The sequence below is a fragment of the Sander vitreus genome, chromosome 15 (genome assembly GCF_031162955.1).
Source record: "Sander vitreus isolate 19-12246 chromosome 15, sanVit1, whole genome shotgun sequence".
In the NCBI taxonomy this organism is placed as follows: Eukaryota; Metazoa; Chordata; class Actinopteri; order Perciformes; family Percidae; genus Sander; species Sander vitreus.
In genome coordinates, this window is record NC_135869.1 from 22,838,881 (window position 1) to 22,896,516 (window position 57,636).

Consider the following 57,636-nt stretch of genomic DNA (forward strand, 5'->3'; position numbering starts at 1 on the left):
CAGCAATGAAAACATCAGACTGTTCTTCTAAGTTGTTTCCAGCGACAAACTGCATTCTTGCAATGTCATCATGTCGTCCAACTATTTCATTCTTTGTCTCTTGGGAAGTCCCACTCTGTTTTTGCCGTAGAGCTCTTTCTGTGTTCTCTGCATCTTTCTGGGCTCCTGTCTCGCTTCCACTGTTTGTTGTCTCAGGCAATTTTTCTGGCGATGTCTGCGCCACGGTTGCTACATCGGGCTCATCATGGACCGCGAGCGGCCCTATGCTCGCCTCAGGCCTCCTGACAACACTTAACTCCGGCAGCTTCTGGCCATTGCCCATGACGCCACCTTTGATAACTAGCTGGAGCGTACGAGGTTTAGGGATGGGTGGGGTTGAGTTCAAACATGGGGATGGTGAGGAAGAGGGAGGGGGAGGATTGAGAGTTGTAAGAGAAGAGGTGAAAGGAGGAATGGAGGAAGAAGAGCTGGTGGAAGACAAAGAAGAACAGGAACCGGGAGTCGTGCTTGTAGTAATGGAGACGAGATTGTTTTCAGAAAGGGAGGTTGAACTGACAGACGGAGAGCACGTGGCAGAAGTAGAAGAGGAGGACATGTGGCTGTTGACGGTGGGAGTCTGGATGTTAGGAGTCATTTCAGAGAGGTTTTGTGGCTGCGTGTGTGATTCTGTATGTGGCAGCACCGTCTTCGTTTGTGCCTGTGATTCTGTGTTTGAGTCAGTGGGACACAGATGTGAGGCTTGTGTACTGCTCGACTTCAGTACGTGCGACCTGTGCACAGTATCATGTCGTTGTGTGTTTAAATCACTTTCTGCTTCTTTTTTAGTGTTCGATCCGGGGAGGGTGGTGACAGTTTGTGTGGTGTGTGAAGGCCTCCCAATGGTAGGAGTGGATGCGTTGCTGCTAGATTGGCGAGGTGTGTGTGCATTGAGAGAAAGTGTGGTGTTGTGGCTTGTATCTTGGTTGGTGGGTGTGTCTGAGTGCCGTTTGTTCTCAATGTTGAGAGTCTTAGTCGTGTCTTTGTTGGATTCACACTTTGGTCCAGATGCAGGTGATTTCTGTGCAGGTGCCTCTGCTTTGCCTTTGACGTCACCAGGCCCTGCATTGACTTGTGTTGGCTGTGCTATGCCTACCAGCGACTCTTCAGCCTTTGTTTTATCTTGTGCTAGTTGGAGTTTATTCATCTCCTCATATTTAGCAGTAAACTGTCTGGGCTTGGCGACTTCTGGCAGGATTTCCTTAGGCATGCTGAATGGACTGCTAAACCTGATTGCTTGGCTGGTTTCAAACATCTCAGATCTCTGTAGATGGACCTGATTCGGTTTGCTGGCATCACGAATGTTAATGAACCCAATTACATCACTAGGGGGATCAGGTTCTGGCCAGGTGGGCAGGTATGACATCAAGCATGCTTTCTCTAGATTGGTGAGTCCGGGGTGGATGGAAGGAGTCTCTTGTATGGCTTCTTTGTCAGCCCTACTCCGCCTCCCCTTCTTGGTTTCTGTGTTCTTGGAATTATTTGGATTTTGGATTTCTTTGGGGCCAGCAGAAGGGGTGGGGCTAGGGTTGCCTAAGGTAACCAGGGCATATTTGGGGCTGTACAGTTTCCTTGCAATATCAGCAGAAAGAGGGGCTACTGAGACTGGCTGTGGGAGGGCCTCCAACTCAGGTTCAGGCTCCGTGGCGACCTTCCGGAGGTCAGCCAAGCTGGAGGTTGAGTAGAGGATGCGAAACAGCCTGTCGAAGGCCTCCACTGTCTGGCCTGTAACCACGGTGATGAGACTTGTGTCCAGACGCGATGACATCCAAGTGAAACTACAGAACATACAGCAAATACAAAGTTAGACTACTTTGAAGTAAAACAAAGACATTGCAAAACAAACTTAATAAAAAGTATAAACAGCAATAACTGAACCAGGCTGACAACTGGGGCAACTATGCACATATGTGGATGGTGAACAGCCTCCAATTAACCTGAAGTGCAGAGCCAAAAGTAAATGCATATTTGTCCAACTACTTAGGGACTGTACAGTAAATGCATTTGTTTTTGTTGTAAATTGAATAATAATAATGCTACCGAACATGAACAGATTTTCTTTATTCGCATCTATCCATGCCACAAACAAAGACAGGCACAGCACACAGAGATAATCTGTTCACACACACACACACACACACACACACACACACACACACACACACACACACACACACACAGTGTGTGAGTGTGTTCACTGACCTGTACGACCCAGACACAGCTTTGTCGCCATCAATGAACATGAATCTGTGTCCCATTCGCCCTGTGACTTTGGTGCAGGACCGAGTGTAGAACTCTGCTCCATCTGTGCAGCGTACACGAAGGTTCTGTAACACACATTGATAGATGTCATATCTTCTCCAGATTCAGAGCTAACTTTATAACCTGGGACCTGCGTGATGTAGAGTTGCAAAACAATGACAAGGAAAACTAACCAGAAATTACAATCACAACAAATATTCATAGCATTTAGTATCAAGCATACAAAGAACAAAAGTTATTTTCATAATTTCTTGAGGTGAGGTTATCTTTCTTTTGGAATATTTATTGGCTGATTGATGGCCAGGGTACTGTATGTGTAAATAAAATGAAAAGGGCAGGCATACTGCACAGACCTGTGTACTGTCTTACCAGCATCATCCTCTAACTACTGTAATGTGATTAAAGCATTAAATTATGCTCACAATGACACTTGTAAAGCACATGTTATGTAGACAGAATACCAATTTGGACATACATGTGTTTTAAGCCAAATGTTCTCAAACTATGCTGACGTTTTTCACGTGCACATCTAACCCTAAAAAAAAGAAGCTTTAACAAACTGTAGTCTGTATGTGTAACCCACAACTGTTTGTTAGAAATATAAGGCCTTTTTAATAAAAAACTGTGTTGCCATACTTAGACAGTAGGAGCAGTAACGTACCACTTTCCGCCCTAAATTTAAGCACATCGCTCCGCTGTTTCAAACTGCTGATCAATTACACATACCACATCCAATGTATGTTACTCTTACACAAACAACATGATGTTAAGTCCCATGGATTCTGAGTTAACCTCTATCTTTTCTTGATTAGAGTGCTGCATTTCACACCATGGACCACACCATTCTCGTCAATTGTCTCGACCTTTGTTGGTCTGTGTTGGAGCTTGCCCGCTTTGCTTATCTCTGTCTGACAAACACGGCACATATACTGTAAAAGATACTTCTGTATCAGGCTTTCCTCCAATTAAAACCTGGTGTCCTGCAGGGCTCAGTTCTCTGTCCACTTAAGATGCTTCCTGCATTGGAAAGCAAAAAAGACTGTTACTTTCTTGTTTGGTCCAGCCAGATAAGGTTGTCTTTTGAAAATGTTTCCATAATCCATGATGGCAACACAATCTCATAGTTTAGAATTTAGTGTGATGGATTTATTTTTTTGTTGCATAGTGCACATATAAGCAAAGCCACCCTGACGGGCCTCCAGGTGTGACATGTACTAAAGTTCATGATAATAAATGGATAGTACAGTTCATGGTGCTGTATACCTTTCAGATAAGAGATTACACATGAAAGGTACCTTAAGCTAAACACTTTGTCTCAGTTCTCTCACTCTGACTCACTTCATTTCTTTGTTTCTTCTACCCTCCTTTCTTTTCTTTCTATAGAACAGACTTGCTTACCAACATCTGTACGAAAATACACTATTTATAAAATATACTAATTTTGGCATAGACATATGCAGCCCTTTTTTGATGGAATTTGGTTCCCTTGGTTTCCCATAATCCATTCTTTGTCCCCAGTTGTTTATTGGAGTGTTCACGTAGTCCTTAAAAACTAGGAAACTGAAACATCATGTGATGCAGGTGTTTAGTTTACGTTGGTGATGAGTGAATGGTACATATACAAGCAGCCCTACATAGTGTAAATAATAGACCTTGAATATGGGGTTTATTTTGTCCGTTAAATGCAAGGAAATGTGGGATCACAAACCGTTAAACAAAAACTGCAACCCAAAATCCCTATCATTCCAAAATATGGCAAATACATACAATGTGATATGTAAAGTGAAATACAGCTTCAGCTTGACTGTGTTGTCTACCTGACATTGTTTGGTAGTAGATGTCCAGCTCTTGATAGGCTGTTTGAGGTCCCCCTAGAACATTTGACTAACACACCATTACTTTGGTTGTTGTGAGTTTAGATAAGGCCTTTAGGTCCGCTGAAAGACACAACTTCATGAGCCACGTCTGTACAGAGGGGCCAGGTTCTGAACAATGCAGAATGCAGCCAACAAGTTATATAACCAGTTGTCTTGATGCAGCAGATTATTTCTGGTGTGGCTTGTCTCACAGCAGAAATTTTTTTTTCCCTTCCTCTTTTGGTCACACCCTTAACTCTTTTTCCCTCAGTACATTCCTTTTGACAACTGATTTGATAAAATCAGCAAATTGCATTTCTCTGCGTGTGTATTCAGCTCTAAACTGTATGTTAAGTGGTTGTGCCAGAAAGAATTTTATGTGAAAAAACAACCACCAAACACACTAAAATTGCAGAGTGTACAGAGCTACAGAGAACAACATCCAAACTAACTGAGACACTGTGGATTTGTTCATTTTACAAAAATACTCTCTGTCCACATCCGAAAGGGTCAAGGGTCACTGTTATAGAGTTGAAACCCCCCTCTGACTGAAGAGTAAGAAGAATCTGGCACCACTTATCTGATCCTCCTCCTTCCTGTCTATCCACTCCTCCACCTACTACCTCTTGTCACTTATGGTGCACAGTGAAAACTCACATTAGTCACATCTGTCTTCTACTCTTCTGCGAATCATCCTCAATTCAGCATCCCAGACTTCAGTCCCCGACGTATTGGGAGAGTTTGCGTTAGCTGCGTATCACTGTTCCTGGTCATAACCAGGCCACTTGTACAACTGTACCCTGGGCTATCACATTTTTTGTGATGCCACATAGTAGCCACAGTGACAGGATTCTGTCAGAGACTTGCGTAGAAGGATACAGGACAGTTTAATAGGCAGATCCCAGCACAGACACAGTATATGACCGAGATATGGATATGCAAGGTTTTTATGGCCAAGTGTATAGTAGCTCTAAGTATGCCAGCTGTCAAACACGTCTCGTTGAGCTCCATAAAAACCCTGGATCTCTTTGTTAACACCGCGTTGTGAGCAAGTGAACCACACAGCAGCTTAAAAAAATAAATATCACCTATAACGATATTTGCTCTGATTACAAGTGTCAACATGTGACGCCAGCAGAGGTGATTTGGGTTAAAATAACAACTGCTTTGCATGTATTTCTGCAACATTTCTCAAGTGTACCATGCCTGAGCGGTACACCTGTGCTACAGAATATTGTACAAAATGGGAAACCATTCAAGGCAAGCTGTGACACCGGCTTTGTTGTCCTAATGCATAGCCATTCTGTGATCAAACATTTGACTAATTCAAATGTAAGGCAACTTCAGGCCAGAGTGCACAGTGCAGCTGCATTACTGTCGGCAGGTTTGCACACTGTATTTGGGGCCAAAAACATGATTGAGACTAAGAATGTAAATAAAAACAACAAAATACCAGATATTTCAAAAAGCAGGCAGTTGCAATGAGAATAAAACAGGTAGAAAACCTCACAGCATTGCGCAAATGCATGTGTGTGTTTCTAGTAACATCTCTTGAGGTCTCTTAAATACAGATTTCTGCTTCTTCAATGTATCACTTCTTCCTTCCGAATACTGATCCAAACCACTATTTATCTCAACAGTAAATTAAACTTTGAAAAATAATAAGTCGGGTTGGGAACCTTCGTGGAAATGATCCAACCCCTCCTCTACTGTATATTGGGTTATCTAAATGATTCTCATATAGCAAGGAGGAACAACGCAGCAGCACTGAAGCAAGCAAGTACAAAGTCTGACTTCCACTTACCAAATACTGCACTGTTAAATGCTAACCATTATTGGCCTGTTAGGGTTGTTGAAATGAATCACTGAATCGATGCATCGTGATGCGGACATGGACGATTCTGCATCGATGCAGTGGTGCCATAATCAATTATTGCCTACTGATGTTGCTTGTTGATTTTCCAGGCGCTCCATCTTTTGTGTTTGCCTTTTGTCTGTTGTCTGCTGTGTTCAGACTTGATTACATTCAGGTAGTGTCTTTTTTAGGAGCAAGATACAATAAAAAAGGGGAGTTCATATATATATATATATATATATATATATATATACGACTTTACGAATTTAGTTTATAAAAAATCAAGTGTAGCAATACATAATAATGTTGAGGAGGTGACGCATCGTGTTGATATCGAATCAATTCGAATCGTCGACAGGATAATCGTAATCGAATCGTGAGACCAGTAAAGAGTCACACCCCTATGGCCTATCATCTACAGAAACATTTTTATAGGCTGACTTGGCACCTTGATTTGACCTTGATTGAAGATTAAGTCAAGAATACAATTCATTGAAGATAGCGTTGTATTTTGTCTTACTTACTTCTGTGTGTCCCAACATGCCTAAAATGTGTTTTATAACTTGTGTTTTTCATGGTAACCGGCCAATTACGAGAATTATCTATGGTACAGTGCCAGCTGGGAGGTTTTGCTGGTTGTTATGGAACTCTGGTGAGTGTGTGTGTGTGTGTGTGTGTGTGTGTGTGTGTGTGTGTGTGGGTGTGTGGGTGTGAGAGAGAGAGACATAGAGAGAGAGAGAAAGAAAGAAAGAAAGAAAGAAAGAAAGAAAGAAAGAAAGAGATGACATGTGCTTTCATTTATCCATGCTAATAAAAACCTTTTGACTTCAATTATTTGTCATTCTTTCAAAAGATCATTTGTTCTACAACAGTGCCTTGCAGATGTATTTTAGTCAAATGAGGGAATCATTTTCTGCATTTCTGAACATGTGAAACCCCCCCCCCCCACTAGCCAAAGGTCAAAGATTCATTCTCCGTTAGTAAAACATTTACTCTATATAGAATTGGAACTAGGACATTTTATCCTTTCACAATTGATAATGAACTTTTCACTGGTTATCATGACAAACGCCAATATGTCTTATTCAGTCTCCCCAACAGCGTGATCTAGACCAAAATATGGCCATGCAATTTAGCCGAAGGAATAATGTTACAATTTCCCTAGTGCAAAAGCTACATAAGAATCCAATTAGAAAATTACCATGGATTTTACTGAGCACACATTTACTCCAGATTGATTATGGGGAATTTTGAGTATTTGACTTCACTTTAAGTATGACTAATCCTTGGTCTTTGATGCTAAACGTCAGAGCGGCGCTGACTCACCTTAAGGTGTCCCGCATGCATGTTGGCTCTCTGACACATGGACAGGAAATGAGGTAGTGTTGTGCGTTCCAACAGGATGTAGACCGAAACCTTCCTCTTGAAACCAGCATCTAGCAAATCTCTGAAGATGTCGACATCAGTGAACACATCCATCACCACTGCTATTACCTGGAGACAAACACGTACAACTTACATTACACACGTGGTAAAATCCCTATGACATACATGTCATGCATACACAGTTTATGCATGCAGGTAAGTAAATACATGCTCACACTTTACATTACGTCGCAGTAGGATCAAGCCTCAGGCTATGGCTGGGCAATATATTATATCTTATATCGATATATAAGGCTAGATATGATTTAAAATTTTGGATATTGCAATATTGTAATACAACATAGGTGTTGTCTTTTCCTGGTTTTAAAGGCTACATTACAGTAAAGTGATGCAATTACCAGACTGTTCTAGCTGTTCTGTTATGTGCCTTTACCCACTTAGTCATTATATCCACATTACTGATGATTATTTATCAAAAATATTATTGTGTAAATATTGTGAAAGCACCAATAGTCAACCCTACAATATCGCCTCAATATCGACATTGATGTATTTGGTCAAATATATCGTGATATTTAACTTTCTCCATATCGCCCAGCTCTACCTCAGGCGTGACGTCAGTGTGAGTATACAGTTTACTCTTTCCTGCCAAGACAAATAAGATTCAAGTTGTTCCCTAGGTTTAAATTAAATCATCACACACACATTTTTCCTGAGCAAAAGAAAATTCTGTAGGAAATAATTAAGGAAGTTTTGCACATTTTCCCAGGTCTCCAATGATATGACCCATATATCTTTTTTTTATATCTCTTCAGGAAAATGCCCATTGGATGTTTTAGTCAAGTAACACTAAGAACAGCTGCTTAGAAATAAAAACATGTCACATAAACGTGTTGTCTTCGGACGAGTCAGCTGCATGAACTGACATAAGCTCACACTCATGTACATGATAATGCGCATAATCATGCAAATATACAACATAACAAACCATGTTAGTGTGCGGCACTTCTTTTAGTCCCAGATAATAAAGCAGTTTAATCAAGCTGCACTTTACTCTTTATTGTCTCATTTGGTCATCAGTCTGTACTCTGACCTCATACTGACTGAGAGCCATGGCTACTCACGGTAACATTATATAACAGTACAGTTAATATTTTAAATGGGTAGAGTAGGTCAGGGAATGAACATACCAGACATTCATTCATGCATAAGCAACACAGGAGAGCACATATACAGCACAGACAAAGATTGAGATACAAATATCGACTATATAGGCCTATATAGGTCTTATATTAAGCAGGCAGAGCTAAACAGAGATTTATATTTTCATTAATCAAGTAGGCTATCTCAAATAAGGGGAAAACACCTTCAACTGCTTATAGCCTACACATATGTTTAATTGTAGGTTATTATTTTTATGGCTTAATATTGCTGTAGACCATGTGAAATGAGTTACTTACTGAGAAACTTTAGGATATAGGCCTAGCAGTCTAATTTATTTCTAAAGTGAAAATTAGGGCTTAAACATAGACCTACAGGACATTGCAAATAGTGGCCCAACATACCTTTTGCGCCTGCGCAATCATTTTTCTGACAACCTCTTTGATGTGCGCCTGACCTTCCAGGGGTGGCTGCGCGTACACAGTAGTGCGCGTCACCCCCCGATAAGACGCGCTGTCCGGCCAGCCCAGGTCCATCTGCGGGATGGACGTATCCGACAAGTCGGGCCAGTAGTGCAGTGACAGCGGGGGCTCGTCGTCCTCGGCATTCTCCGGGAAGAGGTCCGTGCCCGGGTCATAGGGCTTCACCACCTCGGCGAGAGTTTCCAACTCCGGGTCCGAAAGGAAGCCTCGCAGGCCGCGAGCCTCCAGGTACTTAACAAACGCCTCGCGACCATGCCGCAGGAAAGTCTCCAGCGCGAGCCGCTGGTCTTCGCAGTACAAGAACTCCGGTTTGGACTCGTGCCTCCGCGGGTTCACGTGGTTATCGTCCAGGCACTGTATCTGGGACAGAGCCATGTCTCCAGCACAAAATAACCCACCAAGTTTCACGGCACAGTTCCTCTCCCAAACCTATGTAGACTGTGGGTAAAGAAAGCAGCCTAACACGTTCTAATTGCTCCTCTGTGGTTTAAACAGCTGAGCAGTTTAGTTCCAGACTTCATGTGGTCCCCTTCTTCGGTTAGCCTTGTAATTCCTTTCACCGGCCATGATGCATTAACACTCCGCCATGTCATTCCCAGTTCCAAATGAAGAACTTGACCGGCCAGAGAGAGTGAATGAGTGACACCCCGCTGATGGCACCGCCCGACAGGTGTGACCCTGACAGGCAAAACATCCACCCACATACGAAAAATGCGCACCTTTGCCACGTGACCTGTACGGCTTTCCTATAGTGTGTGTCTGTGTGCGCGCGCTGTGGAATGAGAAGTGGCCGGTAGCCTATGTGTTTAAGTTTGACTGGATAAATAAGTTGATTAACGAGTCCACCCCTCCCTTTTCAAAACCTTAATAAATCATTAAAGTGTCAGTTTATCAAGATGAGGCATCGCATGAAAACCATCAGCAGAACATACATACCTGTGCAGTGCCGTTTTACCTGTTCTGTCATGTTTCCTGCCTGGAGGAGAGAGCCACAAACCAAAAAAAGATCAAAATGAAGCACATAATTGCTTGGTAGAAAGGAAAACAACAAGATGAAGAGATTAGGATGGGATTAATGGGATCTAAAAACATTAACTGGAGGAAACATACCATATACTCATATTTATTTAATCATTATTATAAAATAAACATAAGAAAGTACAGTTTATTAAACCAAAATGACATGTTAACCTACCCAAGGCATCAAAACTGACATTTGAACTCTTTAGTATTAGTTTGACGTTCTGTAAAAGCACTCAATGTGTCTCAGAGCTTCAACTAAATTCCCAGATTTGATAATACTAAGAAGTTAATAGTTTTTAGTTTTTTTTTTTTAATAGTTTATGCATCCTCATTAGCTGCTGTTACAACAACAGCATCTACTATTCCTGGGGTCTACATAATGTATTTACAACACTTAAGTGAGAAAAAAAAACAAAGACACATGACAAGTAACATCTGACATCCATACAAGACTCAACAATGCTCACGAAAACACTAAGAAACAAGTTAAATGTACGCAACCCTTCACAATAAAAGACAACGTAACAAGTCTTCTCAAGAATCAAACAAATCAAACAGCCTTGAGGTTAAACGACGTGCTTTAATAAGCGTATGTGAACTTTCAATTACTTAAAGTTGGTGCGAACTCACTTATCATAAATTACAGCCTTACGACGCAGCCTGCATTGATCTCTGCAGTTGTGTGTGATGTAATTACATGTCATTAGATAATCTATAAAACTGTGGGACACAAAGAGATTACAGTAAAGGCTGAAGGGTGACATGTCTAGTACTTTGCATTAAGGAGGTATTATAAGCTGCTGCTCACTGTGACGTATTCATCCGTCAGTATGTCTATACATGCACATGTTGTCGGACTAACAGGAAAAAGGAAAAAACAACATTAGGGAAGTGGTCAGAGCTTGTGGTAAATGTTTGTTGCACTGACAAAGTAACAAACTGATTCAAACTGTCCTAGTTGGGATGTTAGTTTTGCTGCAAAGGCGTAATTCTAAAATGCTCCTAACACTAACATTGAGTCAGACTATGACTGTAAGGGCGATAACTTTCTAGAGTTGTTAAATGTGGCAAAAAGTGCAGGAAGAAAGGGACACGGCTTGGTTCGTCTTCCTGATTCCCTTTTAATTATTTCAAACTTCCTCTCTACCTGGTTGTCATTGCCACTGATTGTGGTTAGACCTTTTTTCAGTGTCAGGGCCTCAACAGCCAGAGGCTGTCAGTCAGTCAAACTGGTTCAACTGTTTTTTGTTGTATTTGCTTTTAACGCCTTTGCCTATCATCCATGTCACAACTCACACACCGTGCTCTTTTACTTTCACTCATTCACATTTGGTATAATGACACTCTGCCCTTCCATCTTTCCTTAGTAGCATATGCTTCCTCCCCTATTTTTGTCTCTCACTGTTTTTCACCCTTTAGCATTTATTTTTTTTATCTCTATCCTCATCCTGTCTCATTCCACTGCTGTCTCATAACTCTGCTTTTTATTCCACTTTCTTTCTCTCATTTGTTACATTCTACTTTTGTTCTTTGTGACAGTTTGTCTGCGACGTCTAGTATTCTTATGTTGCCTCACCTCTAGTGTATGACAGAAATATGTCATTGTGAATGTGTGTCAGTATCACACACACACACACACACACACACACACTTCAAAGTGACTCAGAACAGAAGAAGAAAGCAGCAGTACCTTTAACTCCTTTCTTCTTCTCCCCTGCTGGATGCCAGTGGTTTATTGACTAACTGTCATTGACAAGCCAGATGTGACTCTGTCAGTGTTAATGAAAGAAGTGGTTTGTTAAAAAAAAACAGAAGAGGAGACAAAAGAGTGAAAGAAAACACAACAGAAGTGATTCAGTCCAGAGGGATTATAGGATGTAACCCCTGCTTCCTGCTTCATTTCAAACATGACATCCTGGTGAGAGAAGCAGCGCTGCATTCCTCGCGTAGTACAAGTCAACTGTCAGAGTACACTGCGCTTACATTCTTAATGACATATTACTTAATGACAATATACATACAGTGTGTGTGTGTGTGTGTGTGTGTGTGTGTGTGTGTGCGCGCGTATCGGGCTGTTCATGTGTTGCACACATAAACGCACTTAGACGTAATACTTCTTGTTGTTAAATGCCAATGAGATCTCTTCTGGCGTGTACATGAGATACGACATTTAAAATCAGGTTGTCACACACCAATTCAAATGTCATTACCATATTAATATTGTAACACGGTATTAAATGCACTTCAGTGACACTAAAGAAGTGTTTGAAGGGCTGCAAGTAATGATTATTTTCATCATCAATTTAACTGATATCATCACTATTGTATCCCTTTTTGGGGGGGGGGATTAATCGTTTAGTCTGTTAAATATTAGAAACCAGTACAAAATTTCCATAAAGCCAAAGGTGAAAATTGCTGTTTTATCAAACTAAGCATACAAAATGTAAAGACATATCATTTACAATGATGTTGAGTAGAGAGAAGCCGAAAAACTGGTACCAGCAAGAGGCAAGACTAGACCATTTTACCTCATAAAAGACTTTAACTATTAATTAATTAAAACAGTTGGTAATTCATTTTATGTTAGTTGACTTGCAGATGAATTGACAATCGTTTTTAAACGTGTCAGCAATAATTGTGTGCACAAAAAGGCTTTTGACACTGGGGGGCCACCTTATGCTTACAGTGAAGGTATGGTCACATTAAACTTCTTCCCCATACACTTCTGTTGAAGCTAGCACGACCCGACTGATCTTATGAAGTGGCATATGTATGACACACCAATTCGTATGCCATTATTGGCATGTTATCAAGACGCACACTCGCTTTTCAGCATCTTTATCAACGCCTTTTGTCCTCCACTGACTTACATTACCTTGCGTGTGAATTGACATCGTAGCGAGTAGTATGAAAGGGCGAAAATCCGCATATGGAGGCTGGTCGGGGTGGTGGATGGGTAAACACAGGACTTTCACACAGGAGAGCGGGGATCGCGTCCCGCGTGTGTTGTTTCCTTACCACGTTTTTCTTTTCCTAAACCCAACCCAGTCTTCTTTTCCTATTCCCAACCGGTTTTTCTTTTCCCCCGCGTGTGACATGAAAACCAACCGTAGCCTCGCGATAACACGTAGCCTCACGATAACACGCTATGTGGCTTTAGAAAGTGCCGTGTATGTTTACGCTGTATACAGCAGAGATGTACACGTGGATAGCTCAAAATGTGTACAGATAACATGCCACTTGGCTTTAGGAAAGTGGTGTGTATGTTTACGCGAAGTCATGATGCCACGTTGGCACGACTGACAAATCCAAGCATGCCTTTGCACTTTTGGTGCGATCTCCAGCTCCAGTTCACTTTGACTGGGCAGATGTGCTTGATCGGCCAATGAAAACACTCATGCAATGTGTTCAAAGAAGTCATTATTCTAGACTGTTTCATCACCATATTCAGCACATTATCGCACTACTAGAATACAAGCGACTACACTGTGCTTACTCTAATAAATATGTATTTATAACTTGCATCAGTCGTATGACATCACATCCTTTTTCAGGACCGAGTGTGCGGGCAATTTCGTAGGATGGAAATATGTGACCGTGCCTTAATGCACAAAATGCACAGAATTCATTTTATGCAATTAACCTGCATTTTGTGACACACAGTGTGAAATATCATGGCAAATGTCATGAAATTGCAATTTACACATGGAATAAAGTGGTTAGTTTGTGCATGAAAGTTCATTCTGTGATATTTCAAGCAAGAAAAAAGAGGAACAGTGACTGTGATTTGAAACCGTGGACATACTGTATAGTTGGCTACAGCATGCAGAGGGGCTCACACATACTATCAAGTGGAACCTCACATAACCAATTTGTGTCAGTGTTTCTAGTCATTTACCTATTTATTTCACAGCTGAAGTGCTCTTTCACAGTGTAAGTATGTGTGTAAGTATTCTGTGTACACTCGTATATTCATATTACATTTCAATAGACACTTCTTTACAGAAATTAAAATGTTATTGAACAATAACGTCCAAGCTTCAAATTCAAAGAGGTAAATGTATCACTTTATTTAAATGATTTGTCATTACATGTTAAGGAAGATCGGCCCAAGTTCTTATGTTCGTTAACCTCATAAATTGTGGTTTTCTTAAACCATTCGTTGCAGCAGAAACAAAACTTTTTCACAATGATTTATCTTACTTGTAATATATGTATTCTAAGATTACACATGAATAAGAATAAATACATGGAAACAAACAAACAAATGATTCATAAATTCAGTTGAGCGTATTTGTTTTTAAGTTGTGTATTTTGAAACCAAGTGGCGTCTGGGCATTGTTCACCTCACTGGTCACTTTAACATTACAGTAACCTCCTTTACTGGTCCACAGAGCACAGGGCTACACACACACACACACACACACACACACACACACACACACACACACACACACACACAAACCTATATACACGTGCATTTAGTTTTCCTTTGCACACAATAGACATACTTAAAGTTTGCAAGTGTTCAGACCCACATGTTATACACTATCCCCTCCACACACACACACACACACACACACACACACAGTGAGAGTGCAATCTACTGTGTCAGTATCCTCAGAGTGTCTGGCCCAAATATTCACAACAATGACTCTCTGTGTCTCTCTGCTCAGCTCACCAGATCTCTTCGTGGGAACGGCAGCAAAATACTGGAGCAAATCGTAATTCCTCTTCAGTCGAGAAAACCTTGCCATTCCTCCACAACCTCCTATGGGCCACACACTCGTTTCCTTTCTTTCATGAGGTGTGTGTGTGTGTGTGTGTGTGTGTGTGTGTGTGTTGCTTTTGTTCAGCCTGCACCAGTGATAATAAGCTCTATTAATGATTATGCCTGGGGATGATTGTCAGTCTGTGTGTGCATATTTACAGTATGTGAGTTCTCCACAGTGTATAGGTCCAGTCATATGTTTTTTACATGATAAAAGAGTAAGTGGAGTTGTGGGATCAAGTGGCAGCGATTGATGAAGCCTGTAGCAGCTGATTGGGCAAGGCTTATGATTAACAGGTGGCATCACGATGGGGAAACCGGAGGAGTCATTTACATAATGAGCAGTGCAGTTGCAGCTTGTCAGTTCTCCAAAAGTGAATGGGCAAGTGCACAGCGGGGGAGCAGCGTGAGGGGGCGGGGTCATGACGGCTCACTGATGAACCTGTGGGAATGGCTGTGTATTTGATTGACGTGCCAGGTCATTGGCAGTGGTAAATGGGCTGGACGTACTCCGGGGGGAAGTAGCCTACGTGTCCGTGGCAACGGCCCCTCCAGCGCAGCGAATCGGAGCAGTCCATGAGTTCGATGACATCACCTCGCATGAAGCGTAGCTGGGACGGGTGGTGGGGGGCGAAGTCGAAGAGAGCGTGGGCATGATGGGGGCGCTGTGGGGGGAAATGAAAGAGGGAGGGAGAGAGGGATGGAGGAAAAGAGAGTTAATGAAAAATTGGCCTCGCAACTTTTGACTCGGTCTGTGTCTAAACAACCCCGCTAAATATGTAGCTACAGCTATAGCTACCAGTTAGCTTAGCTTAGCACAAAGACAGGAAAGAAAGAAGGGGAAAGTGCTACCCTTGCTGATGTTGTTAGCTTTGGACAGAGTCAAGCTACCTGTTTCCCCTTCTTTCCAGTCTTCATGCTAAGCTAACCCAGCTGCCGACTGTAGCTTTATATTCAGCATAAGCCGCTTTCCAACCAAGTAGTTACAGGGACAAAGTTATAGGAAAAGTCCACTTCTAAACAGATCTACGAACTACTCTCCCCCAAAACCGTTTTTTCCAATTGCATTCGCACTGGCCAAGTGGGGACTGGTAGGAGGGGTAAGGGAGTGACGCAAGCACGACAACAGTCTTTATAGCGTTAAAATCAGAAAATAAACACACCAATAAAAGTATGAACCAAATACTAAATCTAATGTATATAGCATATTTGACATAATTTAAACAAGTCTCCCGAAGAGAAACGGGTATCTCTCTCTCCCCCGCCTCTGCCTGATGCGCTGTGGACGTGTGTGTGTGTGTGTGTGTGACTATGTGTGTGTGTGTGTGTGTGTGTGTGTGTGTGTGTGTGACGGCCAGCCAGCCGCAGGACACGCTTGTGGAGTTTAACTCCGAAAAGACAGTTAACCACAGGTTCCCGTTAATCTTATGATGGACGTGTGTTGTGATATTTAAACAAACGAACCGTCAACGGCGAAATAAAAGCCTCTTACTTACGAGAGCGGTCTGAGAGACCTCCAGCTCACAGCGGGGTCTCTGAGCATAACTGGCCAAGCGACGAGCTAGCGGCCGGGGCAGGCGCCTGCCGGCTGTCGCCTCACTTCATGGAGCTTCTCAACTCCGAAAACTTTGAAGCAAATTGTCAATTCGACATTGATTTTCGCAGGACTGCCTATATTTGTAATCTAAACAGTTAATTTCTCGCCTAAAGTGAAATTAGTGATGAATAAGATGGCAAAAATTGTTAAAATTGTCCCGTTGTTGGTCTGTCTGTACCGGAAACCCTACACTCGTTCACCTAGGTTCATATGCTGAAAAGGGAAAAGAGAAAAGACCCTGCCCTGAAGTAGGAGCTGAAAGAGTTACAGGAACTGCGGCCAGAGGGACTTAAAAATCCCCAAATTGGTCCAGTCGGAACACGAGAAAAAAAGGGTTCTAGGAATTTTATGTTTTAGGAACTGCAAAAATCCCTCCGGTCGGAAAGCGGCTTATAGAGACATGAGCATCTTCTCATCTAACTCTCTGCAAAAAGAAAGTGCATTTCTAAAATATTGAGCTATGCATTAAACAAGACTTTGCTGTGTTATTCTCAACACTCCCTGTCCCGCTCATCAACAGGATAGGCTATAGATTTTAGGAAACAAAGAAGGTCATCGGTCCATCACAAACACTAAGCTTCTCAGTCTGTGAAAGCATACTGTATGTTGCAACTAGCCTCTTATGGCGTTTTTCCATTACATGGTACCTGCTCGACTCAGCTCGACTCTACTCGCCTTTTTTGGTTTTCCATTATGAAAAAAAGTACCTGGTATTAGCCAACAGGTACTTTTTTTAGATGTAAAATGTTGTGTCTAATTGAACAAACATCAAACCGATACTTTATACTGCATACTTCTTATGTTATTCTTATTTTAGAAATCATTATTCTTCACACATTTTAAAAATGTAAAATAAGAATTCAAAGCAATGTTTGAAGCCCTCTCTCTTTTGAAGGATTGCATTCTATTGGTTTGGAAAATTCCCCTTCGAATGAATACAAAAAAATCATGTTTGCTTGTTTTTCTCATCTACTACAGCGGACTACTTTTGCGTAACCTCGCAATATGTTTTGCATTACAAAGCAAAACTTTTCTTCTTCCATTCCTTCTGAGCCATGTGTCTATTTCCACTCAGCTGCCCAGCGCAATGAATCAGCTCGTTGCGTTTTACTTTGAGCTGGGAATAATGCTCATATACTGCTCAATGGGCACATTTGTATCTGATATAGGGTAGGCTATAATCAATAGACTATTTGTTAAATGTATAAAAACAAAAAGAGAATGTGCGATGTCAGAGGTTTGCATGATGTGGCGATGAACAAACACTGAATTATCAGAGAATCTGCAGCTCCCGAGTGTTACAAAGAGAGAACATTAGTTCAGGGACAAAAAAATGAAAATACAGCCTGCACTGTGGTTACAATCAACTATGTTCATTTTCACCTAAATACCACTCTGTAGACAAGATTGACAGCTAAGTTATATTTCTGATATAAGATGATGGATTTCATCTCATTTCATGAGAGAAATTGCCTGTTTGGATTTATTATGTTTTAATATTCTCTATTCTCATTTTTTACAGGAAAATCCAAAAAGTGATGTTTAGAAAACAGTACCTGTTGTTACATGTAATGGAATAGTTTAACATTTGAAGGTCCCATGACATGACAATTTCACTTTATGAGGTTTTTAACATTAATATGCGTTCCCCCAGCCTGCCTATGGTCCCCCAGTGGCTAGAACTGGCTATAGGTGTAAACCAAGCCCTGGGTATCCTGCTCTGCCTTTGAGAAAATGAAAGCTCAGATGGGCTGATCTGGAATCATCCCTTTATGATGTCATAAGGGATAAGGTTACCTCCCCTTTCTCTGCTTTGCCCGCCACCCACAGCTGCCCAGAGAATTTGGCCCGCCCATGAGGAAATAGAGCTACAACCATGGCTGCAAGCTGGTCAAGGCCACACCCCCACCCTCCACCTTGTCCCCCCTCTCTCCTCGTCAATAGCATTTAAAGCTACAGACACAGAAATGACACAGGAAATGCTCGTATTCTTTTTCTTGCCTAAGAATTAGATGATACGATTGATGCCACTCTATCTATCAATCTTCTCATCTCTCTTCAAGAAAGCGAATAAGAGCATTTCCTAAAATGTCAAACTATTCCTTCGTAAGAAGAAAGAAAAAATATTTCTTTGGGCTGTGTACCTCCAGGGACATTTCATATGATAATATATAACATAAAATATTCCCATGATGTTTATATTTACCATCCTGAGACCTTTATTTTCAATGCGTGCTAACCTGGCAATTGAAGTTAATTTTGTTTGAATAGATAAATACATCTTGATAAGGGGAGATCTTTTAGATTGGAGCTGCAATATGTGGTTTAAGTTGGTAAAGAGGGTGTGTATTTCATTAAAATTGCAAAGCTCTTCTCTTTATAGGCTTTGTTCATTATTTGGCTACACGCAGGCTTTATCAGGACAGAGCAGCTCTACGTGAACGGATTAAATAACAAAATTGTAATTTGTGGAGGCCATGAGAGAGAAAGAGAGAAGTAGAGTAAGACACTAACAGAGACAGGTAGACAGAGAGTAATACGTCCAGTATGATGTGTGTTAGGATGAGATACGAGTTCACACACACTCCTACTCAAAACAGCATTCAGTTAAACGTGTGATGTTTTTGTTTTATTCATGTCGATTCGCTGAGCTTTCTCTGTCTCACTGTGTTTTTCTTTGAGTTCTTTCTTCTCCCCTGATAGCCGGCCTCCTCTGATCTCTATTGACTGGTGAAGTAAAAGCAGTTTACATGTAAGAGTATAGCAGAATAAAAGCTATTCTATGGCTATTTTAAGGAGAGCGTCTTGAACTTAACTAACCTCTTAGCTGTCAGTTGCACTCCCACGGAGGAAAGTAGATGTGATATGAACTGTGAGGGAGCTGAGAGACTGGAAAGAATAATAATATTGTATTTTATATGTGTGTGTGCGTGTGTGTATACTTTGTTACCTTACTTAGGTAGAAATTTTGGGTATCTATACTTTACTGGAATAATTATTTTACAGCAGACTTTTTACTTCTACTCCTTACATTTTCACGCAATTATCTGTACTTTCTACTCCTTACATTTTAAAAATAGCCTCGTTACTCCTATTTCAGTTCGGGTTGTTTTCATTCCGGCTTGTCATCGTTCAAAAAAACACCAAAAAACACCAAAAACCTATCCAGATAAATCGCGTCATTCAGATAGAGTGAATTTGATTGTGGTTGGATGAGAAGTATAAACATATACCATTCCGACACCCTATTGGTTTGTACGCGATCCATCGCACCAGCACATGACACAAATCACGTCACACTCCAGCAAGGAAACAGCAGACTAGTACGAAGATGTCCATGGCAGAGACTCCAGAGAACTTGAGCGAAATGTCCCACCCAAGCACCAGCGAGGAGGTTGGTAGCCAGGAAGACCAGCCAACCCTTCTACATCCCTGGCCGTAGCCTACCTGGAAGAATTTTTCAAAATGGTTGGATGCAAAAACAACTCCTTTCGAATGCGCTGCAAGCTCTGCGCACCCAAGTACCACGAGCTAATTGTTTCCAAAACTCGCCGTCTAATTTGAAAAAGCATATTGATATAAGTTTTTTCCCCTTATATTACTTTTACTTTTAGACTTTAAGTAGTTTGAAACCAGTACTTTTATACTTTTACTTGAGTAAAAAGCTTGAGCTGATACTTCAACTTCTACAGAAGACTTTTTAAACCCTAGTATCTAGACTTCTACCTGAGTAATGAATGTGAATACTTTTGACACCTCTGGTGTGTGTGTGTGTGTGTGTGTGTGTGTGTGTGTGTGTGTGTGTGTGTGTGGGTGTATAGGTATAGTGTTGCAATTCTGGGCTTTATTGCCGTGGATTGCTTTGTCTTAGACCAAGGCCCAATATGATGTCATCCAGACAAACACACACACAAACACATTCACACACTAACCAGACAGCAGGATTACGATCAAGAGACACTGACACAACCTATCAATCCGACAAATCTATAAAACCCTCACAGACTTATACTTTATTGTTTCGCTGATCTAGTCTAGACCTCTTTTTAGAGTGTGTGCATGCACTCCGTTACTGTGTATTTGAGTGTGAGCGAGCATGTGTGTGCAGGCCTCTATTTGCTGTGTGACAGCACTGAGGAACAATGGTTTGGAAGGAGAAATATGGTCCGTCAGTATCAGCTGCACTCAGCTGCCTTGCCTTGTGATCAACGTCCTCATCAGCGCCTGCTCCAACCCAGAGCGAGCGCTGACTGTGGAACAAATTACTCTGTAACGTCAATGGACTACATCCTTAAACTACATTTGTCTTACATACACACACACACACACACACACACACACACACACACACACACACACACACACACACAGAGTGCATACATGTAGGGCAGCAAAAATAGCCTGTGACACTGCCTGTTACCAATCCAAAATGACAAGGTGTCAAAAAGAGGTTGAGGTTTTGCATGAACAGGCTTTCTGTTTGAAGTGAAATCTTCGAGACACGAGGCATTAGGGATCTGTTGGGAGGAGAAATTAAAAAATATAGATACAGAGAGTTATTTCCCACTCTGCCATCGAGAGATAAGAAGTGATCTAGGGCCACGTAATGAGCTGGTGTGGAATTAGTTTGGAAAGACCAACCACACAATAGGAGGGACAAGGAAAAAAAAGCACTGCAAAGGAATTGCATGGATTCCGATTAAGCAGGTCCTTCACAGACTAAGTCTGTGAAACTGACCCATATAGTCAAAAACTAAAAGAGACTGTGATCGTGTGGTGGTGTCAGAGACAGTGAGGAAGGATTATTTTCATGAATCATTTACAGCACACGGGTTGAAGTTTCTCTATAATCCTGCTTTCATGCATTCATTTAATAATCCAAAGTGTTTTTGTGCTGTTAGTGTCACTGCCTAACATTTGGGTGAAGTAAAAATTAAATAGTGTGCGGGTAACTAACACATAGAGCATACACAACAATGTTGCAAAGACAGGAGTTACGGAATGACTTAGTGGGAATTTAGGTATAACGTACCAGGCAAGAAAAGGTCTGCAACTTGCAAATTAAGTTGTCTTGTTATCTCTCTGGCATCATAATTTATGTAATTTTAATTGAGTGAAGACTGTGTTGTAAGGTTTGTAGAGACATGCTCAGTGAGACACTTTCAGTGGGCGTTGGAGCTTTGTTGATGCCGAAAGCCAAGACGAAGCTCCACAGATACAAAGACAAGCTGACCATGACTTTAAATAAAATGACAGACGGTATGGATCCAAGCTAATTGTAATCTTTCTAATGTGTTTTTAATCTGCAGATAACGGAAGGAAGACCTCTGACTTGAATTGCTGATGATGACCGTGATATGCTATAAATCTTAAGATAATGAAGAAAATATAGGATGGAGTTTTTATATGATCGTGTGTCTTTGTTCTGCTGCCAGACCAAAGATAAAGATACAAAAAAACAGGCTGTAGAAACACATTCAGGAGAAACTAAAAGCAAAAATGATTGTATGAAAAAAGCCAGTATCTAAGATGCATTTCAAAAAATTACTTTCAATCATAGGAACAAGGTTAGTCTAGCTTTTGAATTAATTCAAAACTGAGATGAGTCCAAAGTCGGTATAATTTGTGACACAACTGTGACATAAACAAATATAACTTTGCTTGTTGCAAAATCATTGTCTATTTGTATTGTTCAAATAGACAACTGAAAATGTACAATTTACCACTTAAAGCTCTCATTAAAACAGTTACAGAGTAAACAAGGCTACAGATATAAAGCTATGACTAAGCTGCTGTGATCTTATTTGGAATGGCAGATGTTTTCTAAGGCTACATAGCCATGTAGGTAAACACAGCACCTTCATCACGCCACCTCAGCTATGGGGCATGTTGTGATCCAGATACATATTACCTCAAGGCCATGGCAGAGCAACATTGTGACCTACAGTACAAAAAAAGTCACAGACAGCACGCTAATGTTGGAATGATAAAAGACTACTGTACATATACATGAAAGAAAAAGAAAAGATAAAGTCATTTTTTTCATGTATCCTGGTTTGTTCATTGGCCAATTTGAGATGGACTCACAATACAGTTTTTAGGACTGTACAACCATGTATGTGAACAAGGCCCAGCTGGCACACAACCCTTATTAGAGCTTAATATTAATATAGAACAGCAAGGTAACTCATGACCACATCAGTCAGACCCGAGGCAGAATAACATACAATAAGTACTGTATACTGCCCTGATGGACCTTACTGTAAAGAAGCATATTCCTGACAGCCTTTCGTGACAGCCTTAGTTCTGAGCTTGGGCAAATCCTTGTTCATCATATAAAGAGACCTACAGTATGTAGGACGTATCACATCATAGGATAATGGAATAAAATATGATGGGAAATAAAATGAATGAATGATCTGCTAATAAAGATGTATAATTCCATCTAAAGCTACAATCTGGGCCTTTACACTGAAGAGCAGTACTGTAATTATTTTGTGCAATTCATCTCTTAACTTGTTGGGAGTCCAGTATGGTTTGAACGCTGACACTTTGTAACGGTTAGGTAAATTGAAAAGCATTAAAGCACATTTAAAACATACGTTTCAACATAAAATGTTATTATGAATGGAGCAATCGCAGCCTAAATATTAGATGCAGACCTGTGAATAAACACACACAATCACAATGGATATATCTCTAGAGCAGCTGTGAGGATGTGGGTGGGCCAGCTAAGTGAGTAATGTTCTCCCTTTGTTAAAGAAAAACACCAGCCATTCAAAAAATATTAATATCACCTGTTAATTTATCACAAATGCACGGCAAATTGACTAACTTGGTACAGCATCACAGATTAGCCTACATTAAAATGTAATGGTGAGAATAAATGGAGTATAAAATAGCAATGAAATTAACAAGCATTAGCATTCTGTTATGGTCTTAAAGTTGCTTAATGACAGCAATAAATGCCTATAACACAGGAAAAGAGTGCAGCATCTGTCTTTATTTATCCAGTAATCAAATTTAAAGTGTTACTTTGCTTTTGTCCGAAGTCATGACAGATAGATCCAGTGGCAGTAGTGGAGAAGATGATTTGGATGACTGCTAGTGGCATTCTGAGCGATTAGTGTTATTATGGTACTATTGTATGCAAATGTCATGACACCAGCTCCTCAGTTGAGAACAGAGGACGGATGTTGGTGGTGCACCAACAGAAACTACTGTATGAATATTAGAAAATCAAAATCTTAAGAAAAACCAAACTGCTCAAAAAGTTCAGAAGCTGGTGTTTTTTGATGTGTTAGTGGCTCACAGTAAAGAGATTAAAGAGATTTAGATTGTGACAGTATTTAGGTCATACTGTTTTTCATTCTCCCATGAGATAGCTGTCGTTATCTCCCATAACATCATGACGCCCTGAAGCTAAATTCTTCGCACCTGCTCCATTTGCGTTTGGTCGAGGTGTGCAACATCACCAAGGATTTAGAATGAAACATGAAACTGTTTAGGTGTGAGGCAGGATGTTACTAAATAAGGACTACATTTGCGAGAAGCTAGTTTGTAAAAATAAAAACCTACTTTTTGGATCAAAACCTGTCATCCTCATCTGAAAGTCCCCTGTCCTGCCAGGTGAAATATTGCAGCAGTCTGGCTGAATAGATGGACATTATGAGAAAAAGCCATACCTCTGTTTTATATAGCAAAAAACCCCCATATAAGTTATAAAATTGAGTTTTAGAAAAATGACTTGGTGAAACGGCCAAATCCTGCTGACTTTAATGCCACACTTCACTCCATTGCACGTATACAACAGCAGGTATATGAAGAGAGGCGTGATTCATTGAAGTAAAGCTCACACATTTATTGAAGTAAAGCTCACACATCACAAAGATCAATGAATGTGGATCATCTTCTAGAGAACATACGATTCAGACAGGCTCAACACATTTCAGCCAATCAGATTTTCTTCAAGCTTGTGATGATGATGTGGCCATGAAAACATTGAACTGTATTGATATTTTGCTATATATTTTATTCTTTTTGAAATCATGAACCTATTCGTCTATGCATTCAACATTGTATGTGCTCTTGAAATTGTAGTATATTCCAGAGTATGGCCTTGCCAAAATACCAATACCAGTTTGAAATGTTTCAAATTAATTCTGGCTGGTCACAAACACAGGAAGATCTACAGTATGTGCATATGTGTTTCTGTGTTACTTCCTCTTTCAGCAGTTCTACAGCACTGCCTTGAGCATTGGCCTCTCAGCTCCTCACTTCCTATCTGATCACCTCAAAAATAGCCCAAAGCAGCAGTGGCTAGCTATCTGCAGGCCAGCACCTTGATGTCAGTGCCTCTTCACTTCTTTTTATTGACTTGCATGCAGTGCAACGAGCTGATAGTTAAGTGCAGGGTTTGATTTCCAAGCAAAATTAACCAGTAGAGTCAAATAACTGGTTACAAACAGACTCGATACAAAAAACCAAACAGGTGGTAGCTAAATCTCTGCTTTAGAGTTGCTTTTGGGCTGATGCCTTCTGAATTAGGGTACGACAGAAGACAAACAACAACAAGCAACTTGGTCATTTTTGTTTTCATTTGAAATTGCAGCTCTGCTTTTAGACTGCATTTTAAAGTATTCTTTACCATGTGGTAAATGGACAAACTTTTATTCTTGCTCACATTCTTGACGTAATCAAAATGAATATGAAACAGATACAATTGGAGGAGAACTGAAGAACTGGCAACTGTGTAACACTAGACCACGGAGGTCATGTGGGATTTTTACATTCCTTTATTAATCTTGATTACTAATAGAGTGATGGGTTAGTCACCAAAACTGGCGAGAAGCAGCTAATGTGACCTTAATGTAACATGTCATTATGTTAATTCTTTGACTTTAACACGCTATGAAGCATAGTGCAATACGCCCATGTCCATTACTTATGAGCAATAACATAAAGAATATGTAATGTAATATATGTATGATTGATATTACTCTTATGTTGTTACTTAAAAGCCTCTCCCTGGACAAATTAAAGTTAAAGTTATAGTCAAAACCTGCTCTAAAATTATTGGATATATATATATATAGTCTATTCCAGTTTACTGTGTTATTACTGACCTATATCACTAACCAGACCACAATTTGCACTAACTGTATATTGACTCTTCACTACATCTCAGCATTTATATAGACTGTCTATTCATATATATTGCATTATAAGTGATCAACATCACTAACTAGATCATAATTTGCACTTACTGTTTTGTTTTGTTTGACTCTTCACTACATCTCAGCAATGTTATTGACTGTCTATTCATGTATATCGTGTTATTACCATATCACTTTCGCATATCAATCATCTTACTTACACCTGACTTTGCATCGGCTTTGTAATTCTTACTTAATCTGCACTTTATGTAGCCTATTGTATTCTGTATTCTTGTATTGTATTGCATGTGAAACTGTATGTTGTGTATGCACGCTTATGCTTTTCTTGGCCAGGTCGCCGTTGCAAATGAGAACCTGTTCTCAACGGCCTACCTGGTTAAATAAAGGTTAAATAAAAAAATAAAAACAAAACTAGTCTTTTATCCATTCTGCAATTTGACTTTTAAATGGATACAATCTATTTTTTGATTATTGTGTGTCTGCTTTCTAGGGTGTAGGTCTATACATGTATGTAGGCTTGTGTGCTGTTTTTTATGTGTGTGTTGTCTGTTGCTGCCCTTAACTAATTGCCCCTTGTTGGATTAATAAAGTTGTTGAATTGAATTAAGCAGTATAAGTTACTCCTCAGCTTGATTGAATGTTCATTGTGCACTATATTGCCAAATGACTCAACCTATATCCTGAAAAGGTTCTGTCAGTCAGTCTCTAGAAAGAAAATCGTGGTAATTTATGTTTTACATTTTTTTTAAATGCAACATTTAAAAAAAAAAAGATCATTCATTTATGATTGTGTATTCAGAAGCCTGCAACAAAATAAATATAAGTCATCCTGATGGGGGACATACATGTCCATACCTAATTTCCTGGCAATCCATCCAACAGTTCAGTTTTTTTTAGGTATTTCACTCAAAACCACAAATGTCAACCTTTTGGTGTCGCTAAAGGAAATGTCAGAGGATCACCAGATATTTTAGGGTCCATCCTCTGGCGACCATGATTGCTTATACAAACAGCAATCCATCCAGTAGTTGGTTAGTCTGGACCAAAGTGGTGGACCGGCAGACTGTGAGCCAACCCTGGAGCCATGCCATAGTCAAAATATGAGTTTACCCTGCCTGTTGTAAATCCTAATACCACTTCACATGTGTCACCTCTCTGTGATCAACTCTGCACAATCAGTTCCCTAATGAATGGCTGGTTTATTCTAAGGTGCCAGGGTTCATGTGATGAGTATTAGCACATGGCTTGTGGTACAGTGATATACGAACATGCTGTCATGTCAGAATCGCTGTGGATCACATCCCTCCACAGCGAGCGGCTTCGCCTGCCACTCCCAGGAACACTTAACATGCAATGTGATCCTCTTTGCATAATGACTTCACAATAAGCAACAACAGCTTCTCCCATGGTGACGCCATCATGGGATCTACCTGTCATTTTAGATTGTTCTCTCACTAAACCTGACATAAATTTGGGATACGCCTTTGAGTAACAGATGGCACATTGTTTAACTACCTGATTCACTTACCAGTACATTGAAAACAGGATGATAGAAAGTGTTGTATGTTGACACATTTGTGAAATTGGATATTGGGCTAAATGAATAAAATTGCCTTCATCTGACTTAAAGGGATACGTCACCGATTTAGCATTTAGCTTTGTATCAGTAGAAACCCGGTAGTATTTTTGAATGACCGTGTTTCTCTCCCTCCTGTCCCCCTGTGAGGGGAGATCTCTGTATTGTGGGTCTGGAAAAAAGCCTCTTATGACACAAAAATCTTCATTTTGTGTCATAAGAGGCTTTTTTGCCCAGAGGCTATGGACTACAGTCCAACTTCCGCATATTTCAAACCCGCCCATAGGGGGTTGGACTCCGGCATTCTCCGAAATTCCACACAAAAAAACGAGTGTCAGCCATCTTGAATCCTCGCGTAGCTTTAGTGGCTTCTCAGCATCAAAACTTTAGATAGATAGGTTTATTCATCCCGAAGGAAATTTTAGAACAACAATTATGTGCATTCAAACTACCGCACACGTGTACCACCGGGATACATTGGTACAGATCGGAGATATGCAGGACACTTTATTACAGACGGAATACTCAACACAGCTTCGCCCGCCTGCTATGGAGACCAGCGGTGCTGATCGAAGCCTCTGGCCAGTAAAGGGACATCATCAGCGGCGGACGTTGAGCGAGTTTGCGGGTGGAAAACTAACGTTAGCCGGCCATCTGTTTCATCAATCCTGCTTGCAAGTGTCTGCTCATTAGACAACAAACTGGACTACATCCAACTTCAACGAAACTCCCAACGCGAGTTCAGAGACTGCTGTGTTTTTGTTGTTGTGGAAACAACTGCTATGACTAGTGGAGGTCAGCTGTGTTAACACAGACTGCCTGCCGCAGAAATGGGGGTGCTTGTATCCAACTAACTGCTAACTGCTGGTGGAGTTTGTGACTGTTAAATGCCGACCATTCTACATTACACGCAAATTTGTACCAAGCGCTAATGCTAGTAGCTAGCTATGTGTTAGCTGAACCTTATGGAGCATATCATGTGTACTAAATGTAGCCTGTTTCGTATGTTGTTTTTATATAATGTTTTCATATATTTTAATTGTGTAACCAATTGAGCCACGGTGAAACGTCGTTTCGTGTATATGGTTGAAATGACAATAAAACAGACTAAAGTTGAGTTGACTGTCTCACTGTCTGTCTGTTTGTAACGGTAGGCGTGGCTTGGGGGTAGAGGCTAAAGCAGCGAAGCAAGTGCATTCTGGGATTTGTTGTGTTTCATCCACATGAGCAAAAAACACATTTTCTGGCTTTTCTCGGCCTAGAAGCCACCAATGTCTAAAAAAAATTTCACATTTCTACTACATAAGTGACCCAATTTAAAGATATATTCATCTTTCCAACGGTGAAATATCCCTTTAATTAGCTTATAATTGGTGTAGCTAGATGAGTAAAAACCAGAAACTAGCCTCATTAGGTGTCTGACGTACAAAGGTAAAGTGGCCTAAACACAACTAGCTAAAGAAATGTTCTGTTCAAACTTGATATGTGGCAACTTAATCATCTAAATAATTGCCTGTCACATCAGTTTTCTTTAGCGCTGCGGTTCTCACTCCCTCTGGCTCTGTGTCAAAGATGACTGATTTGGTTGTGCTCCAAACCGACAGCAGTCCTGTGATCTTTCATTACAAGCTGCACCTCTACGTCAAACCCTGCTGCCACACTCACAGCTGCAGACAAATTCACCAACATATGGAGTGTTCCTATTGCTTTAAAAACTGGTTATGCCTTAAAGTCATCAGAAAATGAAATATGAACCCCTGGGTAGCTTGTTATGTCTGTAAAAACTGATTTGACAACAGATAGAAAAATACACTCTTTGTCAAAAGTGTCACCCGATACTTTACTTAAAGGTCCCATGGCTTGAAAATGTCACTTTATGAGGTTTTTTAACATTAATATGAGTTCCCCAGCCTGCCTATGGTCCCCCAGTGGCTAGAAATGGCGATAGGTGTAAACCAAGCCCTGGGTATCTTGCTCTGTCTTTGAGAAAATGAAAGCTCAGATGGGCTGATCTGGAATCTGCTCGTTATGAGGTCATAAGGAGGAAGGTTACCTCCCCTTTCTCTGCTTTACCCGCCCAGAGAATTTGGCCCACCCATGAGAAAGAGAGAGACATCATGGCTTGCAAACAAGCAAAGTGGCAGTTGGTCAAGGCCACACCCCCACCCTCCACCTTGCCCCCCCTCTCTCCTCCTCAATAGCATTTAAAGCTACAGACACAGAAATGGCACATACTAAGTAAAGCTCATTGTGGGACTGGCTCTAGTGGCTGTAATTCTGCACCAAGGCTGAATTTCGGGAAAGAAACTTCAAATACAGTATTAGGGGACCACTAAGGTCTATATAAAAGAGACTTCAGATACAGTATTAGGGGACCACTAAGGTCTATATAAAAGAGACTTCAGATACAGTATTAGGGGACCACTAAGGCCTATATAAAAGAGACTTCAGATACAGTATTAGGGGACCACTAAGGTCTATATAAAAGAGACTTCAGATACAGTATTAGGGGGACCACTAAGGCCTATATAAAAGAGACTTCAGATACAGTATTAGGGGACCACTAAGGCCTATATAAAAGAGACTTCAGATACAGTATTAGGGGACCACTAAGGTCTATATAAAAGAGACTTCAGATACAGTATTAGGGGACCACTAAGGTCTATATAAAAGAGACTTCAGATACAGCATTAGGGGACCACTAAGGCCTATATAAAAGCATCCAAAAAGAAGCATGTCATAGGACCTTTAATCTCTGATGGCTTAAATACAAGAGGGGTGACGAAGGAGACAGAGACTGGTGACAAGAATCAGACTGATCTCATGAAGTGGCGTATGTATGACACGCCAATTGTTATGCCATTATTGTCGTGTTATCAAGACGCATACTCGCTTGTTAGCGTGTTTATAAACGCCGTTTGGCCTCCATTGACTTACATTACTTTGCGATTGCGTGTGAATTGACACCGTAGCGAGTAGTATTAAAGGGCGAAAATCCGCATAGGGAGGTTGGTCGGGGTGGAGGATGGGTAAAACACAGGACTTTTACACAGGAGAGCGTGATTGTGTCCCGCGTGTGACGTTTCCTTCGTGTCCCTTTCCTTTCCACGTTTGTTCTTTTCCTAAACCTAACCCTGTTCTTCTTTTCCTAATCCCAACCCGCGTGTCACGTTTCCTAAATCCAACCCCGTTCTTCTTTTCCTAATCCCAACCGGTTCTTCTTTTCCTAAACCCAACCCGCGTGTCACGTTTCCTAAACCCAACCGTAGCCTCGCGATAACACGCCACGTGGCTTTAGAAAGTGGCATGTATGTTTACGCTGAGACGTTGCAGACTGCCGTTTGCTGTATACATCATAGACTTACGCGCGGATAGCTCAAAATGCGTACAGATAACACGCCACTTGGCTTTAGGAAAGTGGCGTGTATGTTTACGTGAAGTCATGATGTCATGTTGCAAGAACAGATGTGTTTTAAATTCATTAGAGAGATTGAAATTGACATTGCAAAATAAATTGCGCAACGTCACTGCTGTGGTTTTAGGTGAATTCTTGGGAAAAGGTAAGAAAAGATCATTTTGCTAGATTCAAAACAGTAACAGATTCCTCAAATGAGTCAGGAATCAATTGGAATTACAAAATATTTTAGGGGGAAATAACCTGTCAGTCTGAGAGGAAATCGATGGAAGAAATGAATGGAAATGAATCACTGATGTCAAAATGTATGTAAATGTATTTGTGTGGGAGATAACAAAATTATTATTTTCTTTTCCCAAAGAAAATGTATTCTATGATCTCAAGCTACATTTTTTTAAAATTATAATCATTAATGAATTGCCATTTTTTATTATATTCTCTCCAGCTTTTCTTTGTGAGTGTGTACGAACCAGTCACAGTTGCACACAGGATGGATTTTAAGGGTGAAAACATCCTGTTTAATTACTCATTAAACTAATAATAAGATACTTGTGCTTTTCGCTTTGTCTGCTTTGGTAAAAGAAAAAGAAGAAGAAAAAAAAAGTGTGGGAAGTACGTAGGTGTTGAAAGAAAAGGACACAAACAAACAAACAATGCTCACCCTGGCGAAGTGCTCAGGGTCTCTCAGAAAGACGGTCCTCTCCTTAGCGATGCTGTTGCTATGGTAGAACTCCACCAGCTCATTCAGAGAGGAGAAGAGCTCGTCCCACACGTAGTACTGACAGCAGCGATCCTGCAGCACCTTGAAATGCTGAACATGGTCCCCATAACTGCAAAATAAACACAGAGAAAGAAGCTTAAAATGATTTCCCCATTAAAGGCACATCTGACGTGGGTTGATATTATGATATTAGGTGCTGCTTTAGCCTCATAACTTTTAATATCTGTTTGACCAAGTAAAATGAAATATAATTCTGCCACTGCATCGGCCATTTCCTCTCAAAATTAATTTAGCGATATATGGGTGGGTAGTTTAGAAAAAAACTGTCCAGTACTATAGCTGCCATGTCGTGTGTGCCCAGCTCAGTCTCCTAAAAGTAATGTTCCCATACAACTAAACTGCATTCTCAATTATGTTTCTGTCTTGGCCTTTTAGTCCTCAAAGCTACGCCTTTAAATCCACAGCTGTCAGCTGTTGGGGCTGGCATGCATTTAGTGCAGTCCTGTTCATTTGTCTCCCTTAAAAAAAAACCTTGGTCAAAACAGACAGTGAGACAACACTAAAACAGCTAAAACAATATAAGACAGAGGACAAATTGACCACATTTATGAAGAGAAACCCACATCAATGCTAATTCGACTGACTAATAAGCGACTGACCAATAATTTGTCATTTAAAGAGCAGATAATGACATTTACATGGGTTACTCTTTGGGTCTGGGGGATTCTGTGCAAAGCAAATGATGTCAAACATAATCACCATTTAGATGTATTAGTAACATTTCATATCATATTGTGATTAATACAGGTTTGATAGAAGAACATAATTATTTAGCCTAATAAATAAATAAAATGAAGCCCATGGCAAAAAACTAAAATAGCCACAGTGTTGGAGTGCATTCTTTGTTGTTATGATTAAAAGAGTTTGGCCAGTATTCATTGGCAATCATACCTGCTCCCCTATCCTGCTCTGTGGTGGTTGCTAAGGAACTTGCCAGTTTATCTTTAGAAATCTGGACACCTCACCACGATCATACGGTTATATAACAGCATCCAATATGCATCGGAAGTCAATATAACTCCCGCCTGAACTCTCCCACATTTCTAAACACATCACATACAGTAAGTGGGTGAGTATGTGTGTGTGACTTATTTTAATAATGGTTAAACTCTCATTTCCCATGTTCAGAATAAAAAGATAATGCGGAGTAGAGCACGGGTCGGAACCTTTTTAATATGAAGTGCCATTTTAAAATGTTCATGTCTAATCAGCGTGACATGTCAGCATTAAGCCTGCCATCATCTACCGAGCTCACTTAGGCAGTGTTATTTTTTTTCCCTTTGCACCGCATTCTGTGAAGAAGGCAACGAGTACTAGCCAATCAGAGGCAGAATAGGGCGGGTGTTCATGGAATGTGGATGGGGAAAAAGTCAATAAAACTACCGTTAATAGCTCTGCTCCTGCCGATGGCTGCGAAAGAGATAATTTAGCATGCGGATTTGAACATTTTTGAAAAAACGCACTTGCACACTTATTGCTAGTGTGCCATTGGTAGAGCTACCTAGCTGCCTAAGGTTGCGGTAGCTGCAGTAGAGGAAAACAGTGTTACCAATTGTAAAAAAGAAAAGACAAGAAACCGTCAAATATAGTGGATTCTGGGGCGCCTGGATAGCTCACCTGGTAGAGCGTGCACCCCATGTACACAGGCTCAGTCCTCGCTGCAGCGGCTGCAGGTTTAATTCCGCCCTGCAGCCCTTTGCTGCATGTCATTCACCCTCTCATTCCCCTTTCATGTCTAAGCTTTCCTATCAAATAAAGGCCTAAAATGCCAAAAAAAATCTAAATATATATAAGATTCCTCCTATAAAAGACATGCCCTTATTCTAGAATAAACACAATATAGCACTTGTGGTTTGACCTCACCAAACTCCCCCTCTAGCTAGTCTGAATTGCACTGCTTCAAGCTCAGAGAAAGTAAATGAGCGTCGGCTTGTTTCAGACAGAATTCCTTTCTCTATTCAGACACTGAGCTCTATGAACAAGCAAGGCTGGCTCCCTGATGACTGGATGGCATTCAGCTAACCCTCCACCCTGCCCTTCTTTCTCTGCTTTCTCCATTTCACCCAATGTGTCCTTGCTTCCCCTCTTCTCACCCTAAGTCAGTCTCCAAAAAAATCAATGAAACTGTAGGGAAGTGTAAAAAAAAATAGAGGATGCTTTTTAGCAAAACAAAAACATTATTTCAAGCCAAATGTAAAGTTTTTTTTAAACTTATTTTTTGGATTGGCACAGCCTTTGAACATTAACTAATTCTGTGTGTCTTTTCCTTTGCCTTTTGGGTCTGTACTCCTCTCTGTGTTGCTCTCACTCTTCTGTATTATCTGACTTCTATCTAACTTTTAACCCTCCCTAACGCTGTGACTATTGTTATCGGCTCCACTCTGTCCCCACTGACTAACACACAAAATTGTGATCTTTAATGAATGATTCTATCAGCCCCATCGTTGTCCCCAGTCGTCATGACGCCATCTGCTGCACCCTACTGGTTGGGCTTTGTTACTGCCACCAGCTGTGCAGCTGTTTATCTGATTGAGACAAACAGCTGCATTGGTACCTGGGCCAGTGCCCTCACCGGATAGGAAAGTAGCCTACATGACAAGGAGAAATGAAAGAGAATTTTGATTCTGTGGAGGTAGAGATTAAAGTCAGGATGTAGACTGGGCAAGGACTTTCCCTTAAGGGGTTTCACAACAATGTAATGAATAAAACACATCAAACATTTGAAGGAAGGACAAAGGGAATTTTGAGTGGGGCTGTACACAGTTCACCCCATCTAGTTTAGATTTCCTGCAGCTGTTATGTGATAGTAGGCTAACAATGCTAGGGCTGGGTATTGCTCAAATTACAATACCAGTAGCAAAACCAGTAACCTTAAAGTGATACCGATACCAGTAGTACTTTATTTGATACCTTTTTTATTGCTACTTCATTCAATACCCACCATGTGAATGGAGGATACAACTCTTCACGTTAAACTGCCAACAAATACATTGCGTTCGACTTCACCACACCACAGACTGTGTGGGTTGTACCTGCTGCGGTAGTAGGCCAATCACATGTCGCATTATCAAAGAACATTTGCGGTGATTGGCTGCGAGCAGAACCATACAAATAGTATTATTTTCTCTATCTGGGTACAAAAAATAATCAAATGCAGGTATCGTTTTATTACGGGCTGGGTTTAGGGCTGGGTATTACGATACCCAGCCCTAAACAATGCCATGTCTAACATATAGCTTTTGATTGTTTTGGGTTGATTATAAAATATCTTTTTAAAAATCCCTATCGAGTCTATAGCTTAAAATGATCTGTTGTCCTGGCTAATAAAACTGCTCCAAATCCAAAAACATGAACAACTTTTCTTTTTTTAATCAGGGTTTAGGCCTAGGCTACTTCCTGGTGGAGATTTCCATTTCATTCAAGGGTTGTTTGATTGACATTAAGCCAAGGATAACATGCACGCACGCACGCACGCACGCACACACACACACACACACACACACACACACACACACACACAATCTAATCTCACTGAAAATAAAAAGCACAATGCAATAAAAATGACATAGAAAGTTACAAGTTGGTTTTCACAAGGTGCATCAAGGAAGATGTTTTCCAGAAAATGGACAGATCTCTGGCAGACTTATGCCAGATAATATATGAAGGAATACTTAGTTAACTTAGGATGGTGGATACGTCAAACAAACATAGGACTTTCAAGCAGGAGCCTGGGGTTTGTGTCCCATTTGAAAAGAAAAGTAAACAGCAAGTTTTTTTTTTTTTACTTTACAGACCAACAGAACTATGTCACGTTCTGCGACGCCCGCAAACACAAGTGAAGTAATGTAAGGCCTAAGCCTACTACGTAACTGTTTCAAACCGCAACGGTTACGTTCTCTGGTTTAGATATGAGGACGGAAAACTGTGGGTCTCATTGGATGGCAAGTATAAACAACCAATATAATTGTATGGTTTGGAGAACTTGTTAAAACGAAAATCTCTTTTGTCTGTAAAATCTATGAGATCATTTTATGACAGATATATGACAGACAATTGAACTATTCAATTGCACGATTGAATATAATTTAGTTAACTCGCGATTCATCTTAATGTTTTTTTTTTGGTGATCCCCTGGATGTTAGAGCACTTTACGGTTTCCGGTAGCCATCCACAAACTGCTGTTGCTGCTGCATCACGTCCTGATTTCCCAAACTACAGAGCGGCCCGAGGCCCAAATCCAAACAACAAGCCTGCAAAGACAAGCTATCTCAGCTTCATGCAGCACACTGAACACCTTCCCAGGCGAAGACAAACTGTAACACGAAAAATTCACATCATCACCTCCTACACGCTATTATAAGGTCAAACGCACAATGGAAAGTTAATAATAGTATTTTTTTACTCACTTTGCTCATATTGGGAGTTGTTTCCTCATCATCATGAATCATCATTATGATCACTGAGTAGCGGGCAACAAAAACATTGTGGAGAACACAAACTCTAATTTATATGAACAATTACCAGCAGTGGCTTGCAAAAGTGAAAAAAAAAAAAAAAAAAACTTTAAAGAGTGAGAAGAATGAGGAGAAGCGAAAACAAACGTAATGTTGCAGCTATATCAGTGGTAGGTGATGCCATGTAGACGTTTTTATTAATTATTACACAGAGACATCAGAGAACCAGTGTGCATAACACAGACAGCATCTGTCTCAACTTGATCACAAACTCTCGCTCACACACACACACACACACACACACACACACACACACACACACACACACACACACACAAACCTCTCATCTCCCTGAACCAGTGTAATTAAGGCCCACAGCGATAGAGATTATTTTCTTTTCCCAACTAAAAGGAAACGGGTGAGAGAGATAGAACACATAGAGAAATATATGCTGTAGATGAGGACAAATGTAATTTATAAAACTTTTACTCTGTCTGCGCCAGTACAACTCAAGATGCTTGAAAGTTCTCTGTCCACCTTTCTCTCGAATTTCTCTCCATCAATCTAGTTTCACTTCCCTGTTCTCTCTGTGTCTCTCATCCTGCCAACCCCCCTTCTCTAATCTGCTGTTCAATTTCTAAACCGCTGCAGATATCTTGAATGTAACACTGCACCACTGACACCTCCAGCTGTCAATGTGTGACTGTGTGTGTGTGTGTGTGTGTGTGTGTGTGTGTGTGTGTGTGTGTGTGTGCGTGCATGCATGTGTGTGTGTATGTTTATCAGTAACTGATGGTCATGTCAAGGAGTTATCAGAGTGTGTGTCAGCCCATATGCTCGCTGCAAATCACAGATTATCAGCATTTACGTGTGTGTGTGTGTGTGTGTGTGTGTGTGTGCGTGTGTGATTTTTTTGTAAAAGTGTGTCAACCAAGCGTGTCAATGAGTGAGAGGTTCAGCTCCTCCTGCTGCACTGATAAATATTCGCCTTCACTTGTTTCGATAGATGGATGAGGAGTGAGGGAGGAAGTGTGTGTGTGTGTGTGTGAGGTTGCTGAGATGGAGCGAATGAGGGGAAAAGTGATAAAAGATTCTTGGTGGAGACAATTTACTCAAAGTGTCTTGACGGTCCAATAAGGAGCCTTTCAGACGAAAATCAAATGGTCCAAAGAGAGGGAGAAAGCGCCTCTTCTCAAGTCAGCTATCATCATAAATAAAACAACCACCTATCTAAACAAAGACTGATTATACATACCAAAGCAGAAATCACTTTTTTTGCTTTTGAGATAACGTATAATTTTTATTCTTATACTGTCAATTAATGCTATGAAGTACTTTGTGTAAGACTGAAAATTAAGGACAAACTGAAATGACTGGGTTCAGACAAAAGCTTCCGTCATTGGTTGAGATACATTTGGGATATTAGCAACTGGCAACTAATACGCTACAAAGGTAAATTACTTTAAAAAAGTAAAACTCAAAGCACTTTTGCAGTATAGTTCAACCTTACAAAATGAACATTTACTTATACATTTACCAAGCTGACTTTCTGAGTTCATAGGCCTACTAGCCAAACCAGCCTATAGCGATTTGTTACACAGTTAGCAATGTGACATTCTAATGTGTTATATTTGTTATCATGCTTATTATACATATTTTGTAGGCGGCTATATATGGTAAATTCTTATAGGAAGAGTTGGACATTTTGTGAATTATGCTTTTTCGCTTTCTTGCCAAGAGTTAGTTGAGCCGTTTCCAGTCTTTGTGCTAAGCTAACCTGCTGCTGACTGTAGCTTCGTATTTAGCGTACAGACATGAGATTGGTATCAATCGGTTCATGTAACTCAGTAAAAAAAAAAAGCAAATAAGTTTATTTCACACTTATATTTTAAACTATAGTCCAATTTTGCTATACGATGCAAAATCACACATTTTCTTAAAGGTACACTGTGTAGGAATTTCTCCCATCTAGCGGTGAAAATGTATTTTGCATTCAAACGAATAGTGCTCTCTAGCGCCTCGCTTTTTGAAATGGGTCTGGCAACTATACGGTAGCCGTTATGTACCAAGAAGCTATGACAACATGTCTTCCAATTTTCGCTTTTTTGGCGACGAGGATTCCTTCTCCCGTGGCTCGGCATAAGCATGATCCTCCATTATGAACTAAAGTGCAGTGCAGGCTTTCAAATTTGCCGGGGCAAAGACAAGCGCCTCTCACTGATCTCCTTCTCCGTTTCAGCTGGTTTCAGTCACGTGACGCTGGCTCTGAACGAAAACGCGTTATGGATTAGCTAGACAGGTAGGCTAGTGCTTTATGTCCCTCTCAGTGATTATAGTTTTTCAAAATGGCGGAACGTCTTGGAAGCCTCCTTGGACTTGCCCTTCCAATGTAAATACAGATAAGAAATTCTTCACTTACGAGGATAAGTCAGATCCTCGTAAGTGGCAGAGGTCATTTTACACCAATGAGGACATATTTATGAATGAAGACATTGATTTTAGCTAATAAAATACTTTAAATACTACACAGTGTACCTTTAAAGCTACAGCTGTCTTTCCTTAAATGTCGAACTATTCCTTTAAGTTGGTTTTATGAAGACCCTTGAAGGCTAAACAAAATCATGCATTTATGATTTTACGACATAAGATTGCTTTTCGTTTATGGGGTCTTTACAAAACTTTTTATGTACCACTCCGTCACCAGATCCAACGAAAAGAAGGACCGAAAGAAAAGGCAAAGGATAGAATAAGTAAAGAATGTGAGAAAAATTGAATAAAAAAATGATTTTGCCGGAGGACTGGGCTGGTCTAATTTAAGATACACTGTCAATATGAGAAAAGAGAAAGAAAAAAAAATGAACTCATGCACCCCTCCACCTGCCATAAGCTCTTCCTTCTCCTGTCTATTTTATCTGCAGTCACTGCTTGCTCTTTCCTGTCTCTGTTCATCTCTCTTTATATTCTCCCCTCTTCGCTCTATTTCCTTCTGTATTTATGTCTCTGTCTCTCTCAAGTCCCTCTCAATTGTGTTTTGGTCACTTAACTGTGGTATTCTATTGGTGCCATTGAGCTGTGGTGTAAGCTGTGAAAGCCTCACACAGGACAATTGAGAAAAAGAAGAGCACTTTTCTTTGGGTTCCAAAACTGATAGCAGAGATAAAAAAAAATAAAACATAATAAAATAGAAATAATAGTTTTTCTATGGTTACTGCAAATCTTGAGAAATACGTCTTTATTGGGGATATTTCCTAACCCTCCAGCACCCTATCTGAGAGTTAGATAAGAAGATCGGTGCCACTCTCATACATTTGAGTGGTGATAATCTTCCCATCTGACTCTCCACCGGAAATAAGAATATTTCCCAAAATGTCAACTTCAGTGGCTTGGAGGAGCATAAATCAGGAACACAACTTCAAGGAAAATTTCACCTGAAGGCAATGAAGCTAATTTTCACCAGCACCATATATGTATTCCCAAACAGTGTTGGATAACTTTAGTGACTCACTTTCTAACTCTGTCATGCAATTCTTTCCCACATTTTCTCCACATGCATTAATCTGTCCAACTAAACTAAACTGTACTGTATAACAAGAGATGACATTCAGGCGACGCTGAACCTGCCGTGTGTTACTTAAAACTCAAAAAAGATTATGTAGCTGCATGTAAAATAAGCATAGCCTAAGGGTAAGTTTCCCCTTATGGTTCCTCTTTGGAGTAATGACCCTGATAACAGACATTTGATGACTAATGACAAGGAAGCTGAATGAGCGGCCAGATTCAGCACTTTGCTGCATGAGCCATCAGCTGGAAGCATTGAAATGCTATAACAGTAGACAAACGCAATGCAAAAAACAGAGCTCCTTTTTGCATTTTCACAGCAGCAGTTCTGGGTGGCTATGGGAGGATCTTTAAGGCGCTGACACACCAACCCGATTATCGGCCGTCAGACAGTATGGCGAGGTCGGTGACTCGAGTCTGTTCGGTGTGTGGCGTCAGTCGGAGGAGCCATCGGCGTTCATTTTGGTCGATTTGACTTGTTGAATCATCCAGTGGGCAGTCGGACTCAATGACCAATCTGATTGGTGGAGTGCTAGCCCTTGACTAGCGAATCAGTGCACGAGAAAACCGGAGCTGACAACGCCAGTATCTTCTTATTACTAGTATTTTCTTCCGTTCAGCGAGTAATGACAACAACGATCCTTCTTGACTACTATCAACACTCTCTGATGAAAACAATGACTGACGACAGCGTGCTCTGTGTTTACTAGGTCTAGAGAGATGTTCCGTCATTTCCGGTTTTCATTTTTTGGGCGACAAAACAGATTAGCGCCACCTGCTGTTATGGAGACGTATTGCGTCTCGCGCATGCGCAGAACGTATGCTCAAGTCGGCGTCGCTTCGGTGTGTTCCGAGGCACTTTTTTGACCTCGGGGAGCCGACTGATCAGTCCGACTGCCTTTTCTGCTGACGGTCGGCTGTCGGGTCGGTGTGTCAGAGCCTTAACTGTGGTTGGAAATGTTGACTTTAAGTTGACATAAGGCAAAGAAAACTGCCAATGTTTCAAATGTGCTTGCTTTAGTGTAGATGTGGCCAGGGAGGTAGTGGTATTATAGTCATCACACTATGGCGCAGTGGTAGGAAGGGACATTGACCTCCCTGAAAAATTAGAGTGAATGCACAGAGCTTAAGCTATCACGCACTCACACAAAGATGTCCACAGCCATTTGGTTCAGACAAACCAGATTAGAATATGAAAGCAGATACAAAACAAAGGCCACAGAAAAAATAATTTGCACACGTGTGTGTGTGTGTGTGTGGGTGCATTTGTGCGTGGGCTGACCTTCATACCGTTCACATAGCCATGTGTCAAAAGCACTGAGCTGTGGTCAAACAACCTTAAGCTCTATCACAAGACAGAACATCCAGCAATCAAAAATAAAGTGACGTCTGCTCATACAATTTGACTACTGTTTCAAGGAGAAAAGATTAAGCCCAAGCCCTCGATAAACACAATGATCGCACAACTAAAATCATTAAAAGGTGCGTTGCAGCTGCAGATATTGTGTTGTGACTATTATAATGCTCGAGTGTATCTGCTTTCCCTCCATGTGTCTGCTTTTGCTTCAGTTACTGATTTCCTAGAGTGTCTATTGATAACTCACAGAGACAGTGTACAGTTGTAACTGTTGTTACATTCAGTTGTGAATTTGTATGTGTAGGTGGAAGAAGGACTCATATTGACAGTGATTGTGGCAGTGTGAACAAGGAAATGAGAAATTATGAGAGAGAGTTTGAAAAACACTCCACCAACAAAAAACAGGACTACAACATACTACCTTTTAACTATGCTGATGCACCTCGGCTCTTTTTCTGAAGACAATTCTTTTTCTTTTTCAAACTACATCATGTATTAGAGCATTGTGGATTCAAAAAAGACAAAACTCCTTTGGGTGAATCTGCTGCTGAGTCAAAGTGAACTGAAAGCCCAGCTAACCGAATGGACAAATCATTTTGTTGTAATATAATTAGTTATGACCACAACAACATGTCATAGTGATACCCAATCCTAACATCCCTACACATAGACACCATAAAATACTTCCATGATGGACGATTGAACCATGGCGCCTCTCCTTGACTTTAAAACGACAATTCAAACTTTTCATCGCAACCCAAATTATCCAAGTAATAATAAATGGAGGTGAAACTGACCCTGAGATGTTCATTATGAACGCGTCACAAACCTTACCTTTCGCCACATTCACAGTGTTGCATGATTTCTAACTTAAGAGGTCAAAGCCCGACCGAGCTGAGGCGAACGTCAGAACGTCTCCTCTGACGGGGGTGCTGTCAGCACACACACACACACACACACACACCTGACCCAATTTTCAAGCTGCTACACCATCCAGCAACAACAGCCAGAGAGGCATCAACAAACAAAAAAAAACAGTAGCATCAAACGCCTCCCTGTCCCTTCTTGGCAGACCTGCTTTACACACAGCACCTCCCTTCCCTTCCTTCCTTCTAATTTTCCCTTTTGATTCCCTTAATGCTTCCCTTTCCTGCCTTAATACGTCCAAAGGCCGGTCCTTAATCCACCCAGAAGATATCACCACAACAACAACCCACAAATTCAGGTTGAGCCAGGTCCTTCCTACAGCCCCAGCAGCCCAGAGAAGAGCCAGCCCTTACTTCAAGGTCTGGCTTTCAGTGCCAAACTTTTGACTCCAAATCCCCCCCACACATCCTGACTCTCCACCTCCAATATCCACACAGCCCCCAGGAGCACAACACCGAGCCTCAGCTGCATCCCTGACCGCCATCCCTCCCGACAAGACAACTGATCGGCCCCATCGGCAGCTCCAGATGCTGCGGTGTGCCAGACAGGATTAGCTCACACAGGGCCAGAGGGGTTGCAGATCCTCTTACCATTCTCCCCAAACCTTATCCTCTAACACTCCTCCTCTGCACACACTCAACATTTTATTAACAAGCAAACAAGGGACAACAGTGCTGCATGTGCAGGGATGTGTGCATACAGTTTGCATAGATCTGCTAATTAAATTAGATTGCATTAGAAGGGATGTAATTAAGCTTTAATGATCCCTGTGGAGAAGGGCTATTGCAGTAATAACAGGATGCATGGAGAATAGAAATACTATGTAATAAAAAAAGAGTACATACGTCAATTTGGTATATAGAAAGCAACCTAAGACAACAGCAATGTATGAATGTGAAAAAATATGGACCCTTGCTGATCCTTTATCTCCTACCTGACAGACATGGAGAACTCTCCAGGGGCGCTCTCACTCTCTCGGACCAGAAAAGCCCCGCACTCCCTGTGTCTGAGTCGACTTTCTGCCACACCGCGAGATATACGACCGGCAAACCAGCTGGAAGCAAGGAAGAAAACAGGAAGCAAGTAAGTAAGAAAGAAAGAAAGAACGAAGAAAGTTGATTTTACTGTTTTGTGCGTGTGAACTGTGCTGTTCTTGGGGTCTGTGCAGCTGCAACACAATTATGCACGCATTAAATGATTAATTCTTGTATTTGATAACTTTTTATGTTTGTATTTTCAGTGGTGATGATGAGACTAAAGAAGCAGACAACAGTACAGATCAATGCTGACAGAGAAATAAAAGAGAATTTGAGCAGGAAAGAAAGTAAAATTAGCCACATTTGTGAAGTTATTTTTAAACATGCTGCTAAATATGCATGCAAAACAAATCCCAAAAGGCCAGAATTCAGTTGTCAGCTGTCGAGCAAAAGTAATAGTGCCATTTTTCATTTCTTTTTCTTTTTTTGCTCATTAGTCTTGCTTGTAGTAGAGCAGTTTCTTTGGATGCAAGGTTTGTATAAATTACATTCTGCTTTCATGAGGTTGTGCTCTGCAGTCAGATTGATGGCTGAAATGAGGGAAAAGCACATCCAGTATGGAGGCCACATTATATGACTCTCTTGGTTGAGGTCATAGCGGTCAGAATTCTGGCTCGGTGAAGAAAATGTAGAGGAGGAAAAACCCTCGCAGACAGCACATCTCCTTACGCTGTGCACAAACTTAACTAGACAGCTCCGACTGGACCATGCAGCAGTGTTCATTAACGAGTCAGAGCCTCTGCAGTGGCTTCGTTGCCAGTTTAGTGTTTGTCACTGCAAAAAGTAGAACCCAGCTGGTGTATGACCATCTGATGGAGATACAGTGTGTACCAGCAGCTTCACTGTAAACACGCACACACACGCACGGCTGTATCATGCGGGATTACATAAGTGAGTTTGTCCCTTTGGGAAAGCCTGCCTTATGCCGGGGTGCAGATGTCCAAAGCAGAGCAGAAAACGCCCCGAACGGCACACACACTCACTGATGAGCTGTTTAGATAGACCAGTGCTGGATGTGTGAAATGGATTCATCTACTTTACAGATGAGTTGAAGATGTGCGTGTGTGTGTGTGTGTGTGTGTGTGTGCGTGCGTGCGTGCGTGCGTGCGTGCGTGCGTGCGTGTGTGTGTGTGCGTGTGTGTGCGTGCGTGCGCACTTACGCGTGTGGCCGCAGGTTGATGTAGTTTTTCGGCACAAAGCCTTTTCTGTTGTGGAGCTCAGCTGTGTACCAGTTAGGATCATCCTCCATGTTGGTGATCTAGGAGCAAACACACACACACACACACACACACACACACACACACACACACACACACACACACACACACACACACACACACACACACACACACACACAGATGAAATATTGCCCATAATGATGTTGACGCAGCCTATTACTATCGGGTGAAAGGTCACCGTCATTTCTCTCTCTCGCTCGCTGTATATCAATCTCCTCGCCCGGCCTCGCTTCTTCTATTATCCGGTGCAGTGGCTTTCAACCATTGCTGTGTGAAGCGAGGCCGTCGTTGACTCACAACTGCCACATAAAGCCCTTCATGACTACACACACATGAGAGGCAGCAAACACATCTGATTTGCACTACCCCATGTCCCTGCACATACTGTAACAGAGCAGAAGTGTGTGACCTATACCTGAGCATAATTTTCAATCAAAGTTGGACTGGAAATGTTGTAAACGAATGTTTCTGATAGACAGTTTTTAAACAAGCTTAGAAACACCAGGGTGACAAATGCAGTGAGGGACACACTGTCACCTGATGTGCTCCAGCTCTACTGCTTTAATGTTTACCCGTTATATCCTGTCTCATTTCCTTGGCCTTATCGCTGTTTTTTTCCTGTTCTGTTGTCATTTTTATATTCAGTATTCTAATCCAGCTGTGCCATTCCTTGTCATTTTAATATTTTAAGCTGTTGTTTTGTTTGCTCTGCTTGGTTTGCAGTGATTCATAAACCTTTTATTTTCTTTATCTCAACTACAGAGCTAAGGTTTATCACAGCACTGCTATGTTTTATCAGTCAAACTCAAATAAACTATGGACATTAAAACTGATAGCAAGCAGAGCGTGACATAGAGTTAAAACATGTACAAATGAAATGTATCCTGCTTTTAATGCGACTGTGTGATGGGAAAACTCATTTAGCAACACTGCCCATCTGCCGAAAAACTTGTCCTGTCCCCTCGATGCCTTTAGGAACTTCATTTCATGCACCGCCTACTATAATGGGCGCTCTGTGCAATTGTACGAGCATTTTAAAATGTGTTGCATGCTGTGGAATGATTTACTGCTCATAGTATCAATCATTGTTCAATCACAGAACTGAATGATTGCCCTTTCACTCAGCTGTTGGCTTCGATGTCAGGCAGAAAAACATTTCATTTAAATAAGAAGTTTGCAGCCCCTTGCTATATTTTTACTGCAATACAACTTTTTTGATTGTCTCAAGACATATTCACATGCCCAAATTTAGTCCTCAGTTAATTCATCACCCTGACTCTGTGACCTACAGACTAGGGCTGGGTATCTGTACTTAATTGACCAAAATAACCCAGAAGCGGGTAGTTTTGAAACTTTCCCAATCAAACAATGGCGGCGTTCGATCCTTTTTGTACCTAGCAGCTAGTGGTGGAGTGGTGGTTTACCACCGACGGTAACTTTTTTTTCTTTTTTTTTTAAGATTATTGTTTTGGGCATTTTTAGGCCTTTATTTTCACAGGACAGATGAAGACATGAAAGGGGAGAGAGAGAGGGGGAATGACATGCAGCAAAGGGCCGCAGGTCGGAGTCGAACCCGCGGCCGCTGCGTCGAGGAGTAAACCTCTTTATATATGTGCGCCCACTCCTAACCTGACTCCGCCAAATGGATTGCCTCGCATTTGCTCGGCATATCCATCTGGAAACTTTCCTTTGAAGAACTTTTGGGAAGGGGTGAAAATACTGGTTAGCTGACTGAATAAACCATCTGTCTATCACCACCTATGTTGGTAATAGACGGGCCAAATCAACCAATCAGATCAACGATATATCAAACTCTTGCCGAAACCAGTCGGGAGAAGAGCAAAAACATCTTTTCCCCCGAGAAAGGCCTCCAGTGCCGTTTTTTTGCTCTTCTTTCAATGAAGGAATACTTTCTAATTTGGATAAAACCATTGAAGCCGCCATGTTGTGTAGACTGAACAGTTGCTTCTCGTTGCGTCACACCTAAACCCGCCTCAAAACCAACGCTGATTGGTCGGTCGTTTGGCGAACAGCTCCAACGTTTCGTTACAGATGCATCAAAAGCTCCTGAATGTGCAATGAAATCAAGCTGATTACTCTTCCCCTTTACTCACTGCAGACAAGACCATTTATTAGCCTAGTTAAATCTAAAATCTATAAAATCTAAATCTTTTGGTAAAGTCCTGCATCATGGGAAAAAAAAAAAAAAAACGTTTTTACGTTCAAACTCCTTTTTGGAAATGAAACAGTCAGTCAGAGCTCAGTCAAATCCGAAAACGAAATATTTCCTTCTTCTTCATTTGTATGTTGGATATGTATATTTAGGATGTTTATCCATGACAACCCCCACTGATTCAACGGTGACTGACTCAGCTCCTTCCAGACCATACTAATGGATTTAACAATTACATAACACACCCTTAAAATAACAGTCATACTGAATCAAGGAAAAATACAACATTTCTGACATGAACATCTGCACTAGACTGTAAATATCTGAACTTTTAATGAGGCTGAAACCAGTCAGGTGATTCCCTGCACCTGGAGGTGCCAGTCAGGCACACAGAAACACAGGCTGTTTCTGGGATTGGGTCTTAAAAAGTAGCACTTTTCTTTAGCGTATTACATCATTAGGCTACTCCCTATGATTTTAGTTGCTGCCAGTGACAGAGGAATCTGTCACACAGTCCAAATCCAACTGAACTGAATGTGTTGGGGTTTGGAGAACAAAAGAAACGTGTGTTTTTACACTCCAATTTGTGTCCCTTGTGTTACACTTGGCCGCACTGTCTTCCAGGTTTAAACAGAATCATAGCAGCAGTCATAGCAGCTACTTTCTACTACTACTACTATGAAGCTATTTTTATCATTTAATTACGGGTATACACTCCAGTCAGTCTTTTTGAACCATGGCCACTGCACAACAGGAATGAGGATAACAATGCACTCCAATAGAATGAAAGACAAAAACTCTAGTAAGTAGTGACAGGATTGTTATAAATGATGGACATTTCGCATGACGCTATATGAGTTGTTGTGATATTGTAAAGCCCTGGCGATCTGTTGCAGTGAGCAGGAATAAAGAATTGTGAGGAATTATTTAAAAGGACAGTTTGACCCAAGTCTGAACCAGAGCTGTTTGGCTGAGACTAGACAGCAGTTTCTCTCAGTGGGGAGAAAGAAAACATGGCACATAAGCTTAACAGTGTTTTAAAGCAGCTACAAGGAGTTTTTACAGTAACTGTTTATGAAACTCAGTTTAATACTGATGACTCTCTATGACCTAACGAGACCATTAGCAAGAAGATTGGCTATTTTTATATACTTATACCTATTCTTAATGCCTGTTCCAAAACGATTTACGGCATACAGACCGGAAGAGCTTTTGTTTACATTTTCCTAGGCAAAGTTTTGTCGAGTTGTATAAGTTAGCCAGTTAAAGGTCCTATGACATGCTGCTTTTTGGATGATTTTATATAGACCTTAGTGGTCCCCTAATACTGTATCTGAAGTCTCTTTTATATAGGCCTTAGTGGTCCCCTAATACTGTATCTGAAGTCTCTTTTATATAGGCCTTAGTGGTCCCCTAATACTGTATCTGAAGTCTCTTTTATATAGGCCTTAGTGGTCCCCTAATACTGTATCTGAAGTCTCTTTTATATAGACCTTAGTGGTCCCCCTAATACTGTATCTGAAGTCTCTTTTATATAGGCCTTAGTGGTCCCCTAATACTGTATCTGAAGTCTCTTTTTATATAGACCTTAGTGGTCCCCTAATACTGTATCTGAAGTCTCTTTTATATAGACCTTAGTGGTCCCCTAATACTGTATCTGAAGTCTCTTTTATATAGACCTTAGTGGTCCCCTAATACTGTATCTGAAGTCTCTTTTATATAGACCTTAGTGGTCCCCTAATACTGTATCTGAAGTCTCTTTCCTGAAATTCAGTCTTGGTGCAGAATTACAGCCACTAGAGCCAGTCCCACAATGAGCTTTCCTTAGTATGTGCCATTTATGTGTCTGTAGCTTTAAATGCTATTGAGGAGGAGAGGGGGGGGCAAGGTGGAGGGTGGGGGTGTGGTCTTGACCAACTGCCACTTTGCTTGTTTGCAAGCCATGATGTCTCTCTCTTTCTCATGGGTGGGCCAAATTTTCTGGGCGGGCAAAGCAGAGAAAGGGGAGGTAACCTTCCTCCTTATGACCTCATGGGAACTCATATTAATTTTAAAAATCCTGGTGGTTGTGGCTGATACTGGGGCAGAATTAGCAAAAAAGTGAATCAATTGTCTAAAGAACAAAAAAAGCTAAAAGGAAAGTGACAATAACATGAGTCAACCTTGGTCGGTCAGATTTGAAAGGATTCAAAACGATCCTGAATTGGCCCTGTTCCTCCAGACAGGTATGTGATATGCCTATTTTATTTATGAAATACATTGAAAGACTTAGTTTTACATCAATATTAGAATACACATTGGTGGCTTTACTTTGTTTCAGCATCGTCATATTACAGTTATTTATCTTACATAGCCACAAATAGATGCTTTACTTCATCCCCATGCATCCTGCAAACAGCTGTGTTTAAAAGAGAAAAATAGTAGGCCTATGAGTTGTGTCTTTCTTTCACTTGCTTCCAAAACAAAAGCCATCAAGATCTGTACGACACGAAAGAAGCTGCTTTATTCTTTGTGGTAATTCTTTGTACAATCAAAGGTAAATTCCACTCTCTGGCATTATCCTGTTTGACATGTCATGTTTTTTTTTTGTTGATGAGGTTTTTCCATCCACTTGCCTCATTTATCATTTCAATGCCTTTCACAAACTAGTGATGTATGGTATGTGCAAGTGACCATAGCAATATGATTATGAGCATAAGGGTTTTCTCAGAGAGAAGAAGAGCTGCCCCAGAAACTTGTCCTGCAGCAGCATTGCACTCTGCTCTGCTGAGGCTAAGTCCTGTTTCTTCTGCCATGAATTTGTCCGTGTACATTATGACCAGCTGGTGCCATAGTGTAAGTCTGGAGAGAATCTCTTGCACTTTAATCCTGAGGTTTACTGCTGATGTCTTAGAGGGACGATTTTCTCCTACAGTAATTTCCAGCTGTGCAGGAACTATCTCAGCACTGCATATGGCCCGTTATCCATCAGAAACAGCTGTAGCTTTAAAAAGAATGTTTGTTTTGCATCCAAAACATCCAAAAAAGAATATTCTGTCATTTTGGAAAACGCACTTCTTTTTATTTTTTTATTTTCTCGCAAAGAGTTATGTGAGAGGATAAATATGAGGCAACAGCCAGTAGTCGGTTAGCGTAGCTTAGCATAGAGAGTGCAAACACCAGATCAGAAACTCCAGGAAGTTACTGGCCCCGGGCAAGAAACAGTCCCGCACATAACATACCACCCCAGGTCATTTTTTACTGTGTCTGTGCAAATTAAACAAATGAGATATCTTCCAATCAGTAAAAAAGAAAATAATTGTATTTCCCAAAATGTCAAACTATTCCTTTAAACTAGTGTCATTTTGCTACAGGATGCAACACGCATTGTTTTAAAACTGTGGCAGTATAAATATCATATTCCTGGAAAGGGTTTTTTTTTTAGCTTCCAATCCCTTTCTCAGTTGAAAAATGTTTGTAACATTCAACACGTGTTCAGGTTGTCTGTTTCCTGGTTTCCCATACTGCTCTTTCTTTAGTCAGCAGCAGCGGCACCTGGATACAGAGTCAAGAGTTGTGGACGCTAAAGTTATAATTGTTGTAATTATCACAGAGGAGGTAGAGAGAGAGAGAGAGAGAGAGAGAGAGAGAGAGAGAGAGAGGTGGCTAATCTGTTGGTCCACTACTCTGTTCTGATCTAGAAGTATGGTTGGTAGATAGATAGATAGATAGATAGATAGATAGATAGATAGATAGATAGATAGATAGATAGATAGAGAGAGAGCTAGATAGATAAATAGATACATTTCCTTTACCTTGAGCAAGTCTCCCTTGTTGAAACTGAGTTCATCACCCTCTGTGGCACGAAACGTATACAGTGCCATTGCTTCCATGCCGAAACCCAACACTTTCACTCCCACACACACACTCTCTGGGACCCCCACTAATGCCCCTGGCACAGGGGGGTGGGTGGGGGGAGATAGAGGGAGAAATGTAAAAAAAAAAAAAAAAACAGCTAAAGGTAGAAGATGCAATGAAATAACAGACAGGAAGAGGAGAGAGAGAGAAGAAGAGGAGCAAGAGAGGAGAGGTCTCGCCTGTCCGCGGAGCCGAGAGAGTCAGAGCAGAGGATGAGAGTGAGCTCGGCGAGGGGAAAAATACGACTGGCTGCTGCTCAGCAACACACCACCATGAGTAATGTTCAGAGAGAGAGAGAGAGAGAGAGAGAGAGAGCGAGAGAGCAAGTACTAGGGGCAAGCGTGTGGGAGGCATTTCCTGTGTATATATTTGTCTCACACCGTTGCTGTGGCTTCTGTGGATTCTGTGTGTGCGTTTCTTCAATCAACTGCCTGTATGCATGTGTGGTTGGTCGTTACACTTTTAAAGACTGAAACTTACATTAAAGATCAGGACAAGGTGAGAAGTAAAGGAATAATCCAACCAAAAAAAATGGAAACATTTGTAATATTCATTGGCATCCATGAAACAACAGTGAAGTTCATATTGCACGCAGCAAGATCACAGATTTCAGTTTCAGTTTAGTTATCGGCCAGGCAGCCATAACAAAGGCTTTATTTCCACTTTTTTTTTATCTGCCATGTCCTCTTTCCATTCCCCAACGTACATACAGATTTGCAAAGCATCCAGCGTTGCATGTGGAAAAGTGAAAGAAAAGCCAACACACAGACTTTTATTTTAACACACATTGAACATGGCAAGCTGGGTAACATTTAATTTATTTTTTTATTTTTTATTTAAAATATTTTATATGACTTTATGTGACAAATAAATTGATTGATTTGGCAGCTGAATGAACATTTGCAAGTTTGAGAAAAAGAATAAAGGATGTATATAGGATATAGCCAGCTTTGAGTTTTTACATTATATCGTCTGTTTTCCCACTTACGGATGTGAGCCTGACAGCAGCAGCAGGTAGTTAACAGTAGACAGATAATCTATCCCAACCACAGACTGTAAAACAAATGCCAACTTCATTCATTCACTGAGATAAATTCACTGTTGCAATATGTGCCCTGGAGTAAAGTTGGAAATAGTGGACAGTAGCCTAATAAAAAAAAAAAAGTCTGCCAGGGAAGAGCTTTTCATTTCAAAGCTGGAGGGACACACTCAGGATCAGAGAAAAACACACTGACACACTGTTTTTCCTCACTTTCAATTCAATTCAATTTCATTTTGGATGGGTCAAACAACACAGGACTTTCACCCCAGAGACGGGGTTCGTGGATCGCGTCCCGCGTGTTGCAGTTCCTTTCTGCGTTATTCTCATTTTTATTATTCATTTCCCTGTTGTTGCATCCCCCAGAGCAGCCCAGTGTCATGGCAGTTCGTGAAATGGTCACGTTCGAAAATCGTGACCTGCATACGAAATAAACGAGAAAATCGTGACCTGTACACAAATCAATAAATTAAAATAAGGTGACCATTTCACGAAATGGCGTGAGACCGGGTTGAGATTCTTTCATCGGCAACCAAATAGAAGAACATCTGCACTTTGTCAATTGTACTGGGTCAAGTGAATAAAAACATTGCTGTTGCTATTGTTGGCAGCTTGGCTATTTAAAAGTCACGGGTATGTGCAGAATATCCCGTGCCGCGCTAGTGACTATTCTCTCTGACCAATCAGTGGTCTGCAGTGTTTTAACTCCACCTTTTAGTATCGGCTCAGCTCGCTTGGAACCTCGACTAAGGTAGTACCATAAAAAGTATCAGGTACTATCTACAACTTTTGTTAATGGAAAACCAAAAAAAGCAAGTAGAGTCGAGTTAATCCGAGCCCTGCAGTGAAACACCACGTGGTGACCGCACATACTGTGATGATTGGTCAGAATGGCTTGCCTGTGATTTATGCTACAAGTCTCTGATGCCAGTAGAGATTGTTTATTTAACTGTTATTTAACCAGGAAGTTTGAGAGTCAAAACTAAAAGAAACAAGTTGAAAAAGGGCTCAGTTATCTTCTTTTCACGAACACACATCAAGCCATTCCCAATGCAAAAAACATTACAGTGAAGGAAAGAGCGTAAATAGAACCACGTTATGAAACCCTGCAGACTCAGATGTTAGTCTGAAGTCACTGGGGCTTGCTCTGAAAACTGCAGAATATTGCACAAAAGGGTGCGTCATTACTCACATATTCACAATGGTAGTTATTCTCTTTTTGTTGTAAGATAAAACATACAAACTTCAGCTCTTATTTATGAGGTCTGAATTTTCCAAATTGCACATTGAGGCCACAAGCTGTCACAGAATGAGAAAGCATTTCGCCCTTTTGCCTTGTCAAAATATGTCATGAGAAATGATGCTGCTGTCTGTAGCTATTCAGAATCCTGAGTTTTGTGTTTTTATTAGGGCTGTCAAACGATACATTTTTCTTAATCGTAATCAATCGCTGAACTTCTATAGTTAATCGCGATTAATCGCATGTTATATCACATGATTAAAATTCTATTATTTTGCATTTCAGAACTGTTTTTAAGTACATATTAACAATGGAAAGTAATTTTACCAGGCTATCTTGATTGCGAATCAAATGAATGCAAAGAAAGATTATTTATGAACTTGTAAACAAAACAAAAGAAAAATGTGTGAATCTGTCATTATTGCACAATTCAGAACATGCCAACCGTAGTACGTCTTTAAGACCCGAGTCCTCTACGATGCTGACAGGTCTGCAGTTAGTTGCCGCCCATTTTGCAAGAGCTGTAGTAATTTTTGGGGATTTGGTTTCATCCACATGTCGGCAACTAGTAGCACTCTCCAAAATAGTACTTTGCCTGAGTGGGTAGCATTAACCTGAGTCACGTTAACTTAGCTTAGCTCGTAGGTGGTAGCTCAAGCTTGACGTGCTTCGGTGATATTTTAATTCGGCTTTACACAATGTGCATATGGCTTTTGACTTGTCTACTGAGCCGTCCGGGAGTTTTGGAAAATAAAAAACGAGGAACTATGGCAGCTTGATGATAAGTAAAGGTGCGGCAAAGGGTCAAAATAGTAGCCTAGCTAGAGTCTAGTGATTTTAGAACAGCTAGGGGCGTCGTTAGGTACGACACGAAGCCGAGTGAGGTGTAAAAATAAATTAATAAATGGCGGCAAGCCATTAATGTGATTAAAAACAATGAACGCGTTATGCTCGGCCCTTAATCGCATCGCCATTAACGCGTTAATGCTGACAGCCCTAGTTTTTATATATTTTTCATGAAGTTATCCTGCAGTTCAATACTTTCAATACATGCTTGGGACTAAAGAACCAAGTCCCCTTCATTTTACTTGAAAGCGAAAAATGAACAGAACTAACAAAGCAGAACAGCAGGAAAACAAGGACGGACTTTGGTTTTAATAGCATGACCTGTCCCGGAAATCCCCAGTCAGATGGTCACTTGACTCAGCCATGAGAAGAGGGATTGCAGGAGAAAGAGAGGAGGGCTGGATGTGTGGTGGTGGTTAAAGAATAGAAGAGGAAGAGGGGGAGAGGAAGTGGAACTGCCTTTCGGCTCAAGGGCCAAAACACAATCTTTACTTTTTCCCCTTCTGGTGTGTGATGATTTCCCATGAGTTCCTATACATGAGGACATGTATGGCATCTCAATGAGGGAAGCAACCCACAACAGATAGTTGTATTTCTTGGAAATATAAATGATGAACAGGAATATTAAAGGAGAATAAATAGAGATTTGATTTCAGCATCAAAGCCTTGTTTTCTGTGTGCTTCTTGTCTGAATTAAGGACCACTAAGCATCAGAGGATTTAGAATTCAATACCACCTCTACAGTTGGGCATCCACCTGTAAGCTTGTGAAGCTGATTGGTTTCATTTCTATATGTATATTTGTGCTAATTCCTCATTGCTGTTGTGTTTCTGTTGGCGCTTCCTCAGCCTCACTTCTCAAACAAACAGCGTGGGCAGTACTTTTGCCTTTTCTTTGGATTTCGTTTTTAGTTTGTCAAGTTGGATTTTCTGTAGGTGGATCTGTTCTTTGTCTACTCAGCCACAGTGGTGTTCACTGTTCATTACCTTTTCTTCTGTTCAGCTCCCTCAGCTGATGCACTTACATCACTCCTGTGTCCATTTCCAGTGAAGACAGTGCTGGGTGTTTTAAACAGCAAGTTTTAACGCTGTCATGAAGTTGCTTTTTTATCACCACATTGCATCAGTTGCCCATTGACACATATTCTGATATTACTGGGGAATATTTACTTCAATATCTTCACATGAACTATTGAGTGAAATGTTTAAAAATGCAATAGCCCTACAGTTGTGGTTGAATATGTGTTACCCTCAACACACGGGCACACCTAGTATGCAAGAGCTTTTCTGCATAAAATAGTTCATCCTGTCACAGGCACTGATGCAGAGGTACACAGGTTTGTGTGTGTGTGTGTGTGTGTGTGTGTGTGTGTGTGTGTGTGTGTGTGTGTGTGTGTGTGTGTGTGTGTGTGTGTGTGTGTGTGTGTGTGTGTGTGTAGGTGTGAGTGTCAGCGGAAGCAAGCAAGTAGGCAATGGCGGAAAAGCACGTGGGCACAAGGTCTCTCAACTTCCCTTCACAGGCATCAACAGCCCTGCCTTTCATACTCTGTTTAGTCTGAAGGCCCAGTTTCTGATTCATTTGTTATTGTCTTCTTTTCTGTTACCACTCTCAAAAATATCTGTAGTTTGTGTCAACTAATTTTCTTCCCCTCTCATTCTCCTCACAATATATTGTCCCCATAACACTTTTTATCTTTAAATGATCTGATGATGTCCTTATTCGTATTGTAAATTGGCTTGAAAAGTGAGAAAACTTTGGATTTCCTCCTACACTGAGCAGATGGAGCAGATGCTCACTCTTTTGTTCATGTTTGAGTGACACATTCTATTGTTAAGTCAAAGTAATAAGGAATAAAAGAGAAGGAATTCTTAATTTAAAGAAGGGCCACTGTTGCTCCCTTGAGAACTTATGTGTCAAGTAAAACATGAATTACTCTCGGCCTATCTGTAATTGTAGTGTTTTATGTTGTTGTGGAAACAATAATTGATCTCAATCTGCATCAGCTGTTTACATGAACATTGGCTGAATGTAGACAATTATATCTACATTTTGATGTGTAAATGGTGTATGAGAAGTAAGAATTGTGGCCGTGAGAGCATGTTAAAGAGAAAGTACTAAGAATATATTATCTCTCCTCTGCACTGTAGCTATGATATCAACCACACTGAGCAGCCCTGAAAAATGCAGAAAAAGCCTAAAGAAGCACTAAACTTAAACAGTGATAACACAAAAACTGTAAAAGATATCGAAAGGCTTAATCATTTTCTAATAGCTGAACATTTTGTGAATAGTTTCAAGTTTGAATTACGTCTGTAGGTGAAAGTGTTTGGGAGGAGTAGCATTTAGAAGTGGAAGAAGCCTAAAGAAGATTTAAAGATTGCTTCATTGACTTTCAATGTAAAAAGAAAGAAAGCTTAATATTTTAAAAAACTATTAATGGTGGAGAAAAGTTGAATAGAAGCACAAATGTCATTAAAGAGCGTAATATTTTTGATATTTGAATGTTTTTTGAAGCTGAAAGTATGCAGAAGTAGTAGGAATTAGAAAAAATAGAAAATTGTACGGAAGAATCGGATAACAATACTGAATACTGAATCAGCATTCACACAATAAAGTGCATCACTTCTTACTTTGTCCTTCTAGCAATGATGTCATTCCTGAAGAAGAGGTGAAAGCGTCTGCTGTTTTCCTACAAACCTTTTGATGTGGTGTTGATGAAATTGTAGAGATCTTTGAATTGAATAAAGTAACGTAAAGCTATACTGCGTAGTTTGTGTCGCCCCCATGAGAAATTATAGCTTTAGGGCCAAATTATCTCTTTACACATTGCTCTAGAAGTAATTTTAGCCTCAATTGAAAGAAAGCTGAGTTTGTTGATGTAAAATAAATAGGTATCAAATATCCTTAAAAGGTGAATTTGAGAAGAGATGTAAAACTCGAGAAAATGCCATTAAACTTCAGAGGGTTAACAAGGATATAAGGGTGCAAAGCTTTAATGATTTAAGATGTATTTATTAGGACAATGCACATTAATCAACATTTCTGTAAATGAGCCAGTGTTAGCCAGTTGGCTAATTTTCAACTGTAGTCCTCGTTACCTAGAGTGCATGTCTAATGATATATAGTGAATTAAACAAAACATATATGTAATAAAGTTGTAGCTGAGTAAGATTAACACTGTTTTATCAGTTAGTTTTGTGGATGGGATACCCTAGGCTCTAAACGAGAGTCCCTAAATTATAGATTTCAAGATGTAATTTTGTCTGTTTTCCAAGATCACTTATAAGAGTTATAAACTGAACAATGATGGTTGCTGGTAACTAAAATGTTCAACTAAACTCACACCAGCTACAAATGTGTACATGTTAAAGCTATTAAAGCTTTTTTTTTCTTCTTGCTCACTTACTTCAGGTGTAATTTACACCAGCCCCCAGCAAGCATAATAGCATTTGCATGTATGAAAATGTTTAGCTAATATTGTAAGCTGGCAGGAGTGGCAGGTATTATTCATAATCCTGTTTTATGCTTTCTGTCTTCTTCTGCTTTTCTGCTGATTTCGGCTCCGTCTAGAACCACGTGTTTCACTGCAGGCCAAAGACTGAACCTTGCTAGTCTTTTCCCCTTTTTCACATTACATAGTTTTGTAAGTTTTGAAACTGATGCACCAGTGATTTATGCAGTAACTCTCAGGCTTGTTTGCCTGCCTGCAAGTTTCTGTATGTGAACCGCTACATTCACACACGCTTCTGAATGATGTTCAAATGAGCATGACTCACACGTGCTGCTGCCGTTGTAACTGTGATTTAATGCAGTTTAGGCAGTCTGTGCCTGAATTGCTGGTATGTGACAAAGAAATTGCTCAATTTTATGATGTGGATGCACTATGTCAAATAACAGTGGTAATAATAATAATAATGATATATAATAGTGTGGATGTTACACTACTGGTCAGATGCTTATGAGACGAGTGCATATACTCAACCAATCCTGTGCTGGTGGCTGTGTTACTGACTATACTTCTGCACTGACCAGGAATAGCCTTGGTCAGTGCATTACACCTAAGGGTGAATATAGGAAAGCCAAAGGCCCAATTAGTCTCTAAAAGGTTATGAGAGTTGTGAATGGGGGTTATTATATGAAAGCAGGCAGGCCGTGGTGTTGTTGTATGTTAATTAGCTTTAATTAATTTTTAAATGAAGGGTCACCAGCGCTAATCTCATATTAAAGGACACACATGACTGCAGGGGTTCAGTAGAAGGACCTCCCAAGTTACCTTCACATTACAATATGATGATCACAAGCCTTATAATGAAATGTACAACACTCCTGACCTCTATTGGCTGAAATTGAACCTGCAGGGGAGTCATGTGGTTTGGTCTGCAGGAGGCACCCAAACACTGTAAGACATGCCTGACCTTCACTGCATTCACTGACAATTTCAAATATTTTGCCTTCATAAAACACAGTCCAGGTTTGAACAAGCTTGAACAGGC

The 57,636-nt window shown here is 40.7% G+C and overlaps 2 protein-coding genes across 6 annotated transcripts in view; both read right to left on the reverse strand.

Annotated features, from left to right (window-relative positions):
- Positions 1-9,850, reverse strand: part of LOC144529596 (uncharacterized) — a 15,697-nt gene extending 5,847 nt beyond the window's left edge. For 2 of the 5 annotated variants that reach the window (XM_078268759.1, XM_078268757.1), the window contains exons 1-4: positions 8,961-9,849; positions 7,336-7,503; positions 2,239-2,363; positions 1-1,814 (exon numbers count right to left, since the gene is read on the reverse strand). The exon at positions 1-1,814 is cut by the window's left edge. In XM_078268759.1, the coding sequence (XP_078124885.1) occupies positions 1-1,814; positions 2,239-2,363; positions 7,336-7,503; positions 8,961-9,413 (2,560 nt within the window). In that variant the 5' untranslated portion in view covers positions 9,414-9,849. Of the gene's footprint in view, positions 1,815-2,238; positions 2,364-7,335; positions 7,504-8,960 lie in introns of all 5 variants that reach the window. The other 3 variants (XM_078268760.1, XM_078268758.1, XM_078268756.1) reach the window with 2 other exon arrangements.
- Positions 9,851-14,106: 4,256 nt separating this feature from the next.
- Positions 14,107-50,303, reverse strand: grapa (GRB2 related adaptor protein a). The gene is made up of 5 exons (XM_078269632.1): positions 49,916-50,303; positions 43,871-43,968; positions 42,608-42,727; positions 31,258-31,426; positions 14,107-15,497 (listed from the first exon to the last, which is right to left on the reverse strand). The coding sequence occupies exons 1-5, from the start codon at positions 49,991-49,993 to the stop codon at positions 15,312-15,314; spliced, it is 651 nt and encodes a 216-aa protein (XP_078125758.1). The 5' UTR covers positions 49,994-50,303; the 3' UTR covers positions 14,107-15,311.
- Positions 50,304-57,636: the final 7,333 nt, after the last annotated feature.

Coding starts and splice junctions, on each gene's coding strand:
- grapa (XM_078269632.1), bottom strand. CDS start 49,993: ATGGAAGCAATGGCACTGTATACGTTTCGTGCCACAGAGGGTGATGAA. Junction 43,969..49,915: donor ACAAGGGAGACTTGCTCAAG/GTAAAGGAAATG, acceptor GTTTGCTCCTAG/ATCACCAACATGGAGGATGA. Junction 15,498..31,257: donor ACCCTGAGCACTTCGCCAGG/GTGAGCATTGTT, acceptor TTCCCCCCACAG/CGCCCCCATCATGCCCACGC.